The 72,089-nt window shown below is 40.3% G+C and overlaps 2 protein-coding genes across 4 annotated transcripts; one reads left to right on the top strand and one right to left on the bottom strand.

The window, feature by feature from the left end:
- Positions 1–23,443: 23,443 nt before the first annotated feature.
- On the bottom strand, positions 23,444–41,581 carry Rchy1 (ring finger and CHY zinc finger domain containing 1). Its single transcript, XM_027388395.2, has 9 exons — positions 41,145–41,581; positions 36,149–36,268; positions 35,798–35,913; positions 29,141–29,219; positions 27,266–27,310; positions 27,128–27,186; positions 27,012–27,038; positions 26,130–26,250; positions 23,444–24,102 (listed from the first exon to the last, which is right to left on the bottom strand). The coding sequence occupies exons 1-9, from the start codon at positions 41,226–41,228 to the stop codon at positions 23,974–23,976; spliced, it is 780 nt and encodes a 259-aa protein (XP_027244196.1). The 5' UTR covers positions 41,229–41,581; the 3' UTR covers positions 23,444–23,973.
- Positions 41,337–50,890, top strand: Thap6 (THAP domain containing 6). 3 transcript variants are annotated; one of them, XM_027388396.2, is made up of 5 exons: positions 41,337–41,461; positions 42,127–42,229; positions 43,493–43,700; positions 44,771–44,893; positions 48,412–49,738. In XM_027388396.2, the coding sequence occupies exons 2-5, from the start codon at positions 42,150–42,152 to the stop codon at positions 48,646–48,648; spliced, it is 648 nt and encodes a 215-aa protein (XP_027244197.1). In that variant the 5' UTR covers positions 41,337–41,461; positions 42,127–42,149; the 3' UTR covers positions 48,649–49,738. The 3 variants fall into 3 exon arrangements, with proteins under 3 accessions (XP_027244197.1, XP_027244199.1, XP_027244198.1); XM_027388398.2 differs by lacking the exon at positions 41,337–41,461 and adding an exon at positions 41,615–41,733; XM_027388397.2 differs by lacking the exon at positions 41,337–41,461 and adding an exon at positions 41,760–41,989 and having other exon boundaries at positions 48,412–50,890.
- Positions 50,891–72,089: the final 21,199 nt, after the last annotated feature.

Raw genomic sequence — 72,089 nt, forward strand, 5'->3', positions numbered from 1 at the left:
CACATTAACTATGTACAGTGGGCTGAGACCTGGGTGACCCAGCAAGGGATACATATCTGCACACTAAAAAAGAAACTAGGAGATAAATAACTTCACAAAACAAACTTGTGGGGATCATGTGATATGATGTCATAATTACTTTTCTACTGCTATAAAGAGACACCATGACTAAGGCAACTTACAAAAGACAGAGTTTAGCAAGGCTTGTGGTTCCAGAGGGCTAGACTCCATTGTCATCGTGGCAGAAAGCATGGCAGCAGGTGGGAAGACATGGTGCTAGAGCAGTAACTGGGAGTTTACATCTAATCCATAAGCAAGAAGCAGAGAGAAAGAGCTGACTGAGAATGATGTGGGCTTTTTATATCTCCAAGCTCACTGACACCTCCTCCCACAAGGCCACATCTTCTGGTCCTCCCCAAACAGTTCCACTACCTAGTGGGGCCCAAGAATTCAAATAGATGATCCTATAGGGTCCATTCTCACTCAAAGCACCACAGATGCCAAACAAGACTCGGGTTCACAGAAAAAGAGGCGCTGGAAGGGACTATCCCTCAGCCCTGACATCTAGAACATGCAGGTTGTGAGTCCACTTTTGAACCTCATGTTCCATATGACCTTAGACAAGTTAACACTGGTACCAATTAGCTTTAAATATCAACTTGACACAGCCCAGAGTCCCCTGAGAAGGGAGTCTCAAATGAGGGATTTTCTAGATTGCACTGGCCAGTGGGCATGTCTTAGAGGGTTGTCTTGACTACTAATTATTTGAGGAGAAGAGCCCAGCCTACAATGGGAGCACTAACCCTAGGCAGCTGGTCCTTGAGCTATATGTGTTTTTAAAAAGCTATCTAAGTATAAGCCTGCAAGCAAAACAAGTTGTGTTCCTCCATGGTTTCTACTTGAAGTTTCTGTTTCAGTTGCTGCCCAGATTTCCCTCAGTAAGGAACTATGACTTGGCATGAACCAAGTGAATTCCTTGTTCCCCAGAGTTGCTTTTGGTCAGAATGTTTTGTCACAGCAATAGAATGTAACTAGAACAACATCTGTCAATAGAGATTTTCTCTCTCTCTCTCAGTAAATTCCCCACTCTGCCCTTTTACCTCTAATAAGTGGGGAGGGGGAAATTTAAATTGCTCTATTCTTCTCAAGACAACTAAGAACCTTGACTTCTTTGTCTACAACTAACATAAGATTCTAGAAAGTAGAGAGAAGACAGAGACAGAATCTAAAGACTCAAAGTGACAGTGGTGGATACTGAATTTTCCTTTTACCTCCTATGCCCCAGAGTCAGGACTGAAGAATCCAGAGACCTGTAAACAATAATGGGCACAGATAAAACCAAAGCAGCAAAAGGTTGTTCAATCATGAGTTGACCAGGAAAGAGCCACCTGAAAAGGGAGGAGATATCTAAGCAGCTTCTGTGTAATACAATCAAGTACCATCAGCCTTGTTAACTTAAAGAGAGATCAGACTTAGAATCCTACAACTTCCAAGACAGAACTCTTTGGGCCTAAAAGGTTTTGTTGAAAATTTTTATCGGATATTTACAGAAAAATTAATACCAAATCTGTGCAAAAGAAAAATTCTAAACACATCCCAATTCATTTTAAAAAGAAAACACAGCGGGGGGGGGGGGAGAGGACTACACAATATGGCTAAGTGGATTTTCTCCTAAGTATACAAGACAAATTTGACATGTTAAAGTCAATGTAGTCTACATATTAATTAACTAAAAACAATGGAAAACTACATGATTGTATCAATTAATTGCCATGACAAACTAGCTGGCAAAAACAATATAAGAGAGAAAGGGTTTTTCTTGGTTCATGGTTTGAAGTTACCATCTATGGCAGAGAAGGCAAGGAAGCAAAAGAATGGTTATAGAGTGATGGCGAAAGTCTTTCTGTGTATGTTTATCTTATTGGTTGTTGAATAAACCACTGTTGGCCAATAGGGGAGCAAGATAGGTGGGACTAGGATTCGAGGAGAATTCTGGGAAATGTAGTAAAGAGAAGTCTTGTGATCCAGGAAGTAACAGCAGGCAGACTCAGAATATAAGCAGGAACAAGCAGGAAATCGCTCTCTTCCTCCTCCTCTCTTCTCTGTGGAGCCACCATGTGATTCCACAAAGAGGATGCATTCTGCCAGTGTCCTCAAGAAGGTAAGTCTTTATAAAATATATAGATTAAGAAATCCTAGTCATTGGCCAGCAGCATTGTAATTAATATAAGACTCTGTGTGTTATTTTGGGTGCCCACATCGTGGCGGGGTTCAGGCGGCTTGGCAGAAAGAGTTATCGTTACAATAGAGTGTCCATAGTCAGGAAGCAGAGACATGAATGTGGTGCTTGGCTAACATTCTCCTTCTTATCCAGCACAAGACCACCACAGCCCATGGAATGGTGCCACCCACAGTCAGGGAAGTTTGTCTCGTCTCAATTAACCTAATCTAGAAACTGTCTCACAGACTTGCCAAAGTGTGTCTGCTAGGTGATTCTGCTATCAATCAATGCATAAAAATAGCAAGGTAGCAATCTATCACAATGCACAAAAATTATTAGGCAAAATTCAATATGTTCTCATTATTTTAAGAGAGAGAGAGAGAGAGAGAGAGAGAGAGAGACTCTTCTCTATTTAATAACGATCATTTGCAAATGTCCCTACAGCTAAACTTTTACTTAATGGTGAGAAACTGAATGTATTTGTGAAAGTCAAGAAGAAGACAAGCATGCCCACTCCTCATTTCATTCAACATGTGGTTTAATTATGCAGAAAGTTTAAGGAATCCAAAACAAACAAACAAAAAGCAAAACTCAGTAGCCATTAGTAGTTGGTCAAGGTCATAGAATACAAGATAAATATACAAAAAATGTATTTTAGAGATGATCAATGAACAATCATTCAAAAATTAAATATTTCAGTACAAAATGTTTTCCTTAAATTCATGTATTAAATTCCTAAGCCACAAGGCCTTTGAGGGTGATTAGATTTCTATGAGGTCATTATGGGGTGCTCATAATGCAATTAGTGTACTCTTCGTAAGGACTGAAGAAGATGCCAGAGTTCTGCCTCTCCCATGTAAGGATGTGAAAAGAAGACAACTGCCAGCAAATCAGGAACTTTCATCTTGAACATCACAGCCTCCAAACTATAGAATTACATGTTTGTCACTTACACCACATAATCTGTATTATTTTTGTTGTTATCTGACATAAACTTGGATGCTAAAAACAGTACAACAGAAACTCTATCCCAAAAAACAAAACAAAACAAAAAAGAATTCTAAAGAAAATAAGAAATTGAGAGAAAATATTTACAAACCATGTATCTGAAAAAGGACTATACACATAACACTAATAAATTATTAATAAATTTAATTATGACATGAACAAAAGATGTAACCAGGCATTTCAACAAATAATGTATACAGACATAAATAAATAGATATAATGAAGTCTGAAATCTAGCCATGAAGAAAAAATAAAGGCCTATCAGAATGGCTAAAATAAGAAATAGTAGAGCCAAGCATGATGTTGCATGCCTTTAATCCCAGTACTTAGGAAACAGAGACAGGAGGATCTCAGTGAGTTTGAGGCCACTTTGGTCTACATAGCCAGCTCCAGGATAGCTAGGACTACCAAAAGAGACCTGTCAAAAACAAGTGAAAACATGAAACGAACTGTCAAAAACAAGTCCTAAATAATAGTAATTATAACAAGTTTAAATTAAACTCTTAGTTTGGATGATATTGCTAAGCTATGTTTAAAAATAATACTTCTAACATGGAACTTGTAAGTTTTTCCCTCACACCAACAAGTTCTCTCATCCTCTTTGTATGTCAACTGGGAGATCCCACAAGTCATTTCAATTTTAACAGTCATTACCAGGTGTTAGCAATGAACCCACAATTTTAAATGTTCACCCACGATTTCCTTCACTTCACATACTAGGAACAAGTATTGAGTCTCAGGCTACTCACACTTAGGTTCAGCTTAGATTCAAATTTGGAGTTCCAATTGGGTAGTAGATGCCAGCACTTGGGAGGTTGAAGCAGGAAGGCCATCAATTTGAGGCCAGGCTGGAAATCAGGAAGATCCTGTCTCAAAAAGAAACAAAAAAGGAGGGATGTGGGAGAACCAGGAGTCCCTACCCTACCCTCCCTTCCACCTCATGCTCCATCACCACCACCCATGGCCTCCCTACAGCCCCAGCAGTATCAGTAATCTATAGAACAACTTACAGAGAGCAGGAACAGAGTTTACTTACATCTGCTTATTTGTTATAAAGGCCACAGGAAAGAACAGCCAAATGGAAAATGCACTGGGAAAACTGTGGGAGAAAGAGATAACAGGGCATCTATGCAGTCTCCAGCACATCCCAACCCTCCAGATACCTTGACATTCACCAATCAGCATGCCCTCCAAGCCTTGTCATTTGGAAGATTTTATGGAAATTTCATTACTTAAATTATACTTGATTAAATCATCAGCATTGGTGATTAATTCAATATCCAGCTCATTTTCCCTCACAATTGTTTATAATCTTTTGTAAGAAGCAAAGATAAGTAGGTAAAGATAGAGAGATGATAGATAGATAGATAGATAGATAGATAGATAGATAGATAGATAGATAGATAGTGAGATAGATAGTGAGATAGATAGTGAGATAGGTAGATGATAGATAGATTAGATTAGATAGTGGGATAGTGAGATTGAGATAGACAAGATAGTGAGATTGAGATAGATAGATAGATAGATAGATAGATAGATAGATAGATAGATAGGATAGATAGGATAGATGGATGATAAATAGATGAATAGACAGAGACAACCAGGGAATAAACATTCATCATTTACATAGAATGCACCTCCACAATCCCATTCCTAAGTATACATGTTGACAGCAGGCTGGCTCTGCTCTGGGTTATCCAGCTTTGTACAGAACAGAAGCTTTCAAGCTGGACCTTGCCTTAAGTTATTTCATTTTATAAAGCAACAGATTTGACTTGAGTTACTCCATTTTGACTATAAGTGACAAGAAAGAATGACTCCTTAACTACCCCCATCCAGGAGACACAAATTCATGATTTATTTATAAGCATAATTAATGACACCTGTGAATATACCAAATCATAAAAAACACCAGACCCAGAACTTATCAATCACACAAATACAATCTTCTTACCTGAGAGATGTGACAAACACACTGACCTGTCACCCAGTCACTTGAGTGGGAACACTGCCTCTATCCCCAAGCTTCAGATCAACCACAGATCCTCCTACCCTGGTACTCATCCAGCTTCAAACTGACACTTGAAGTGCCTGTCACCCTGCACCGCAGTGAAAAACTTTGTGCTCAGACAGTGCTGTGTCCCTGTGTAATACTTCCTACATGTCTTCCAGACTTTCCATTATTACACAACATGCATACATACATGTGTATAATGTGTGATCTGAGAGCTTCCATTAGTGATTAGAATAAAACATGCCAATGGTCAAGTATATCAACAGAAATGGGAGTATTTGGCAAATAACTACCAACTGAACTGACTTATCTTATGAATTTGTTATGCTAGCCAATAGATTCTGGCATTATAGAAAGACAAAAATATGTCCATTTGTTTCTGACATAGCAAACACACAACATGTATGACAGAAACCTATGCTGTGACTACTGTCTTGGCATGCACACATATTCATGACAGCACTGTTTGGAATAGCAAAACATCTTAACAGTTGGGATAAAATGACGTCTTTAAATTGCAGAACAGTTTGTATCAATGAAAATAAATAGTTACCATGGCATGGATGAATCTATCAAATGTCAGTAATAAAAACAAGTCCTGGAAGCTTACATATCTTTTTAAAGTTTAAAAACAGATAATACTGTATTCTTCTGCCATATATGTACCCAAATATCTATGTATGTTTATGTGTATACAGCACCCATATTTACCATATATACTTAACTGTGTTTTTGTATGGATATATACATCATATTTATTTGATGTATACATACATCAGATATATTCAGCACAAAATATATACATATATTTAGCAAAATTAAACAAGCAAGGCAATAACAAACACAACAGTTAAGCAAAAATTTTCCCAAGCAGGTGATGAGGGGAACCCACAGAGATACAATTGTCACACTGTCTTAGTTCTTCAGTTGAATCACGAGTTAAAATGTAAAAGAAAAGCTGTGCTGGATGAAATAAAGATAAACTGCTAGAAATGAATCAGAAACAAATATATCTAATTTGATACTCAACTTTCTAAAAGATCATGTAAATTGTTAAAAAAAATAGTAATTCTACATACTAGCATGGGGACAATAGAACAAGAAGATTCATGATCATGAATAACATGCATTCAATAACACAGACTTAACATAGCTGGTTGGTGGTAGCACACACCTTTAATCCCAGCACTCGGGAGGCACAGTCTGGAAGATCTCTGAGTTTAGGGCCAACCTGGTCTACAGAGGGAGTTTCAGGACATCTAGGGCTACACAGAGAAACCTTGTCTGGAAAAACAAACAAACAAAAGAACCCCCATGCTGTCGACCTTTGATTGGAAAGGGAGCAGCAGAGGGAAAGGCAAGGGGAGGGGGACATAGAGAGAGAAAGGGAGGGAATCACTAATACCATCTAGTATCCCTGATTCTACAAGGCTAGTAGCCAATATACTATAAAGTCAGAAACTAAGACTCACACTATTAAACACAGAGGTACAAAATATAGAACACATCCCAAATTGTGAGTCTGGGCTTTCTCAGGGATGCCTTCTTCTCAAATGTTTTATCTTCCAGCCTTGGAAAACAAGAGATATTGGTAGCTCTAGAGAAGAGACTTGGTGGTGTGAGAAGCAAATCCCCACTCTCCCTGAAGCTGCCAGAAAAGCAGCTTCTCCTCAGGATCAAACTGGCCTGGTGGCGTTAATCTGGCAAAGATCCATAAGACACCTAGACTTCGGAGACCATGTTACCTCCTGGGGCAATAGCTCCTCATCTCTAAGACGCTTACAATGCTGACTGGTCTCCCCTGATGTGTTACCCTGGTGATGTTTAAATGCATCTTAAAGATACAACTATCTGTTGGCTTTCTTTGTTACAACAGAAAAAACTTTGGCACTTAATATGACTGGCAAAATCAAGTAAAATCATGTTGGATAGAAAGTCTTGTCTTATTTAAATAAATGAATAACACCTGGGCTCAGTAGAAAATCATGACAAAACAATAATGTTCTGGGAACTGAACAATGGAAGCCCTATATGTTAAAATTTGTGAGACTCACTTAAATAGCTCTTGGAGGGAAATATCTATATTTGAATTTATTGAAGCATGACAAAAAAAAAAGAAATTACTTCTCTTCATCATCCTTCCATTCTTTTGTCCCTCCTTCCTTCCCAAAACAATTCAGCCCTAATTGTATTATTGGGTGGACTCAAGCAAGCTGGGCATCCTCACGCCAGGCAAGACTGTGGAGCAGATATGGAGTCTGTGGAAATTAAGGAGACAACCATGCAGGAGAGGAGCCCAGCTTAGGCAAGCAGGATGAGAAGAAGTCTGCCACCACCATCGAGGTGCAGGGAGACAGGTGGGAGCAAGGGGGGAAGGCATCCTCATGGACCAGCCGCCTGGCAGGGATGTCAGAGCAGGAGGGCATCCACCCCCAGGAGGGCTTCGTGGCCTGAAATTAGAAACCAGCTACACGTAGGAAATTAAACAAAGAGTGCCTTGAAAGTCTTAAAATTTCTACCCACTCATAAAAATAGCTGAAATGTTTAAGGACTCGCTTATTTGTGTGCTCATTTGTTTATTTATTTTGTGGTGCTGGGAAGCAAACTTGAACACTTGCTCATGAAAAAACTTCTCATTTACAAATATTGCCATTCTTGCCATTTGTTCTGATCATCTTTTATGTCCCATAATAAAATTTTATGATTTTCCTTGTATAATTCTTGTGCTTTTCTTTCAAAACATATTTCTAAGTATTGTGTGGATTTTCCCATGTATATAAATGCTATGTTTCTTACTCATTACTTATTGCTCATCTTTAAAGGTTATTTTTAGGTGGAGACTCACACTGCAGCCCAGACTGGCCTTGAATTTATGGCAGTTCCCTTGCTTCGGCACCCTGAATCCTAGGATTTATAGGTGAATCTTGTATCAGTTACCTAAACAGATCTTCTCATTAATTTTTGTGTTTTTCATTTACAAGTGTTTTATACTTCCTAAATATAAAGTCATATCATCAGCAATATGTTATTTGTTATTTTTGTCTTGTTTCCTACCAATAACCAATTATCGATATTTTAAGATTTATTTCACTTTATGTGAATATGTACCAATGACTGTAGTTGCCCTCAGAGGCCAGAGGTGTCGGATTCTCCTGCACCTGGAATTATGGGTGGTTGTGAGCCCCAGAACATGAGTGCTGAGAACTTAACTCGGGTCCTCTAGTGAAGCAGGAAGCACTCTTAATCTCTAAGCCATCTCTCCAGCCGCCATTTATTGCTTTTATGGTCTCTGTATCAGGAATTTCCAATACTTGGCAAATTACGATGCTAGCACATCTTTGGTTAGTTCTCCATTTTAATGGAAAAATACTTCACAGTTTGATTTTAGGGTAATATATTGCTGTCAGATGTTGGCAAAAGGCTGCTGTATGCTTTAATTTGGTAATGGAATATGAAACAGCAAGCCATGTGAGCTAAAATGCTGTAGGGTTGTCAATCATAAGGCACTGAATGGATGAGCTTGCCCTTCAGTTTAGACTTTATATAGTGCTCTGTCAGCTAAGCAACTAAGATCTTTACTTCCTATCGCAGGAGCTAGGGGGATCCTAGGGACGCTTTGTACTACAGAGGAATTCACTTGTTACTAAAACTTTGGCTAGGTAGGCAGTTCGCTCTTCAAGATATTTAGAACATTGAGAGTATTTGTATCTATCACACAGATAATAGTTGTAGCCCATTCCAGTTGTGGGTACCATGAAATAAGTAACTTGTAAACAACAGGGGTACACTCTACCCAACTTTAGATGGTTAGAAGTCAACCCTAGGGTGCTGACATTTGACCGAAAGGACGCGCATCCTGGTTCCCAGACAACCTAAACTTTGCTGTCTTCTCATGCAAAAGGGTATGGGAGCTCTTGGGGTCTCTTTTATAAGGCCACCAATACTGTTCATGAGGACTGCTCCCATGATTGTCTAGTCACCCCCCAAAGCCCTCCTGCTTCCTAATACCATCACCTTGGACATTAGGAGTTCAGCATATGAACTCAGTAGAACATAAATTTTCAATCTGCCACAGTAAAAAGTGAAAGTTTAATGTAACAGGACAAATAATTGTTGTCAACAAAAATGAACAATAAAGAACTCTGTCCTATTCCTAGTTTATTTATGTCTGAATTGGGCACCAATATTAACTTTCATTAAATACTCTTTTATATGTAATAAAATGATATGATTTGCTAATACAATAAAGTGTATTTATGGATTTCTTGCCATTAGTTCATTTTCATGTGTCTAAAATAAAAATATTTGATAAAGTATGACTAGTGGTTTATTGAAAAATTATTTTTTACTAATTCTTTATTAAATTTTTCTCCTATATTTACAAATAAGGATTGCCTAAAATCCTTCTCTTCCTCAAATCTGGGTAATGATCAAGGTGCCATTGCAGGCATGGGACAAACCAGATCCAGGACATTCCTGAACTTATAGGGTGTTCTGTAGATCCCCAAAGCCAGATCCCAGGGAGTCCTCCTACTTGGTAACATCTCTCCCCTCTATGCATCTTCTCTTCTACATCCTGGAGGATGGTATCTGCTGCCTTCACTGAGCCAGCACAACTATAAATGTCCTTGCATCCGTACCATGTTGCTTGGAAGCATTTCCCTGAGTTACCAGCCCAGAAATAGAACTGCTGCACACAGATGTGTTTCTTTCTGTAGGTGTTGCTCATGTGCTCTCTGGGGAACCCTACCCTACCTCCCCAGTTCCTATCATTATGAGATGTCTTGTCTGTTTTGCTTTGTTTATGACAGAGTTTCACTAGTTAGCCCAAGATAGCCTAGAACTCCTGATTATCCTGCCTCAGCCCCCTGAGTGCTGATGACAGGCCTGTGCTACTAGCGTTGTGAAAGCTTTTTTAAAGATTTTTATTTTATGTGTATGGGGTTTTTGCTTATATGTATATATGTGCACCACATGTTTACAGTGCTCACAGAGGTCAGAAGAAGACATTGGATCCCTTCGAACTAGGGTTACAAATGATTGTGGACTGCAGTGTGGGAGCTGGGTCCTCTACAAAGGCAGCCAGTACTTGTAACTTCTGAACCATCTCTCCAGCCATGGAGAGATAAATATGATTCAAAACCTCTTCATTATAGCTTCCAATCTGATTATTTTTCTAATGTTGTAACTGTTTTTCTTAGAATGAGCTCTAAGTTCTTTTGGTAATCTGTCTCCCATAATACTAATAAAAATACTTGAGGTTATTGTCTTAGGGTTTCTGTTGCTGTGAGGATGTTGCTGTGAGGATGACCATGGCAACTCTTATAAAAGAAAACAGTTAATTGAGGTGGCAGCTTACAGCTTCAGAGGTTTAGTCCAGTATCATCATGGCAGGGAGCATGGAGGCTAGGAGTATGACAACATACTCCAGACAGACAGAACTGGTGTTGGAAAAGGAGCTGAGAATTCTGCATCTTGATCCAAAGGCAACAGGAAGTGAACTGACATACTGTTCCTGGCTTGAGCATATATGAGACCTCAAGCCTGCCTTCACAGTGACACACCTACTCCAACAAAACCACCCCTCCCAATAATGCCACCTCCTATGAGCTTATATGGGCCAATTACATTCAAACTACGACAATTATATAGTTTTCTTTGGGCATGAATAGCTTTTGCAAAGTACACTGATTGTTGGCATGAGGTATTCTTTTATTGCTCCCTAAAGATTATCCAAGCACATAGCATGTATTATAAAGTGATAAAGAAATTTCAAGTCACTGTCCTCTTTCTATTCTTATTAAATTTTAATCCTAGAATGTGACCTGTAGTATCTCTATCATTTAAAGCTTAAGATCTTCTTTGAGATCAAGAACATCAAGTGTTACAAATTATTGAACTATAAATGAAAAAACAATTTCAATTCAAAATGTGTATATTTCTGTAAATGCCAATTACACTGACAGTATTTAAAGTAGCATTTGGCTCTCCTGGTGCTCACTTAATTTGCTTGCTAAATCTGTTTAGTTGAACGAGACATTGAAGTCTCCCACTGCTACATATCTTGATCAAGTTTCCCTTGGCTGGAAGAGCAATTACAGTTTTCAACAGTGGCTGGAGATGGCTAATCAAGACCAGAAGAGAGATCAATTATGCAATTATGTGGGAAAAGAACATACATGCTGAGGAACTTAAGACTACCCAGAATGTTCCAGAAACCAGGAAGAGGTAGATGGGGGAGGGGGGATATGAGAGAGAAATGGGCTAGTGGTGAGAGAGTAAGAATTAGCTTTAAATCTTAGATATAACCCATCTGCCTAGTTAGCATCCCTGAGCCATACGAGCCTCTTGGGGAGGTCTGCGAGCTTATCAGACCTTTTGACTTGAGACAAAGATACAAATGCCCCTGCCACTCCACTTTGGGTGAAATTGGGACTCAAAATACAGCTCTCTCCTCAAAATTTTTCTATTCTCAATCTTTCCAATACTAAATATAAATGAGTTTGCAAACCAGTGAACCTGTAAATCCTGACCTACACCTCACAGAGATAACACTTTATTGTTTCATCCCAAACTTCCATTATGATAAATGCAATAGTTATGTTTGATTGCCAGCTTAGAAATGCCTACATCATCAAACACACTGTATGCCTGTGGGGCCGTTTCAAATGACAACTAGCATGTAGGGACAGCACCCAAGGGAAAAGACCCACTGTAAACATGGACAGTATTGTTCCATAGCCTAGGGACCCAGAAGGAACAAAAGCAGAAGAGGAAGCTTGCATGCACAGTTTCAACCTGCCCCTCTCTGCTTCCTGGATGTTGTAAATTAGGCAACGTTTCTGTGCCACACCCTTCTGCCATAATGTTTCTGCCTTGCCATGGGCACAAAAGCCAGCTGTCTAGGAGCAGAAATCTTTCAGTGAGCAAAAGTAAATCTTTCCCCCTTTTAAATTGCTTCTTTAGGTTATGTGTTACAGGAATGGAGATCCAAAATAATGGCCTATTAAAATACAAGTCTAGGACTTGAAAAATGGCATCAAACACAAGCCCCCTTGCCTTGCATCAATGCACGTTTGTGTAGATTAATGATGTCTTCATATTAATGAGTGCTTGTTATGAACTCTGTAAATAATTACTATCATCACGTTTGATAATTAGTATGAATTTGGGGAGGGAGAGAGAGCAACAGAATAGGCTATTATAATTCTATTCATGAGGAAAACACATCTTTCCAGTCAACTCTCAGCTAGGGTCACAGCCATATCTTGAACCCAAGTCCATAAGTTAGGTTCCCCCATCACTATCATTTAAATAAGAACATATTACAACTAGCTGAGGTGGTAAGTCAGCATGGCTCTGTTCGTACCCAGTCAGATTTGTTGTAAATATAATTACCTTCCCAAGTTCTCAGAAGCTGAGGGACTGCTGGTCTGATAAAACTAAAGAGTGGCCCTGGGTCTATCAATGGTTTATACAAAATCTTTACCAGAATGTAAGTGGAAGAGAGGAAAAGAGGGAGGGAGGGAGGGAGGGAGGGAGGGAGGGAGGGAGGGAGGGAGGGAGGGAGGGAGGGAGGCTAATGTGAGGAGGGTGCACCAAATGTCTCTGTAGAGAGGTTTATCGTTCCACACAGCATCCTGGCAGTTTTCTCCTTTGTCTACATATCTAACAACTCCCCAGAGTCTGATGGTTTCCCACCACTTTGCAGGAAAGAGTTACGGAAGAACACTTAGCAAAGCCTATCACTTCAGCTCTGCGGTCTTCTGTTACATGGAGTGTTTAACAGTGGAGTGAGACTCGGAGCCCTCCCAATCCCAGCAGTTCCACCCCAGATGTAAACACAGCTCTCCCTGGATCAGCCTGCATCCTGTGCATCATGGCTGTGCACCGCTCAGGTGAATGGGGAAACAAAGTGAACTTCTCTCTACCACCCGCTGGCCATGTGGCATCTACTTCACCACCACAGTCCCTCTCACCCAGGATCATAGCACAGTCTTAGTTTGTGCTTAAATCTGCAGTCTGCCTTCCAGACAATCAGTAAATGAGATGACATAGCTTGCTTGAAATTGTCTAAAGTTTCCCACTTGAACAAGAAAAATATCTCCACTTCTTATCACTCAAAGCCTGTATGAACCATCCATCCTTTAAACTGCAACACATCTTGCCTACTAGTACCAGGGTCCATGTTCTGCCTCTCCTTTGTCCCTCAGGATGCCAACCCTGACTCAGGCCCTGCATCTGCTGCTAAGTGTGCCTGGAATTCTCTACCTCATCCAGGCTGCTCCCACTCCATCTCTGTATGCTTCTCTCTCACTTCCCAGTCCTCACTCCAGAGTAGTGTCTCCAAAAGACCCTGGGCAACCAACCCAGCTAAAGCAGCCAGTCCGCCCCAGACACTTCCTCACAATACTTTAATATCCCCAATAGTACTTATTGCATTGCCTCATTCTTGTTTTGATCGCCTTTCTTCTCCCCTAGAATATAAGTTCTGTGTGGGTAAGGCTCCATCTATCAGTTTCCTGCTGTACCCTGAGTGCTGGCAGTGGCTGCCCAAAGGAAGCCCTCGGTAAGTATGCAATTGTCTTACCTTCGGGATGAGATCCAGACTTCTCATTCCATCTGGTGCTGACCATGTCTTCGTGCTCATCTCCTGCCACCTCTCCCAGGATGCAACTGGGAAGATGTGAGAGGTGCTGGCCGGATACACCTCAGAGTTAAAAGCAAAAAAAAAAAAAAAAAAAAAAAAAAGAAAGAAAGGAAGAAAAGAAAGAAAGAAAGAAAGAAAGAAAGAAAGAAAGAAAGAAAGAAAGAAAGAGTGGCTTATACCAAACATAATTCAAGTACCAAGAAGTAAGAGGAAAGAGAACAAGGAAGGGAGGGAAAGAAACACTCTCAGAGGTGCCAGGCATGTGTCAGATGAGTACAGAGCATCAAAACCAAGAGTGAATTTCTTATGGTGGGGAATTCTGCTTAGAGGAAAAATGAGACTTAAGGTCGGGAGGGACTTTTCACTGCACATGTGAAACTACAGTGCAGGGTAGATATTATGTGTTATAAGAGTAAAACTTTTGAATAGTCATTTTAATTCTCCAACTGGTTTTCCCCAAAGACAGTAGCTAGCTTCCCCACCTGGCTTCCTTCTTCCTTTTTTTTCACTCTTCCCCCAAACCTTAAATATAATATTATTTATGTAACAGGAAATCAATAAATGCTTACTGAGCAAATACATGGATGATCTCAAAGGAGCTTATTGGGGAGGAAGAGAGTCAGAGATGGGCAGAGCAGGGCAAGGTAAAAAGCTAGTGTCTCCTTGTATGGAGTCAAGATTACTATCTCATTGCAAGTAGTCAGAGGACCCATCTGTAGCAGAGCCAGGACCAGAATCAACAACTTGGGCCTCCCGCAGGTTAAAAGTGAGAAATCTTTCCTACCAGGAGTAGACATTAGCTCACAAATGCATCTGTGCACAGACAGAAAGGAAACCCATGGCTGGCTAACTGAAGCTGCCCTCTGCTTTTGGGGAAGAGCTCATTCTCAAGCAGTGGAACAGAAAACACTTAACGTGACGACCAGGGAAGGATTGCAATTATCTCTTCTGACCTCTGTCACCTCCATCCGAAGAGGCCTGGCTACTGGGGTCAGCTGTGAGAGTGAGGTGAAACTGAAGAGGGGCCGGAGGGAATGCCTATTCAGATGATGCTAAGTGCCTGGGTCTGCAGGCTCACCAATACGGCCCACCTGTCAACTCCTGCAGTATCTAAGCAACACTTTCCTTTGGGCACATCAACAGCACTTGCCTCCCTGTAGATGAGCAGCAAGTACTGGGAAATAGCAAATTCTCAGTTTAAAGGGAAGGAGACAAGATGTAAATCCTCCAAAAAAAAAAAAAAAAAAAAAAAAAAAAAAAAAAAAAAAAGGTGGGTCTCTGTAACAACCTTATAACTGAACACACTAAGCTCTGTATTTTATGAATGAGGAAACCAAGGCATAAAGAAACTAAACTAAGCGGCACTCTAGGATCAGAGCAAAATTAAGATTCAAAATACAGAGAGCTGCCACTAAACCCTCAGCTATAAACTACTCGTTACTTGCCCCAGAGTCAATCTCCAAATACATTTTTTAAATATATCGTTCATGTCCACTACGGAAAATGTCAGGTAGATGGAAAACTAGATAAAGGTGTGTACTCGACCATCTTATGCCCAGATCCCAGCTTTTACAATTATAAAGTCCCAGTCCTATTTTGTCCAGAACCCAGCTCCCAGCAATTATGTTCATACAAGCCCTGAGCATCATGTCATTCTAGAATCTCTTGAGATTTATTTTTATTATGTAGCATTTGCCTGTGTGTAATTATATGCACCACATGCATACCTAGTTCCCACACAGGCCAGAAGAGGTTATGAAATTCCCTTGGAACCGGAGTTACAGATGATTGTGAACTGTCACTATAGCCATATTTCCAGAAAGGATTGTCAGTGTTCCATTGGAGGACACACTGGCTCTGACTAGTTTCCAATTATTGGTAAGCCGAGCACTGCTTTGCCAGGTTAGACTACACTCTGCTTGGTCCTTCAGTTTAGATCCCCCCAGGACCAAGTTCACACCATAACAACACTCAGCATGGCAATTCACATCAGTTCAGTACTACTCTTCCTCCAGCCACCCTTGTCCACTCCAAAAAGTATTTGGTGCAACAGTAGTGATTCTGTCAGCTGCATGTTCCTTTCCTCTTGTTTTGACTTGTGTTTTAGTTGTCTGTGTTTGATTTTTTGAGAAAAGGTCTCACAGTGAGGCCCAAGGCTATCTATCCTCCAGGGCCGGAATTATAAGCATTGTGGTGACTTGAATGAGAATGGTACCCACAGACTCATATATTTGAGATTTTGGTCCCCAATTGGTGGACTGCTACAGAAGGTGTGACACTGGTGGTGGCGAAGGTTTCAAAAGCCTATGCTAGGCTCAGTGGCCTTTTCTCATTGCAACTTTGAGATCAAGCGTGAGCTCTCTGCTACCACCCCAGCACCATACCTGCCTTCCTGCCCCCACATTCCACCCTGCTCTCCACTATAGTGTTTCTGGACTAACCCTCTGAAACTGTAAGCAAGCCTTTGGTTAGATGCTTCCTTTTATTGTTGTCTTGGTCATGGTGCTTCATCACAGCAACAAGACAGTGACTCAGACTGACATGTGGTTTCATACGTGGCTTAGTCACATACTCTTGAAAACATTCTATCTTGACAAACCTGAGCCAAGATATACAGAGAAATATGAAATACAGTGGTAACACACATGCCTAATCAAAATCTAAAGCCACTCACTAAGTGTGCATCCTTGGTGTCGGTGACATGGTCTTCACATCCCAGGATTTTTAAGTGGAAAAAAAAAAAAAAAAAAAAAAAAAAAAAAAGGAAAGTAATCCTGTATAGATTTCCATCGTGAACAATATTATGGCACCCTCTGCTGTCAGGAAGCAAAATCTGAGATCTGAGGTCCCCTTAGGGCTTTTTTGTCCTCCAATTTCCCCAGCATCCCTGTTCTTAACAGATACAAAGGCATACTTGGAGGAAAAAAGGCTTACAGCAAGCAGGTAACAGCAGCAAAAGCAAAGAACGAAAATCCAGTCAGTGTAGAGTAAGAAAGGAAGGGGAGAGAGCTGTGCTGAGAATCTCCAGTCAGCAGATCCATGGCAGTCCAAGGCAGCTGCTCTTCCTGCCTAAGCTCCTACATGAGGGCCACTTGACAAACAGCCCATGAAACAGAGAAAGATCAAGTGTGATGTCCTAGGTCACACAGCAGAGCCAGGACACAAACTTTATTTTTAGCCACTTTTACTCTACTTCCTAACAGCTAGCTAGGATTTCTAGTGGAGGGGGCCAACTTCCTTAAATACATTAATATTTGTTACTAGTTACTCTTTTTTTTAATCATTTTTTATTTGAATTAGAAACAGGATTTTTTTACATGGCAATCCCAGTTCCCACTCCCTCCTGTCCTCTCCTACCATCTCCCCAACTAAAACCCTACCTACCACATACCCTTTCTTCTATTCTTCCTCTGACTCAACCTTTCTGCTCCCTCATGACCTCTGCATCCTTCGCTAGCTACTCTTACTCTCACCTAAAAACTGACTGCCAGGAAAATTTCTCTCTTCATCCTAAACAAAAAGATTAAGAAATGATCTCAATCTCTTGCCCATAGAGTTTATCTGTCCAAAGCTGAAAAGGATTCTAATTTATTCTTAGAGATAAATTTATTGTGAAATCAAAATTACAGTAACCCTCAGAACAGTGCCTTCCATCATAGCCTCATTGAAACTGGTGCTTGCTTTACAGGGCTGAACAGACTCTCCCAGAATGTTCCACATTCCAAGACTAGTCATTTGATGAGTAGCACTAGTAACAGAAGGGTGGCATTGGGGTGTGTGGAGTGGAGGTATTTCTTCATAAGAGACACAGCAACCAGTTCCCCTCCTCCTCAGTGGAAAGGTCTAGGTCAGAGCTCAAGGGAGCTGGAGGACTCTAAGCTGAAACTCCTCAGACAGTGCTAGAAGAAAACCTGTTCTGAGCCCCTCCTGACAGAGCCAGAAGCAAGAGCCAATCACTCAATGCCATTTACCCTGCCTGAGTTTTCCTGGTTCAGATGCCATGATAATAGTAGTGTCTATGCCCTGTTATGACGAGAGACTTAGATCTCTGTACAGTTCACTACAAGCACTAGCAAGAAACACCCCAGAGTTATGAACAGGTAAATGCCTTAAACCTATGAGGACCTAGTATGTTCCAGCAGCCCCTAGTGCCTTTTTCTCTTTATTCAGCCTTCACCAGCCAAATCTCAGGAGGCCTAGATGTCAGGTCAGTTTTAGTCTATCCTAAGGAGAGACCATTCATTTCATCCTAAGTTACCTTCAGCCCACAGGGTCTCAGCCCTAATTCCAGGTCAAAATGACTGTGTGAGGGTCTTTGAAACACAGTATTGTCCTCTGTTCTTGCTTCAGCTAACCAATCAGAAAATTCTGTCCCCACTTAATAGTACTGAGAATATTTTTTTTTCATTGTCCTTGGGTCCTCCATTCATCTCACTCTTTCAGAGGAAGAAACCATTTGACTGGTGAGATTTAGGAGATCATTGCATGTACATGGTCTGGGACCTTTTGAGGATCAATGCTTTCCCTAGGCAATAGGACTCACTTTGTCCCTTTGCAGGAGATAGGCCCTGTGGACAGAGGCCTGCTCAGTGATGCCTGGGGAAATTCAAGTACACATCACCAGATACCTGGCATGTGTCTGATGCAAAATACATTTTGTGATATAGAATAAATAAAGGTCTCTTGGGCAGATTCCAGCAGGATTTAGTTAATCCTTGTATTTCTACATCAAGGAAATTGTGGTAACATCAGATTTCAATCATTATGTTCCAAAAGTAAACATTTCTAGGGGGAATTTTTCAAAGAGATTTTTGTCCACATATGTATACATGCTCACACACAATTTCTTTTTTCTCCTTTTTATTTATTGTCTTTCACATCATGTATCTCCATCCCATTCATTTCCCCATCCCTTTGTATCCACCCTCTGCCATTGCAACCTCCCTGGCCTAAACATAATTTAGGAGAGAGAGAGAAAAAAAAAGATAAGTGAAAAACCAATCTGGTCATGAAAGCTGTAGTGTGGCACAGTGAGTCACACAGTAAACACTTTTATCCATATATCTTTACTTGCAAGTCACACACACTTCTTTATTTTTAATTCCTTTTATTTTTTGGAAACAATCATTTTATGTACCAATCCCTGTAACGATAAATCTTTCCGCCAACAGCCTGAGCCCCGCTGCCACGTAGGCACCCAAAATAACACACAGAGTCTTATATTATTTACAATGCTGTTGGCCAATGACTAGGATGTCTTATTTGTTAGCTCAGTCTTAATTGTCAACCATAATCATAAGATTTATCTTATGGAGGATGCAGGCGGAATGTATCCTGTCTTGCTGGGATCACATGGCGGCTCCAGAGTAGAGAGCAGGAGGAAGAGCAAGAGAGTGACTTCCTCTTTGTCCCTGCTTATATTCTGAGTCTGCCTGCTATTTCACTTCCTGCCTAAATCACAAGACTTCTTTACTACATTTCCCAGAATCCTCCTCAACTCCTAGTCCCACTTATCTTGCTTTCCTATTGGCCAACAGCACTTTATTAACCAATAAGACAAACATATACACAGAAGGACGTTCCCCATCAAGTCCCCCTCCCCCATTCTCTCTCCCTCCCATCCTCCCATGCCCCCTACCAACAGCCCCAACCCACCCCCACCCATTCCCAAAGGAAAGTGAGGCCTTCCCTGGGGGGATCAGCAAAGTTTGTCACATCATTTGGGGGAGGGCCTAGGCCTTCCTCCTTGTATCTGGGGTGAAATAGTATCACTACAAAGGGAATGGGCTCCCAAAGTCCATTTGTGCACTAGGGATAAATATTGGTTCCACTGTTAGAGGACCCATAGACTTCCCAGGCCTCCTAACTGGCATTCACATTCAGAGGGTTTGGTTTGGTCCAATGCTGGTTCCCCAGCTTTATGACTGGAGTCTGTGTGCTCTCACTAGGTCAGGTCAGCAGTTTCTGTGGGTTTCTCCAGCACAGTCTTGACTCTTTTGCTCATTGTTCCTCTCTCTCTACAACTGGATTCTAGGAGTATGACTCAGTGCTTAGCTGTGGGTGTCTGCTTCTGCTTCTATCAGCTACTGGATGAAAGCTCTAGGATGGCAATTAAGGTAGTCATCAATCTCATTATAGGGGAAGGGCATCAAAGGCAGCCTCTCCTACTGCCTAGATTCTTAGTTGGGGTTATCCTTGTGGGTCTCTGAACATTTCCCTAGTGCCAGATTTCTATTTAAACCTATACTGGCTCCTTCTAATAAGGTATCTCTTTTTTGGCTCTCCTCTATTCCTCCCCTGACTCAGTCTTCCTGATCCCTCTTGTCCTCCTCTCCCCTCCACTTCTCCCCTTCTCTTTTTGCTATCTCCCTTCCTCCCTTCCCTCTCCCCCCTCCCCTGTGCTCAGGAGTTCTTGTCGCTTTCCCTTTCTTCAGGGGACCATATATTTTTCTCTGTGGGTCCTCCTTATTCCCTAGTTTCTCTGGATCACACATACTTCTAATCACATTCTTACATATAGTGAAAACATGAGAAGAAATTCTTACCTCTCACAGCAAATTCAAGATTCTTCTATCTATAAAGCAAGTAAGAAAGCTAAGAATACTCAAATAAAACCAGAAATGAAAGACAAATCCACTAGTATTATAAAGATACAAAGTATAGTAAGAGACTAATATAGACAATCACATACCTACAATTTGAATAACCTAGAAGAAATGGATAAATTCTTAAGAAACTACAGTCTACCAAGATTGAATCAGAAATAGAAACCTGACTAGACTAAAAACCAATGATGGACCAATGATGTGAAAACCCTCATCAGGCTTCAGAAACTGAACCAGCTCAGTGGGAAAGAGCTCCTATAGCACTTGCAGAAGGTCCCAGTCGGGTCCTGAACACCCACATCAGAGAGGTTGCATCTGCCTGTAACTCCAGCCCTGGAAGTAGGGCCAATGCCTGTGGCCTCAGCAGGCACCTGCATTCACATGTACATAGCCACACAGCAATATAAATGTAATTAAAAATAAAATCTTAAAAAAAAATGGCTTCCCAGCAGAATTCTAGCAGATTTAGCAACTACCACCAGTCCTTTTCAAAGTCTTTTGAAGGGTTGGGGAGAGATGATGATGATGATGGTGGTGGTGGTGGTGCTTATTGACCCATTTTACAGCCCATTACATTGTCAATACCAATGCCAGAAAAGCACAAACGAAAAATTATAGGTCAACATCACTGATAAGTATAGGTAACAAAAAGTTCTCAACAAAATACTAGCAAAACAAATTTTGGGGACTTATCTTGGAATACAAGATTCAAGATGTAAAAATGTAATATATGATGTTAAGAAAATTAAGAAAAACCAAATATCTCAATAAATTCAGAAAATGTATTTGACAAAATCTAACTCACTCCCATGATTAAAAAAAAAAAAACAATAAAAACATCAACAAATTAGGTATAGAAGTAAGTAATGTACCACAACTAATCAAAAAGCCCCCACTGGAGAGCTGGCTGGCTGACCAACCCAGTTACCACCCAGGCCCAGAACCGAGGCTATGGGTTAGCCCACCCCAACATCCACCTAATCTATGAACTGTTGGAGCATATGAAGGGGCCAGACCTACAGATCCAAAGCTGCAGGATCTCCATGACAAAGGACAACAGGATATCTAAGAGGATCCTCAGTGAGAGCCCATTATTGATGATGTATCAGAGGCCAAAGGCCTCAAACCAGACCAATGACTCATGGCAATGAACACTTGCAAGTGAAGATGAAAGAACTGAAGAGTAAAGTGTGCGACTCAACAGGCCTCTCCACATGAGATTCTTCTCTTTGGTTTTGCTTTGCTTTGCTTTGCTTTGGTTGGCTGGCTTTTGCTTTTCTTTTAAATGTTCGGGGGTTTTTTTGTTTGTTTTTTTTGTTTTGAGGGTGAAGGGTTGTAAGGGCAGAGGGCAGATATGGAGGAATGGGGAGATGGAAAAGATCAGGATGCATGTGAAATCTGCAAAAAATCAATAATTGTTAAAAAAAAAAATAACAGCCCCCCACACACTAACATCATACAATAAAAAGTCAAAAGTGCTTCCTCTAAAGTCAAGAACAAGATAAGGATGCCTGGTCTCACCACATTTTCCCAACAGAAAACTAAAGAATTTAGCCACAGCAATAGAAGAATCAGAATAAGAAATAATAAGATTTCTGTCCTAATTAAGATTACTATTGTTGTGCCGAAATATCATGACTAAAGCAAGCTTGGGATGAAAAGGGTAAATATTGGGTTATACTTTCATATCACTGAAGAAGTCAGGACAGGAACTCAAGCAGGGCAGGAACCCAGAGGCAGGAGCTGGCACAGAGGACATGGAGGAGTGCTGCTTACTGGCTTGCTCCTCAGGGCTTGCTTAACCGGCTTTCCTACAGAACCCAGGACCAACAGCCCAGGGGTGGCCCCACCCACAACAGGCTAGTCCCTCCTCCATCAATCAGTTCAAATGTTCTACAGGCTTGCCTGCAGTCCAGTCTTATGAGGGCATTTTCTCAACTGAGGCTCCCCCACTCTCTGTGATTCTAGCTTGTGTCAAGCTGATATAAAACTAGCCACTGACCCCTTGTCAATTTGACACATGAACACATCACTACTAAGCCAGAACCTTTCATTACTTGTCCATCAACAAGATAAAATCATTTTTGTAAGTCCCACAGACTTACAAAATCAAACACCTTAAAAAGTTGTCTCTTTAACCCAGGGCTACACAGAGAAACCCTGTCTCAAAAACAAACAAACAAAAAGTTGTCTCTAAAAATATCCAGTCTCATTTAAAATCCAAAGTCTCTGTAAAACTCAAAAATCTCTTTTTTAAAAGCCTTGGGTTGGAGAGATGGTTCAGTGGTTAAGAGGTCCTGCCCCAAATGATGTGTTTGACTTTGATGATCCCTCATGGGAGGCCTCACCACCCCTGGGCAGTGGATGGGGAGAGGGATGGGGGTTGGTTCATGGTGGGCACATTCATTAACGTTGGTCTTAAATGAAGAGGCATATTTAATTCTATTATATAAACACCAAAAAAGTTGTAAAATGAGAGCATTTGTCAGGAATATCTCATCCCACTCATTTATCTCTTCTGAGAATTTAGAAAATAATCCATTTGTTTACACCAAATATATACACTGCTTGCATTAACAAAACAGAATGTGCTGATCCAATATGAGGAATGGCAAAATATACCACCACAAAGGCAGGAACTTTTGTGTATACTCTTCATTGTCATTCATAAAGCATCTAGAACCACAACTGGCTTACATCTGCTTGATAAATACCTGCTGAATGAATTACTCTGTGGAGAAGTAATTTTGGTAGACTGAAAGAAATTTCTTGCAACATTAATAATATAATAGTTGCCTTACAGCCTTGGAAGAGCTTCACTACTTTACATACCACCTTCCCAAATTACACATACATATATAGAAACACCTCAAAACAAAGGAGAGAACCTCTTTTACATTATAAAATAACTTATACTGTCATGATAGAAACAAAAATAGACAGCCTTGAGGGGAAAAAACAATGTCTCAGTATAATTTTATTAGTAGATTTTACATAAAATTTGACTTATAAGATCCAAAGGACTGTCTTAGAAAATACAAAAGCATATTTAATTAGATTTTAACAATAAGAACTTAAAAATTACATTACAGTCCTTAAAATCAAAGACTAATTAAAATTAAATGCAGTTCTATCAAGAACTAGAAATGAACTCTGTGTGCATAGTATCACTTAAAGTTCCATGGAAGTATAAAATATTTCTATGAATGTGACTATATCTGGGGCAAACATCATTGACTTCAAAACTTGACACTAAAGGAATTTCCGATCAACACATCTGAAGAGGCTTCATCTAGTAAGAGCTATGGCAATTTCATCCAGAGAGCTTGAATCCTTAGGTGGCTATGATATGACCTGCTGTTGCAACAGTGCTATAAACCATCTCTATGTAGTTAGGACACACTCGGACATCGGGATCTTTTACACAGAGCTTTATCTACATCACAGAACTGTTCTCCAGCCAAGGACAGGCTGCTCACTGCTGATCCACTGAAACTCCACGGCCTCCATCTTGAGCAGTATTATAGGAATCACAATGCTTACATTTCATGCCTAAGATATGGAATTGAACTGTGGATCGTTCATTACAGTCATTGCAGAGAATCTGAAAAATGAAGAGTAAAAACTTAAGCCTTTAACTACAAGTGGCATGGTTTGTATTAACAATCATTTGACAGTCATATAAAGGTGTGAAATACACGTGTATGTCTAAGCAATTCTGCAGTGCAAATGTCTTTTCTCTGATGAATATTTTAAAGGTTATTATGGTAGCTTTGAATTCAGAAAATATGAATCTGAGCACAGAAGACTCATCTTAAAATACGTCCTAAAAGTATATGTAATACAAGCAAGAAAATTAACACAGACATATTCAGATCTAATACTCATCATTAGACAAACAACAAAAATATAAAATAACACATATATAATGACTTCATTATTTTCAATAGCACTCAAAATTTATCTTAACTAATAAAATTGAAATTTCTATAAACTGGAATATTTTTGTTTAATCTTTAGGTTTACTATGCCTCAGGAATGAATCAAGAGCCAAAGCACGTTCTAAATGAATAAAGCCAGAATGCCTCTTGCTAGCCCCTAACATGATAAGGATTTTATGACTTCTGGTGTTAGGACACTGAAGGCTCAGAATGTTCATCTGAGAATACATCAACATACACAGCAGTCTCAGCATGTGCACATCACATCATAAGCAAAAAAAAAATTCCATTTGTTCCTCACATAATTTTGAAAACTACTACTGAAAGGTAGAGATTAGAGACTGTCTAAAAAGTGTCTACTAGTAGGTACAATGTTGTTGAGGGTTTTTTTGTTGTTTGGTTTTGGTTTTGGGGTGTGTGTATCCATGTCAATGTGGATACACATGGAGACCTGAGGTCAATGTTGACTCATTCCTTCACTGCTCTCCACCTTCATTTTTTGAGACAGTCCCTCACTGAACATAAAACTCAGTGATACAGCTAGACTGGCTGACTGGTCAATGACTTTTAGGGACCTGTCTACCTCTACCTCCTTAAGAACAATGTTACAGGCATGTAGTGACCATGCCTAGCTTTTTCCATGTGCTAGACATCCAAACTCAGGTCACTGTGCTTGGGTGGCAGACATTTTACCAAATGCACCATCTCCTCAGTCCTGGGCATAGGGTTTCTTTACAAGTGACAAAAATATTTTAATATTGTGGTACTGTTTGTACAATTTCATAAATGTACTAAAAGTCACTGAATTGTATACTTTTAAGAAATGCGCTCCAATGTATGTGAGGAAAAAAGCATCTATATGAACACAGTAAACTTTAGCCTCTGGTAAGCATCCCAATTATCATATAGTATCTAAAGGAGCTTCCGCTGTCCCTAGTAACAATTCATTAACAACATTAATTTTGGAACTTTCCAGTGTGAATGAATCAGAAAGAGTTTTATTGTTTCTTTGTTTCTTTGTTTATTTCCAATGCTAGGATCCATGACCTTGCACATACTAACTACTACTGAGCTATATATCCAACATTAAAATAATTATTTGGCTTTGTTTCAACCTTATGTTCTAAAGTATTTGCAGACAATCAGAATATTTATATGTCCAAAAGTTAAGAAAGCATCAGAAAGCTGTTTAATTTTCCAACTCTGATTTAAACTCAATACTATACTTCAGCTACAAGGCAGCCTCTCTCAATTCTCTGTAGGGCCAAAGAATAAGCTAATTGAAACCAAATAAAGTCTATGATAAAATACAATGGGCAGTAAACATTAAAAACCAGAAGCTAGCTTTCAAAAACCAGCAAATACATTTTCTTCAAACAAAATTTTAAATAATTTAAGTGAAACACTTATATTTCAAATAAAACATCAGTGATCCACTTCTGACTCTGCCAAAAATTCATAACCAAGTTTTTGCCTGCCATCTAGTGTTGAGGAAAAACTAAACAAAGGTATTCTTAGGATTTTTTTCTCCCTACAGTCTGATATTAATATAGTTTTTGTAGAAAATAATTTGTCCTTTGCTTTAATTAATTACAAAGGCACTATATCAAAGCAGTAATTTTGCAGAGTCAAAAATTAGGAAGAATATCAGTAAGAAATCTAAGAAGTTCTAAGCATGGATTCTACTCACATCCACAGTCACATTCTGGTATTCCGATGGCATGGGAGTCTGTGCTACCTCATTATCCAACTGTCTCCAGTACCGACTCATATCTAAGGCAGAATGCATACACAGTGGACATCTGTAGCCTCTGCAAGAGACAGTAATACAAGAAGACATAAGCTCACTAGCACATAAACCAAACAGGGTAGTATTCTACAGTTCAAGTTAATTTCTCAGGAACTTGAAAATCTATGCACTAAAAAAATAAATAAATATTAAATTCTGTGTCTTATGATACTTTTAAATCCTAAGTCTTTATCCTCAACTCTCTAAAAAGGAGAACTAGTCAATATTCTTTGAAACACTATGTCATAATAATATCAATTAAACTATTCATTAGCTAAACAACTTAGGACACTGATGCAAAGAATTTGTATTCCTTAAAAATTATTCCAATCATATTGCTACTTCTTTTCTAAAACTTTTCAAAAGTTGCTCCATTTCTAATCTTTCCTATTTCTCATCTTAATTTAGCTCCGGTTTTGAAGAAAATACACTGGTTTTCTTTGTAGTTCATTGCTGGACCAATATACTGAACTAAAAAAAAAAATGTGGACACTGTTCCTCAGTGTTTTTACAACACCATGATTAATTTAGTGTCAACTATGTTCCCCAGTATACATGACTAGTGAACAAGAGGTTCTGCCTGCCTCAAGCTATGGGAGGAAATAGACATGATATACAGACCTGTTCTCCAGGATGCCATGGCCAACTAAACACCAGTTATCTACTCTACTCACCTCCATATATGTGTCTGTCATACCCAAAGCAGTACCTAGCCATCATGTTTGCCCGCTCCCTACCTCCCTCCTCACAAAAACAAACATCTTAAATCCACCAAAAACTCACTCTTTTAACAATTCTTCGTAACACGTTCTGAAAGAAAATAGAACATTATTTCAGTAAAAGAAAAACTACCTCCATTACTTGCAAACCACCTCTGAGCAGGAAGAAAGTTATTTTACCTATGTAAGAGATGGCCACATGGCAAGACATGAGCAACAACGCGGGAGGTGTGAATATCCTAAAAGGAAAGAAAGCAATTACTGCTGCATAAAGACACCAGCAAACGACTGCCAAAGGGAAAAACATTTCACACTCACCTCCAAGCATATTGGACAATTCTGCCGAGAAACATTTTCGATACACTGTTTAAAGGAGAATCTTACATTAGCAAAAGCATCAACTATAACAACATTAATTAAAAAATAAATTAAATAAACTGACTAAAAGAGCCAGTGAGCTGACTCACTTATCAGCAAGCCTGGAGACCTGAGTTCAATCCATGGAACCCACATGCTGGAAGGAGAGAACCCACTCCTGCAAGTGGTACTCTGACCTCCACATGAGCACTTCTAAAAGGTGGAGTTTGTTAGAATCCCAACAGTTTGAGGTTTTTAGCATGGCAAGACATGTCAAATTATACAGCCGGAGATAAGGATAAGCACCAAGCCACAGATGATTCCCTTGTTTTTAACGGAAGCACTTAAATAGAAGCCAGGACCCCTTACTAATACTTAAACAAAGAATAATAACTAAGAAATTTAAAAATAAAAAAAACAAACAAAAAAGAGAAGAAAACACACATGCCCTTGCATATATATCTTTACAAAGACAGTTTAATGCAGAGAAAAATCCTCCAAAAGAAAAAGTCAATTGAAAAATCTGGATCATAATCCCAGCTCTGCCATTATGAATCCTTGAAATTTTAGACAAGTCAGCACTTCTCTAGTCTGATTTTCTCTATTTATAAAATAAAGCTAACACATATTTCACTTGGGTTCTCAAGTACATTCCATATATACACAAACCTACATACCTTAACATCTATGTAATTAGGATGTTCCTGACAGTTAATGCCATCACTGTGTGAATTAAATTCAAATGAGGTGACTATGCAATGGGCTAGCTGAGTGTATGCATGTGTGTGCATGTGTGTACACAAATGTATTCTATATATGGCATGGAAACCAGAACAGAGCCAAAGAAATACAATTCATGAGGCTACTGACTCCAGGCTATCTTCATTAGCCTGTCCTTTTAATTTTTTTAATTTAATGACTTCTATTTATCTTGAGACAAAGCAAGTGAGCCATGAACTTACATGTGCCACAACCCCCACCAGCTTATCTTGCTATCACCCCAAAATTTTTAAAGTCAGACTCAATCTTTAACAAATTCACATTCTGCTCATCAAATTCCTTTATGCTAAGACTAAGTATCTTGGGAGTTATCTTTACTTAGCATCACTCTAATTCTGAGTTATCATTTCTTAATGTTCAAGATATTCATCCTAACTTTCCTCACTACTCCTCTATGTCTGTATGTTCTCTCTGTCTCTCTGTCTCTTTCTGTCTGTCTGTGTGTGTGTGTCTGAGTCTGCACATCTGTTTTATCTTCAGACAGAGGTTTTTATTAGCTTCTTACTGGAATGTCCTGTACTTTCATACTTTGCTCTGTTGATCCTCCATTCTTTACATTCTTACAGTAGATAGAGTCAGTACTATAAATACAATATTTCATTAGATTGTTTTTAAATAAGAGAGAGGATCTGAGATTACAATAAAATTCCTATATCCATGTTTATACATCTTAATTATGAAAGGAAATATAAAGAATACTTTCTAATTATTCTTAGAACACTGTGTAAATAAGTTATATTTCTTAACATTTTGCCTTTTAAAGTTAATCTTAGAAGCAGTATTAATATGATAAGAATCCATGAACCAACAGAGAAGCTGCCAGCATTATGCGAATAAGTGCTATAGGCATTCTTACATTACAGAAAACAAAATGTAGATCAAATGTTCTCAGGCACATATTTTAGATTATCTACTTAATTTTGCTTTTTAGAAAAGCAAAAAACATAGTTGCAGTTGGTAATATATGAAAATTAGCATGTTTCCAAACACACTAGAATTTAAGCTGGTTTTCAAAAACACTAATAGTTTTTAAATTATGCAAAATGAATCATATACCTTATGTTTTCCTCGAAGATTCATGGCTAGGCATAAATTACACTTCAAGCAGTGGAAAAAATCTTCCTTTGGACCAATCCTATCAAAACGTAACATGAAGGCCAAAAGATTATTTTTAGTACATGATGATTTGTTCACTATATAATACTCAAACTCAGCCCCATTGTAGAAATATTCAAACCACACTGGAGAATATGAAGGAAGCTCCATCTTTCCAGTGTCAGAAGGTAACCAACACAACAGACACTTCTGTCAAGTTGACTATAGATGCTTAAGACAGATGCACACAATTTGAGCTTTATTTCTTACACAATTCTACAGATGCTGTCTGCAACTTATTTACGCTTAGTAATCTATTCCAAGGATTGTGTCTGTCCATAGAAAACTACTTTGTTCTTGTTAATAGCCACACAGCAGTCACACAGTATGGATGTATCATAATTTTCAAAAATATTTCCTTATTGATAAAATTTACAATCCTTACAATGATATAATAAAAAAAAGTCCAGCTGGCATTTAGCCCATATTTAAATTATATTTTCCAATATCCCTAAAAGTGATACTACTGAGTCAGAGAGTACCAGTTCATTAACTGTGATACTGACAACTTGACCCCTCCAAAGACTGCTAATTTACATTTCCACATGCATGACCCATGTTCCTCACAACCTGAACAACACGGGCATGTATGATAGATAAAATATGCTACAGAACTGTTGAGATTTCTTTGAATTTTCTGTTGACATGCCCTGCTCATTTCTCCACCTGGGTATTTGCCTTTCACCTACTTAAAAGCAGCTTTATACAGCCTAGATATTCATCTTCCTAACTGTGTGATACTGATGACTTCTCTGGTCTGTTGTCTATCCTTTATAAAGATCCATCATTACTGTCTGTGTATTAAAAAGCCATCAGAGACTTGAGAAATGGGTCAGTGGTTAAGAACACATACTGTTCTTACAGAGACCCACATTCAGCTCCCAACACCCATGGTAGGCTGCTTACAACCACCCAAAACTAGCTCCAGGGGAACTGACCTCTATGGTAAACATAAGATTGCTTGTTGGTCCCTACATTTCTATTCATTGCTTCTTTTACAATAAAACATTTATTTAAAAGGCAGTTATTCAGACCTATCCTGAAAAATGACAATTTTCTAGCTTCTTTGGAGGTTGTGAAAAGAACAATAAAATTTTCTTTCTTTTTTTTTTGTTTCTTGTTTTTGTTTGTTTTGCTTTTTGTTTTTTTTAAAAAGGCAGGGTTTCCCTGCGGCTTTGGAGGCTCTCCTGGAACTAGCTGTTGTAGACCAGGCTGGTCTCAAACTCACAGAGGTCTGCCTGCTTCTGCCTCCTGAGTTCTGGGACTAAAGGTGTGCGCCACCACCGCCTGGCCATAATCAAATTTTCTTGTATGAAAAGAAAGAGTTCTATGTGATGACTCAGCAAGTAAAGGCACTACCAGCAGGCCAGACAGCCTAAGTTCAATCCCTGAAACTCACTGAGTACAAGAATGAAACAGACTCCTCCAGCAATCCCCTGGCTTCCATGTACACCACGGCACACAAATTTAATGAATGAACGAAGAGTAAATGGAAATTATTTTTTAATAAAGGGGAAACAGCATACCTCCTCCTCACAAATCTAGTCATTTTCGCCTGCCCAGAATATGAACCCACAGAATCAAACAAGAAAACACCTAGAGTCAGAATGTGAAGAGGGTATTATGTTATTTAACTACCTGAGTCAGACTTTTCCACAAGAAATAAAATTCAGTCTTTCATGAATCACTATTGAGTTTGTCACAAAATGCCAAAGCCATTTTATAATGAATATGCACATTTCAAAATCAAGTTTTTTGTTTTCCAAATAGGTTATCAATTAACTTTTGTTTTGTTTTTTGAAACAGGGTTTCTTTGTACAGCCTTGGCTGTCCTGGAACTAGCTCTGTAGACCAGGCTGGCTTTGAACTCACAGAGATCACTCTACCTCTGCCTCCCAAGTGCTGGAATTAAAGGCGTGGTGTCAATTATCCTAATACCCTTTCCCAATTTAGAGTATCACTTTTGCTTCTGACTCATATTCATAAATATCTGATCTTTCCACAACAGAGGACTCTATACATTTAAAAGTAACATAAAATGTTACAGTGAGAGAATAATTTCAACTGTGCTGCAAATGCATGGACAGACTTTAGATTCCCTTTTGGTATTTCTGTTATTTCAAAATAACAGTGGCTGGAATGGTGGCACACACCTGTAATCACAGCCCTTGGACACCTGGAACAGAAAAGTAACAAGTCTGAGGTTAGCTTAAGCTATACCAAGACTCTGCCTCAAAACAAACAAAAAGGAATCTTTAACAGCACACATTACTTCTGAACAGAGGTTGCATCTATCAATCTATGTAACAGGCTTTACTTCTCATATCTTTTAATAAATCTTTGAAAAACCAAATTCTATAAATCCTCTAGATGAATTTTCAGTGTGTCGTAGGCACCCCTTTAAAGCAACTACTGAGGGGCTAGGGCAACTGCTGCTCTTCCAGAGGACCTGGGCATGGCTATATATTATTCATGATTTCTTAAAGCTTGCCTGAGGTTTACAGAAAGCAAAGCTAGCCACAAGCCATAAAACCAGGCAATGGTGGCACACACCTTTAATCCCAGGACTCAGGAGACAGGCAGATGGATCTCTGTGAGTTCAAAGCCACACTGAGCTACACAAAATTGATCCAGTCCTAAAGAGAAACAGCTCACCCAAAGGTGATCTCAGTACTTGGGATCATGCACCTTTAATCCCAGAATTTGAGAGGTATAAAAGGAAGAGGCAGCAATCTGAACTTTGGGGGGAGATTTATTCTCCAGTCACACTGAGGACAGGACAGCCCTTTCAGCCTGAGGAAGAGGTAAGAACTAGTGACCAGCTACTTTGCTTCTCTGATCTTCAGCTTGAAATTTGAACCCAGTATGAAATCTCTGGGTTTTTATTAATCATGCTACACCTGGGTTCCAGTTTCAAAATCTACATAGCAGCTCACAACCATCAGTAACTCCAGTCCCAGGGGAACTGATGCCCTCACACGGGGTGCAGCCAAAGCACCCATACATACCAAATAAATAAAAAATTAAATTAAAAAAATCAACTACTGAGCCTGGCACAGAGGTGTACCCCTTTAATTCCAGTACTCAGGAGACAGAAGCAAGCAGATCCAGCCCTGGTCTACATAGCAAATTCTAGGCCAGGGGGCCATATAGTGAGACCCTGTCTGACAAAAATAAATGAATAAATAAAAAAATGCCACAATTACTAGACACTTCAAAGACTTTTTTTAAAAAGTGTAAACATCTACTAAATAGTTGAAGTAATCATAATCATTCACCTCAAACACGAGTCACATGATTTTTGATGCTCAGTAACATAAAAATGAAACATTTTCCATTTAAGAATTTTTTTATTTATTTACATTCCAATCCCAGTTCCCCCTCCCTCCTCTCCTCCTACTCCCCCCACTACCTCCCATCCACTCCTCAGAGAGGGTAAAGCCTCCCCTAGGAAGTCTAAGTCTGTCCCATCATCTCATTAAGGCAGGACCAAGGCACCTTTCCAAGTGCCTTGGGACTAAGACTACACCCCTGTGTCTAGTCTGGGCAAGGTATCTCTCCATATAGAATGGGCTCCACTAAGTCAGTTTGTGCATTAGAGTTAGATCTTGGACCCACTGCCAGTGGTCTCATATATTGTTCCAGCCACACCATTGTCACCTATAGTCAGGGAGTCTAGTTCAGTCTTATGCAGGTTCCCCATTTGTCAGACCTGAGTCAGTGATCTCTCATTAGCTTGGGTCAGCTGAGTCTGTGGGTTTCCCCAACACGGTCTTGACTCCTTTGTTCATATTTTTGCTCCTCCCTCACTTTGATTGCCATTTTGCTCCTCCCTCACAAGAACTTGGCCCATTGGTTAACTGTGAATTTCTGCATCTGCTTCTGTTTCTAGAAGAGGGTTCTAGCTTCTCTGGTATTGTGGATTGCAATTGTAGGCTTTTGCTTTATGTCTGGTATCCACTTAGGAATGAGTACATACTATATTTGTCTTTCTGGGTCTGGGTTACCTCACTCAGGATGGTTTTTTCTAGTTCTGTCCATTTGCCTGCAAATTTTAGGATGTCATTGTTTCTTACTGCTGAGTAGTACTCCACTGTGTAAATGTAGCACATTTTCTTTATCCATTATTCAGTTGAGGGACATCTATGTTGTTTCCAAGATCTAGCTATTACAAACAATGCTACTATGAACATAGTTGAGCAAATGTCCTTATGGTGTAAATGTGCCTCCTTCAGGTATATGCCCAACAGTGGTATTGCAGGGTCTTGAGGTAGGTTGAACCCTAATTTTCTGAGATATCACCATGCTGATTTCCATAGCAGCTGTACAAGTTGACACTACCACCAACATTGGAGGAGTGTTCCCCTTTCTCCACATCCTTTCCAGCATAAGCTAAGAATTCCTTAAATACACGGTACTTCAGATTTTTCACACCTTATTCCCATATGATAAGGACTATGATAAAAGCACAACGTTCTTAGAGATCTGTTAAGTATGGTAGAAATAACTGAAAGGACACTACAGAAAAATCACCACTATTTGAAGATCCTTCAGTTTTCTTTTTGTACAGCTTGAAGCATTACGTCATCTATTACAAAGCATTACATCATCTATTACATCATCTATTAGAAAGCTTACATCATCTACTACTATTAGTATTCAGGCATCTGCACTGGCCTGTCCTTGGAGTTCTGACAGGATACACCCTCAGCTGCAGCCACTAAGAGCACCACCTGTGCACATTCACTATGTTCCCTTTTAAAAGGGCCCTGCCCACCTTCCATCTTTCTCTCTCTCTCTCTCTTACTTACTTTTTCTCCCTCTCCCTTTCTCTGTCTAGACTTTTTTCCTCTCTCCTCTCCTGCTGCTCCCATTCCCGGAGTCAAGTCTCTCTCCTCCCCTTTCCCTTTTTTATGATCCCCTTCCCTAATTAAAAAAAAAAAAAAAAAAAAAAAAAAAACCCCTCTGCTTGAACCCTCTCCCATGGAGTCTTCTCTCAAGCACTGCTTTTCTTAAATTACAACAATTACAAAGGTGTTTAAGTATGAAGACACCTTTGTAGACTTTTTCAGTTTTTCATCCAAAATGGCAAAAAGTAAAAAAAAAAAAAAAAAAAGGCACATAGCATGCTACACTCCAGACTGTAGGTTTTTTTTTCTACCTAGCTTCTACTAACATTTTGGACCAGATTGTTCTTATGATAGGGACTCGTTAGCACACTCTAGGAGTTCTAATAGTATTCTTGGCTTCTAGCCAGGAAACCTTGGAGTATTACCCTCTCCCTGTTAGGACAACCCAAAATGTCTTCACAAGTGAAATATTCTCACCAACATGACCACCCAAACATGAACTCAACAAGGAGAACATTAACGAACATACTAAACTTCACAGGGAAAAAGCCATAAGGCCTCAACCCTACACAAAGAACTATAGGCAAATGAGTAAAGCTGGGAGCAGAAAAGGTTGCCCTCCCCAGGGAAGACCACACCTATTGGTTCTCCAGTGCCAAACAGTCAGACCTGAAAACATACATGCAAGTAACATTATATCGACTCAACAAGTTATGTGTAGGAACATATATGTACATACAAATACACACATATATATACATATATGTGTGTACACACACACACACACACACATATATGTAACAACTGATGAAAAAAGAGGCTACAAATTTGCAGGAGTATGTGGGAGGGTTTGGAGGGAGGAAAGAGAAAAGAGAAAAGTTGTGATTAAATTACAATCTCAGAAATTAAAAAAAAAAAAAAGAAAGAAAACACTGTACTGAACTCTAATGATGAGCCTCTAGGCAATAAATCAGATTACTACTTTCAAATGACCATATCTTAGATGATGGTCTCACTTAAAAAAATAAATAAATAAAGGCAATGGTAGCACAGGTTTTTAATCCCAACACTCAAGAGGCAGAGGGAGGCAGAAGAGTTGAGGCCAGCATGAGACTATACAGTGAGCAGTGAGAGATATCTGAAAATAAGACAAGTTAATTGTTTTACAGTACTTAAATGAATAAGAATGTCCCCCACAAGCTCCAGTATTTACATACCTGTTCCCCTGTTGGTGGTGATATTTGGGAACTGTGTCCCTGGTGAGTTTTGAGACACAGGTGTAGCAATAAGTCTTTACTCCAAGCCACCCGAGCCCTGCCGCCACATGGGCACTTTCTGCCAGGCCAGGCCGCCCAAATTAAGCCCCCCATCACACAGGTGACTGCTAGTTCTCCCCCTCTCTCTGCTTTCTGCTTACAGTGCAAGATGTGAGCTCTCAGCTGCCATGCCTGCCACCTGCTGCCAAACTGTCCCCCATGTCGTGTGTGTGTGTGTGTGTGTGTGTGTGTGTGTGTGTGTGTGTGTGTGTGTGTGTGTGTGTCCATCCGTCCACCATCACCAACTCTAACCCTCTGGAACCATAGCTCAAACTCTCCTCTCCTCCACGTTGCCTTGGTCAAGGTGTTTTATCACAGCAACAGAAAAGTAACTAATACACTATTATTGACCAAATGTAATGGAAATGATTAGGACATATTATATACAGTACCTACAAATTCCACAATTCTCACAATGATACTGCTTCTTATCTTTATCAAACAGATGGCATATGCTGCAGTAATATTCTCCAAACAATGTGCTACATTCTTCACAAGTCTGCTGGGCCTGAAAAGGACACAGTAATTAAAAACTCCAGTAAATTTACCAAAACTATTTAAATATTCAGAATTCATATTAAATCATGTTTAGCTTATTTTTATGTTTTTAAACATCTAACTCATAATGTTACTTCCTCAGAGAGTTAGCGTTAAGTCTCATTTCCAACTTTTGATTAGACGTTCTAGTTCTAATTCATCTTTAAACTTTAGAGAGAAGTAAGGCAGGCGTCATAAAAGCTTACTCGTTGGATTTTTTCACAGTTGATGCACTGCACTTCCTTTACTTTGAAGCGATTTAGCTGATGATCTTCATTGTTGTCATGACAGAGCCGACAAGTATAAAGCTTGTCACAACAAGGTGCCTAACACCCAGGGGAACAAAGGGAAGACAAGAAAAGTTAATTATAAAGAAAGTTCCAACCTCCTTCTCTGGATCAAGGTCAGAGATTACAACCAATGCATCCATGCCTAGCATTCATTTCTTGGCACATTTTTGATACTAATAATCTTCCCCTTCAATATCTGTTTGAATGATTCTAAACACAACTTTAAAACACAAACATTAAGACAGGCAGAAATCTCTACACAGAAAAATCAACCCCACAACAACTGAATCTCATCTTCAGCCTACATAATAGATAATACCTTAGACACTGCCAGAAAAAAATCATATACACACATTAACATCTAAACACAAAATGTTTTTTTCCACAAAATGTTTTAACTTCATTAATATCTACTAATCATGATGCACACACCTAATATTGCACAGGTAAAAAAATGAGAGACAGGCATTGTTTGTTTATTTTTAGAGAGGGTCTATCTATATAGCCCAGGCTGTCCTAGATCTAAGTAATACAAGCCAGCCATGATCAGATTAGCCCTGCCTTCTAAGTGAAAGGATTAAAAACATGCATCTCCAAACCCAGCCTCACTGATTTTGAGAACGTTAAAAATTACCAGTTGTCCACTAAAATCTGCCCCTCTCTTGTTGAGCAGATTATTCAATTATTCTACAGTTGGATCCCACAGATGATCATATGCCTTAAAATATATCAAAATAATAAAATAGAAAAAAACTTGACTCTAAAATGACCAAGTGGAACAGAGGTCTCTCTTTACCCATCTGGATCACACTTCGGACGTATTTAAATGTATTCTTGATTATTTAAACCTCATTATTGTTAAGTCATTTCATTGTACATGCTTAACTTCTACCTGTTATATCAAGAAATGCCAGGCTTGAGATGTAGATTATTGGTATAGTACTTTCTTGGCACATGCAAGGTACTCATTTCAATCCCTAATCCCATAATTCAAAAAAGAAAAGCTCTTTTTTTTGGGGGGAGGCGATTGAAATGACCAAAATGTATTACATTGTCAAGAAAAAAACATACACACACATAGTTGGAAAAAAGAAGAACTTCCCAGGCCAGTTGGCTAGCCTAATGCTTTCCAATGTACTATTACTCTGCATATCTGCACATTTTTAAGAGATTCCACTGCTCCAGAGAAAGGACTATGCTAGATCTGTATCTCAATTCCAAGAATGAAACTCTCTAGCCACTAACTCCTCTTTTCAACTAACTCCAAGTATTCCCTTGCATATAGCATAACTGTCTCCTCCCTTTCTCCAAATACCAGACAACTAAAATCCTAGCAACACTAGTTAAGACCACTCCTACCCACTGGCATTCATTGGAAGTAGCTAACTACAGTTGAAGGAAACCATCACCACACTGTCTGGTCTTCTTTTCGGTTTGCTTGTTTTTAATTCCAGGGCTTTATTGTGCAACAGAGAAGACTACACTTTTGCATGCCTGCCCCCAAGCTTTTAAATGTCATTACTCTTAAGATTCCTGGCAATCCCCTTCATGATCTCCATGTAAGCTTTTGAAGACTATAATCAGGAAAACTCCAAGTTTTCTTCCCTTAAACACAGATACCATTATTAACAGAACTCATTTTTACACTAGTAGTAAAAATTGTACTAGAATTTATCACTAAACTACTTTTTATTTATTTTATTTATTTTGTAATGTCTTTACATCTTCACTGTCAGGCGACTTCCTGTTCTTAATTTCTTGGTGTAATGATCAATAAAAATAAACTTCTTCGAATTTCCTGTACCTTTCTTGGCAGCTCAAATTACTCTTGCTTCATTAACCACTCAGAAAAAATTATTTTATTGACACCATTTCATAGTTAACGCTCTCATTCTTCTACAGGTGAAGCCTTAAGGTCCAGCACAGTGGTTCTCAATCTTCCTAATGCTACGGCCCTTTAATACAGATCCTCATGTTGTGGTGACCCCCAACCATAAAAATTATTCCACTGCCACTTCCTGTGATTTTGCTATTGTTATGAATCATAGTGTAAATATCTGATATGTAGGATATCTGATATACAACTCTTATAAAGGGGTCATGACCCATATGTTGTAAACCAGTGATCTAGACGATCGTTTTACAACTTCATCTTTAAAACTCTTAACACCTCTTTCATTTTGGCAACATTCTACTGATGACCTTGCTACTAATCTCACTATTAAAATAGGAGTAATCAAAAGAAAACATTCACTCATAAGATCTATCAGCCTTCTTGAGAATAAATATGCTTTATCTTCTAGATAAAATTAGACAAAAACTAGAATCACTTGGGAAGAGTGAACCTCAACTGAAGATTTGCCTCCCTCATACTAGCCAGTTCGAACATCTGTGGGGCATTTTCTGGATTCATGACTGATGTATGAAGGCCCAGACCATTTTTAACAGTGGCATCCCTGGGGAGGTGATCCTGTATTATATAAGAAAGGAGGCTGAGCTAGCCATGAAGTGCAAGCCAGTAGTATGCAGCATTCCACAGCTTCAGTTCCTACTTCCAGGTTCCTGTCCTGCCTGAGAACCTGTCTTGGCTTCCCTAATGAATTGTTACAAGTGTAAGCAATAAACCCTGTGCTCCCCAAGTAGTTTCTGGTTGTGGTGGTTATTACAGCAATAAAGGAACACACTACTGCCTTGTCTCCTTTTACAAAGACTCTACAGTTAGACCAGACTTGAGCTAAGGCTGGCTTCACTTTGACTACTCAAGAACAGTAGTCCTAGAGTGTTCCCTTTTCCTGTTGCATTCAAAAAGGCCTCTTTGATCATTTTCCCAGTGTGCAGAAACATACTGTAACACATCTTTCAGCAAAACAGACACAGTTTTGCTCTCCTTTGCAATAAAAATCCAAAAATTCTGTTATTTCTAATATCCATTCCAATAAGCTTTGCCCTGGATCCTTTCATTGACACTTCTCTTGTCAAGATGAACAGTGACCTTCCCCTGCCAAGTCAAAGGTCAAATGTCACTCCTTATCTTACTTGAACAGTTGCACTTGATCAAGTAGATGACTTGTTCCTTCAAACACCTGAGTTGGCCTCTCATATTTAAGGAAGAGGGAGAGGGGAAAGAAGAGCAATGCTTGACACTCAGGGAAAAGCAGCTAAAGTGTTATAAAACACAAATTTGGCTATGCAATTTCTTTGCAGGGGCCAGGGAAGAACAAGATGTTCAGTTCCATATCTCACTCTGAAGCTGTGAAGGTATTTCAGTAGAAAATGTAATCAGAAGAATAGTACTCAACTGCTTACACATTTGATAACTGACAAGTCTGAAAGAATTTCATCCAATGCAATGAAACAACATCTGCCAAACTGTGGCCTACAAAAAGGGTTTGAGTTGTCTTACAGACCAAAGCCTATCATTTAATACTAGCTTTCGAGGTCAGTGACCATCAGGGCTGACTGGTAAAGTGAAATGAAAAAAAGAAAAAAGAAAAAAAAAAGATGATGATGATGACTGATAGTGGTAATTAATATTTACTACCCATTTCTGGGGATGCACCTCATAAATAGTACATGTGCACTCTAGAATGCAGTCATCATATTGCTAATAAAAGAGGGGCTTTCCCCTTTGGCGGTGGAGAAAGTACCTACAGACTCTCAGGTGAGGTCAGTACTCTAGCAATGACTGACAGATCCCCATTTCTTTTCCTTCTTGGCAATGGCACCTCCAGGCTGGCATTCCTTCTGCCTCAGCTTCACAAATAGCTGGAAGTACATGTTTGATAGAACTACAGTCCTTTACCACTAAGACCAGTCATGAAAAAAAACTTCTGCCGGGCGTTGGAGGCGCACGCCTTTAATCCCAGCACTCGGGAGGCAGAGGCAGGCATATCTCTGTGAGTTCGAGGCCAGCCTGGTCTACAGAGCGAGCGCCAGGATAGGCTCCAAAGCTACACAGAGAAACCCTGTCTCGAAAAACCAAAAAAAAAAAAAAAAAAAAAAAAAAGGAAGGAAGGAAGAAAAGAAAAAGAAAAACGGAACTTCTAAAATTACCATTTTATATGCAAGCCATTTAAAAAGCAGCTTGCTCAAAATTGCAGAGCAAATTGCGAGCAGAACTAAGATACAGGGAAAAAGTTACAGGATTCCAACAGTCACGTTTCTTTTCTGTGGGAGGAGACTTCAGATGGCTGGCGCCAGGGCCTCCAGCGTTTTAAGCATAAGTTCTACAGCTTAGTTACACCCCCAGCTCAAGTATCAGGCTTTCTCAACAAAATAATCACATTACTTCCAAAAAAAAAAAAAAATCAAGAAACTCTTAATTGTGTGGGGCCCACCTTTATTAAAACTCTAGAGGACTAGAACGTTTCTCAAGCAGCAAAAATAACATTTACGTACTAGGCACGTCTCCAAAATCCAATCTAATGGCAATTACACTGTCTCTCACACCACACTTCTCTATATTCTCCGTGACAACAAAATGAAGCTGACCGGCTACACCAGCTACTTACTACACGAGCAAAAATCACATTCTGATTTTCCCTTGGCTTATCCTCCTTTCGTTACCATCATACACATCCGACAGTGGTCCTGGACAGGCCTGACACTTGCCTCTTTCTACTGTCAACCGCAAATGACGAATAAACCCACTGGGTAAGGGACGCTGTGCAAGGCCCCGCTCTTTACAAACAACAAGAACTTTGCAAGGTACAAAAGCTGAGAGCTAAGGTAGAGCTCATGCTCGCCTTGCCAAATACGTTCCCTGCAAGGGGCAACCCAATTCCAGGTGCAGAAGGTATCTTAACAAGCAGCTCCGTCTGAAACTTGTGCCCAAGACTAACCGCCTAGGCCTAACCTGCCCCGGCCTAACCCCGGCGGCATCTTCTCAGGAAGTGCCCTTTCAAGTCGTCACCTTGAGGAGACAGCCTCGGTCATAGTGCTCGCAGCCCCGCCGCCCTCGCTCCGGGCTGCGGACGCCATCTTCCGTCGCCGCCATCTCCTCCACCTCCCCTCACAATCCACAGAACCTTCCCCCAGCTTGGAAGCCACGCCTCAGAGACGCACAGCCGGTCTGACACCCCGCCTCCTCGCCGCGGCTGCCACCAGTCAATATGGCAGCTGCTCACGTGACCCGGGGCAGCCAGATTTCCGGTTCCTGATGGAAGGGGAGGAAGCGAAGTGAGACGCTAACTCCGTCGTCGACGTTAGTCGGTGTCTTCGCTGCTGACGGTAATAACTCTGAGGTTGGCTCTTCTTCCCCCTCGCATCGCGGCCAGCCCCGATCTCAGGGCGAAGGGGACCGCTGCGACGCCGGGTGGGTCCTGCTGCAGGCCGCCCTCGGCCACCCGGCGCCGGCGAGGCCAGGCCCCACCCTCGTCCCGGCTCGCGGGGCGGAGCTCGGTGGCGGCGCGCGCAGCACCTCGAGCTGGCGGCTGTCCTCGTTCCTTTGCTATCTCCCGATGCTGGTCACCAGCTGAGACCTGAGGAGAAAAAGTGGAAAAGTAGGCACGCCGTAACATGCCCTAGTGGAACTCACAGATGGGTAGTGAGAAAAAAAAAAAAACACAGCATTCAATGAGATCACAATTTGGAGGGACACTTTAAGGATAATTGTGTGTGGAGTGTCCCTGGGGAAAGGGGGACGCTCCAGCTGGAAGTTATTAGGGTGCCCAGACCTGTGGCAGAGAAAAATCTGATCCCTGGTAAGGACACAAGAGAAATAACCAAGCCTAAAAAGTTGAAATCTCAGACCTCAAGGTGCGTAACTAAATATCCACTCTTAAAAAGTTACCGAGACCTTAGAAAATTTTAGCAGCAGAACTTCAGAGGTTGGGGTCTGGGGAATTGCCTTTGGCTAGCCCTAAAGTTACTAACCCATTTTAATTCTCTTACAGTTTTGTTATGAGTTGATAAAATCATGGTGAAATGTTGCTCGGCCATTGGATGTGCATCTCGCTGTCTGCCAAACTCCAAGTTAAAAGGACTGACATTTCATGTGTAAGATTTTGCTGTGCTCAGGCCAAATACATTGAACTTTTACAGAAATGAACGAGTCTACCTAAGTCTGCAGTTTCAAGCATTAGTTCCCAGGTCCTTTTAAAATAGCTATGTGCAAGTTTTAAGTGCCAAGGAATCAAAGATGAGATTAACAACATCACCAAAAATAAAATACCCACACACACAAGTTGTCAGACTCACCTTTGCTAATGTTACTTGCATTGTAACTATTAAGCTCACCATTGTTTACTTGTATTTATAGTGTAAATGAGGTAAAATTAAAATACACATTAAAATACACATCCCTTCTATTTAGAAACAGGTGGGGCTTAAGTGTTCACTATAAATTACAAGTTCAGACCAAAGTTATTTAGCTGCATTGCAGATAAAGCTCAAGGATTCTGCTTTAGTGTTTTGGCCATTCCTCTGACACCCATAGGAAGGGACCATAGGATTTAATAAATGTGCTAAGGATTTCACAGCTTTTGTGTGAAGAACACTTGTCTTTCTTAGGAAATGATCTAGTTACTGTGCTAGACATGGAAATAAAAAGTTAGTATGTATACACTACCTTATCCAAAAAAAAAAAAATGAACTTGCTTGGAAATTTTAGAAATATTATTATTGACCCCATATCTTCAGAATTCTAGACTCTGCAAGCTTTCATAGATCATCAATAGACCTGCTGTATGTTAGCTGCTATCCCAAGTAATTTATGGATAATGGCAAAAGTGAAAGTACAAGAGGCCTCATTCATTCAGGATAAATTCTGGATGTCACCTCAGAAAGGGAAAGGCCAATGGTATTCTTTAACATCTGTAGATTAGGGGAAAAACCTTTAATTGCAGATCTTACTACAAAGTGCTAAATGCCCACTGACAAGTCCATATGATATGATAAAACTTTAAATAAAGGTCACATATCTGAAGAATGGTTGGTAGAAAAATATGGACATTAAAACTGAGTTATGAGGTAAGCAGGATGTCTTAGTGGGTAAAGGCAGTTGTCACCAAGCCTAATGACCTAAGTTCAACAACCAGGACCCACATGGGGTAGAGAGAACAAACTCCCACAAATTACCTTCTAATCTATATTGTACATACTGTGAGATGCTTGTACGCATGCCCAGACACATATATGCACACATGCAAATAAAAATGTATTTTTAAATCAATTTGTTACATAAGCAGGAGTCATGATCTCCTAAATATTTCAGTTCAAATATATATCAACAGTATTTAAATTTTCTTCATTTCTTCTTAGATTCCCCACAGATGAAAACATCAAACGAAAATGGGTATTAGCAATGAAAAGACTAGATGTGAACACTGCCAGCATTTGGGAGCCTAAAAAGGGAGATGTGCTGTGCTCCAGGCACTTCAGGAAGACAGATTTTGACAGAAGTACTCCAAATACTAAACTGAAACCTGGAGTCATCCCTTCTGTCTTTGAGGCCCCATATCACCTACAGGTTTGTTTACGAGCTCCTGCTTGCTGTGAGCACCCACTTCCTGGGACAGTTCTGAAGACTTCAGCCCTCGTGGGTTCGTCTGTGGTATTGTCTTCATCTGAAGTGCATTCTGTGGGTTTTCATAGATTGTAGCTTCCGCTTTTGTGATGCTTAGCTGATGATGTAGCCGGCAGCCACCCGTAAACATTGGTACATGACTAGGGTTTAGGTGAGTGGACTGGTAGAAGGAATTGTCTTAACTCAGAACCGGCTTCTTAAAAATCGGAGAAGATTGAGCTGATGTTCAGATGCATAGTCCTTAAGAGCTCAAGAGGGAGGGGGGAATGTGCTTTAATCCCAGCACTTGAGAGGCAGAGGCAGGCAGGTCTCTGTGAGTTCAAGGCCAGCCTGGGTTACAAAGCAAGTTCTAGGACAGTCAGGACTACACAGAGAAACCCTGTCTCAAAACAACAAACAAACAAACAAACAAACAAAAAAAAAAACTCAAGAGCAAACTGCAAACTGGACAGAAGTATGGTTCCAGGTGAAGTCACAGATGTAAACTTTAAAGCTTAGATATGAAACAAAAGTAAAAAGAGAGAGAGAGAGAGAAAACACAGAAAAAAAGGATAAGTGAAAATGAGGAGAGAGATGAGGTTACAAAAGGAAAACAGAAGGTTGGATAGTAAACCTAGTTGAATTCCCTTCTTTCTCAGTAATAGTGCTGTGAGTTGTCCACTTTGCCCTTGATGTCTCTCTTAATAAATCTGAGAATGCATTTTCTTCAAGAACTGTGAGCCAAAATTATTTTTTGTAACTTATGTAGTCAGGTCCTCTTCTGTCATCTTTTTCCCAGCTGGTAGGGAGTATCCTCTTTGATTTTCATTCCTCTTTTCGTTTTTTTTAGGGAAGTTTTGGTTATAGATAAACCCTGGAGTTGCTTGAGGGATGCTCTTTTAAAGTAAACAGAAGGAAATATACCAACTTCTAGAGCAGTTTCCATGAAAAGAAATGTGGTATTTTACTACACACAGTTACAAAGGAATCACGGACACAGTATCTCAATGGTTTTTATTAACTGTTCCTAACAGGAGAAGAGAGAAAAACTTCATTGCAGGAAAAACTTCATTCTCAAAACCCTCCCAGTCACTAACCACAGTCACCAGCTTGTTGGGGCTTCATGCATTGAAGAATTCCAACCCCAGTTCATTTTTGTAAGTAGAATTATTTGCTGAGCTAATTGCTGTTAATTGTTTTAAGGTAAATATGGTCTCTCCACTAGGATCAAATATGTCGGATCATAGCAAAAAACAGAATGTAGACTTGTCAAGGAGTGGGTCTTTAATAAATAATGTTTCCAAGCAAGCTTCCTTCCCAGGGTCATTGTAATTGAAATGTATGAGGAGCAATATAGAAGGAAGCAGTTACTCTTTTGGTTACATATTTAGTTTGAAGAATGCTTTCACAAGGATGATTCTACCAATAAAATAATTCTTCCCTTTATGTATTATATTTTCTCCCATGGAAATATGTAATTAAAAAAAAATAGCCATATCTTTAGGTTTCAGTGAAAGGCAGTCACACACAACAGAGCATTCAGGCTTGCACTTACTTATTCACAAACTGTTCCTATAAATGCCAGGCATTGAGTAGAAACTGTTTCTCTACAGCTTTGTAATTATTTTAAAATCAGGTACTATTAGTCTGTTTACTTTGTTATTTATCAAAGTTGTTTTGGCTATTAGCAATTCTTTGCATTTTTACGTAAATTTAAAATCACTTTGTAAAATTCTACCAAAAGCCAGGCTGAAATTTTCACTAGTCTGCTGTTGCCTCTGTAGATGCCACAGGGAGAATTGCAAGCTCATGGTAGTAAGAGGTCTTGCAGCACTGGAACTTTGAGTGTTCCCATTTATTTAGCCTTTAACTTCTTAGCACTGTTCCATAGCATTCAGCACATAGGTGTTTTGCTTTGTCAGATTTGGCCCTTAATATTTTCTCTGCTTGCTTGCTGCTCTAAATGTTACTATCTTGTTTGCTCCAGAAGACGGAAATGTAATTTATGTTGATCTTATATCTGACAAACATGCTGAACTCAAATATTAATTATAACAGGGTTGGGTTTTTTGGTTTTTGTTTTGTTTGGTTTGGGGGTTTTTTGGTTTGGTTTGGTTTGGTTTTTTTGTTTTGTTTTTTAAGGGCGTCAGATTTTCTGCATAAATCATCATGTTCTCTGTGGTTAAGGACAGTTTTAATTCTTCCTTTCTCCTATAAATGTGTTCCATTGCTTTTCCTTGCTTTACTGAACTGCTTAAACCTACAGGATTGTGATTAAGAAGCGTTGGAAGCCAGTACCCAGGCAGTCCCATCTCCTAACATGATTTTTCTTTTTTAGGTTAATGTGGTAAGTTATGTCAGCTGACTTCTCAAGCGCTTAACTAATCCTTTACTCCAGGATGACCCTTACTCCATAATGCATCATTGGTTTTAGGTATTTTGTATACAGCTTTCGATTTTTTTCATTTAATCTTTATTTGGATGTTCAAGAGGGATATTTAGTCTATAGGGCTTCCCTCCTCTTCTGTAATGTTTCGTTTGTCTGAATTCAAGATCAGAATAGTATTGACCTTTCCAAAGAGTGAAAAAAATCTGACAACTTTTCCAGTTTTCTGGAAGAAGAATTTTGTAGAATGATAAATTTCTTATAACTATTTGATAGACTTGTCTAGTGAAGATTGTGGACTTTAGGGGGTTTTTGTTGTTGTTTGCATGTGGAAGAAAATAATAATAGCTTCTGTCTTCCAAGGACTTTGTCCATTTCATCACAGTAACAACATTCATTAGGGTAATGTATTTGATAATACCTCCTTGCTGACCCTTTTGTATCTCTATGGACTCACATGCTCTCCTCTCCTGACATTTGTCTCTGTTTTGTACATTACTGATTAGTCAACTTGAAGATTTAACTATTTCCTTCATCTTGTCATAGAACTCAACTTTTGTTCATTTTTTTATACTTCCCTAATTTCTGCTCATCTATTATAATATTTTTCTACTTATTTCAGTAAAAAGTCCTTACCTTTTTCTAGTAAGGGAAAAGCTGCTGTCATTGTTAAGATTTATCTCTTTCTAGTCTAGGCATTCAATGCTATTAGTTTCTCCCTAAGTTTTACATCCCACAGGAAGTTGTGTTTTCATTGTCTTTCATATTTTCACTTTCTGTTTCAGTTTGTAATTTAACCCATGGGTTATTTAGAAGTGTATCATTTGAGGCAGGGAGATGGCCCAGTGATTGTAAGTGTGGTAATTCCATCTTCACAGGCAGACCAGGCTCCCCAAAGCAAGCTGGCTGGGAAGATTAGCCACATCGACTTGCTCTGGATTTGATTGAGAATGCTTACCTCAGTGAATGAGACCACCAGTAGATGATGAATCTGGATATAAACCTCAGTCTTCCACATGCGCGCGCGCGCACACACACACACACACACACACACACACACACACACACACACACACACACACACACACACACAAAAGTAGAAGGGAAAAAATGGCCTCCTTTCTTTCCCTGATGTTTTGCTTAATCTCCCCACTCCTACATGCCAAGCTCTGCCTGGGTTTCTCATGCTTGCACTGGGGACTACAAAGTCTTCCAAGGCTAAGCTAGAGCAAGCACAGGCCTCACACTTCTATTTCCCATCCGTCACAAAGCTGCCTTTCCTGTGTAGTGCTCATTATCCTCAAATATTGTTTAGGTCTCTGTGACACACATTGGTTCATGTGGTGTCAGTCCAGTCTTTCACTTCATCTTGGCTATACACAAAAGTCCTCTCCAGTAATTTTAATATTAAGTAACTTTATAAAATTAATTTATAGTATCTCTCTGTGTCAGTGTTATTTTCCTTGTTTTCAAATGAACAGGAAAAGTATATTGTCAAATACTTAAGCATAGCCAAAATAAATATTGATGGGAATTAAATTATCTTTTTTAAATTCCAAGATTGACATCCTCTCCAGTCCCCAGCACTCAGCCTGAGCACCCACTCCAGTGTTTCTTTCCTCATATAAAGTAAACTATTCATCAAAATGAAGGAAAAATTTACTATACCACACACCATCACTAAATCCTGGAGCTGGGAATGTAGCTCAATTCATAGAGTCCTTTCCTAACATTCTTGAAGCCCAAGGTTTGATCTCTAGCACTGCAAAAAAATGGCATCGGGGCATGCATACATTCCTTAAGTGGAGGTAGGGGAATCAGAAGTTCAAAGTAATCCTCAGCTATATGACAAGTTCAACACCAGCCTCAGATACATGAGACCCTGTGTAAAAAAAAAAAAAAAAGTAAATAAAAATAACTCAAATCCATCTGATAAGTATGAACTGTTTATCAGCACCATACTTCAGGAATGAAAGCTGTATAGGTTTTACAAGTGCCATGGCAGCCATTGCAGTTTCATCTGCAGTGCTGTCTTAGCAGGCAGGAACCCCCAAATGAGAAGTGTTTCTCACCAGCAACACTGGTTCCATGCTCCTCATATATTCTGAGCCTCAGAAGGAAGAGAGGTTTAGGCACCCTACTACTGCTTCTGCTTCCCATCCCCTTCTTGTTTTCTTTAAGCCTCTAACAGTCTCCTCTACATACCATAAGTGAAGAAATAACTGAAACTTAGTGCTAAGCTTGTCTAACCACTTATCTTTCTTATTTAAAAACCTGTTTATGTTGTAGGAACATAGTTACAGTGTTATGGACAGTCCAAAGAAACTTAAGCATAAATTAGATCACGTGATCATCGAGCTAGAGAATACCAAGGAAAGTCTACGCAATGTTTTGGACCGAGAAAAACACTTTCAGAAATCACTGAGGAAGACAATCAGGGAACTAAAGGATGAATGTCTAATCAGCCAAGAAACAGCCAGTAGACTGGATGCCTTCTGTTGGGAGTGCTGTGAAAACACAGAATGAGGCTGGATTTTGTCAAGTAATTTCTTATATGGTCCATCTGCAACTGACATCGATGCTTCCTAGAAGACCTCACACACCATCACTAAATCCTATCATCACTGACAGCACTTTGGATACCTAGCAGCATTACACGTTATCCCTGCTAGCCAGAACCTTACTGAAGATGTGCAGATTGTGTTGTAGCTATGCTTTTGTGTGACTTGTGACAATTGTTTTTACAGACCTAAACTAGTGCTGGGTCACTATTGTAAGACAGTTAAATCTTAGGATAAAGTTGGCCACATTGGTTATGGCAATCAGAGCATCAGAATTTTGACTTTGACTACGTTTATGTGTATATGCTTTATAGTAATTTATAGTGATTTTAATTTTAAATATTTTACTACAAAGCAGAATTTGTTTACAGCACACATTCGTCTTACATCCAACCCAAGGTGCTTTAGTTATTATTAATCATGCTAAAGAGTATTGTTTTTAATAAAGCACTCTGTAGCATGGGCCCTGAGAATAGCTCACAGAAAAGATTTATTAGCTTTTAAGTTAAGAGCCAATTAGAGAAGACTCCTGACAGGATGTCAGTTTTTCGGTACGGTGCGTCATTCCTCCTCACAAGGACTAGTTGGTATAGCTTCAAACACTAAAGACTGAAAGCACATGTTTGACGTCAGTGAGCAGTTGTTACTGCATGAGAATGGGGCCTTCCCAGCTGTTGTTTTTATTCAGCTCTTCCATACACAGTGCTGCCACCAGCTGAAGATATGCAGTGCTCTTTGTGGTTTTTAAGAAGGTAATATTGCTGACACTTGGAAAACTGTAAAACATAAGGAAAGCTATTTCAGATGTGCAGGTCTTGCAGTGGAAACAGAAACAGAACTGATGACTGTCTAGTGATGGTAGTTACTCAGAGAAAAGAGCATGCAGAAGAGCAGTCTGGAAACTTCTTACAAAATATACAAAAGAAGAGTCTTAGCTATTTACTGATCCAGTCCAAGGTTGTAAATTTTGCTTCTCCCTATTCCTTACTAAAACACCTGAAGTTAAGAATCACAAGTACATTAAAATAAAACATATTAGCCAAAGTCCTACCCCATATTAGGCACAAGTCTGTGAATGAATTTCTTCAGAGATCTGTGCATAGTCTTTAGAATGTGTGCAACAATTGTTTCATTGTGTTAATGAATCACATCCAGTTTTTGTTTATTTGTTCCCTGTAACTTCATTTGTTTCATATTAGTACCATAAGGATATGGTCAGTTGAAGAGTTTTGTATTTAAGATATTGTATTTTCATGTCGGACTTCTAAGTCTTCCCTCTAGGAGGGATTTTTTTCCCCACATTTGAAAGATAATTGTTATGCTAAGATTGAAGTTACTGAGGTTCTTTTATTACCCTCAAATGTTTGTGGGTTTTTTGGTTTGTTGGTTGGTTTTTGTCTACCTGTTATTTATTTTCCTTATTTAACTTTTAAGTCCCAGTGGGTACTCTAATGAGAAGTGTGAGTAGAATCCAAATCCTCAGCCTGTGTGTGAGAGCATGTATGTTTAAGTTGGTGACTAGGCAATGGCAAAAAGAAAAAGCACAGCAGTGTGTCCGGACTTCCCCTCCCCTGGCTGCCTGCAGTAAAGCAGACCTGCAAGACTCTCAAGAGCAAGGTGCCCCATCACAGTTGCACAGTCACTTTGGCTGCTGTGTCTGTCATGGTGACCTCAGTCTTTGTCCTCTCTTTCACTGGGTCTGTATCAATGAGACATTGGTAACTGGGTGAGATATCAGTAAGGACCCAGAGCCTCCCTTGTGCTCTTTACTCTTTTGGAGAAATAGTTACCAATAGAAATCAGACTTAAAGGATCCCTACCATCTGCCACATAAAACAAAGGCCTGAACACAGGCCCTACCTCAGTCTTCTGCCCAGAGATTTCAGCCCAGGTCTTCCGGGAAAGACCTGTGTATAAAGAAAAGCTGAATCACGACCTATCCACAAGTCCTCAGGCAGCCGAGGCTGACCTCAGGGTTCTAGTTTCTAAACATGAACCAGCCTCTAGACCCTGGAACACACTTGATTTCCAAAGAAGGTATGAAAAAATTGGTGTGGCAACTTCTCCATATTAACTTTAAATTTTTGAAAATAGGCTTTGTTCCTAAAGGTGCCTGTAATTATACAAGTCTCTTATTTGAAAAAAGGTGAAGATGTATTAAATATATACTTAGTTTTAGTTTTTAAAATTAAAATTCTGACAAATAATTGAGGAATGAAAGCTATTTATTTGAAAAATAAAAAATTTTACACTAAGAAAAGAAAAAAACTTAAAAAAAACAAAATAAAATTTGTCTAGTAATGTGTTTTTTTTATACCTTGATTCAATAAAATGGCCAGGGAAATAAACACATATGTGAACAGAGGCCTTGCTTACATTTGTGTCTTCCATCAGCCCATAGTATGAACTGGTCTGCTTTCAGTAATCTCTTCATGTTCCCCTGGTAAGTGGGGAAGAGCGAGCAGTATTGCTGGGTGTGAAATACGATGCCTTTAAACACAGAAGACTACCGGGCATTCCTAACTCAAAGCAAAGCATGCAAGATAGAATGGTTTATCTTTTACTTCATGGAGATGTCCTGGCATGCCCCAAATCACTTTGTCTCCTGAGTGTTACAGATTTTTTGCCCCACTCTTTACAACACATATTTCATGGATGCCTTGAAGAGAACACTTACAAAAGATTTATTTTTAATTATGTGTTTCTGAGAAAGGGTATGCACATGAATGCACATGTCTGTAGAATCCAGAAGAGGATGTAGGATCCCCAAAACTGTGGAGTTACAGGCAGTTGTGAGCTGTCTGATGTAGGTGCTGGGACCCAAACCCAGATCCTCTACAACAGCAGTATGTGCTCTTATCCACTGAACCATACCTCCACCTTTCTTTTAAAGACCTTTCAGAGCCAGGCGGTGGTGGCACACACCTTTAGTCCCAGCTCTTGAAACCACAAAGAAACCCTATCTCGAAGGAAAAAAAAAAAAAAAAAACCTTTCAGAGGCATGGCTCACTGTGTAGCCCATTTTGGTCTAGAACTTGTGACCCTCCTGCCTCAGCCTCTGAGTACTAAGTTCACAGACATGCACTAACATGTGAAGTTTGTATTTGTCTCATTGGATTAACCTCATCCATATTTTCAATTATATGATTTTGTTTAGATTGTCTGTAGTGTAGATCTCTTCATTATAACAAAAGCAATAGTATCAATAGCCTAAGGGCAAGACTGTATATTATTTCTGATCCTTAGTGGGAATGGAAAATGCACCAAACAAATTGTTGCATAGAACATAGCTGTGTTACTACCTCTAGCAAAGATAAAGTAGTCAATACTCCATCCAGCTCCTCACAGGGCTACTGCCTGATTCAGTTTGCCTTAATCTGCCCTTATCTTGCAGAACAGATCAAAATTTTCCTAGGGCCAGAATGATGGATTAAATGGAGGCATGATGAGAGCCAAAGTGATTTACACTGAATACCTCCCTTTCTTCCGGGAATCTGCAATGTGGTCCAGTCTTCCATAGAACCTTGGATACTTGAATCCACTTCCCTGCAATGCAGTATTTCCTACATTATTGTCATAGTTTCATTCCACCGGAATCTTGGGTCATGCATTGATGGTGAATGTCCTTCTGTATGTTTATCTTATTGGTTGTTGAATAAAGTACTGTTGGACAATGAAGAAGCAACTTAGGCAAGACTAGGAGTCAAGGAGGATTCTGGGAAATGTAGTAAAGAAGTGTTGTGATCCACGCAGGGAGTGACATAGCAGGGAGACTCAGAATTTAAGCAAGAGCAAGAAGGAAGTTGTTCCTTTTCTCTTGCTCTTCCTCCTGCTCTCTGCTCTGCTGTAGCCATGTGACTGCCAGGAAGACAGACGCATTCTGCCTGCATCCTCCATAAGATAAATCTTATGATTATGGTTGATAATTAAGACTGAGCTAGCAGATGAGAAATCCTAGTCATTGGCCAAGCAGCATTTGTACCTAATATAAGTCTCTGTATGTTACTTGGGACCTTAACATGGCAGCGGGCAGAGCTCAGGCAGCCTAGCGGAAAGTGCCCATGTGGCGGCGTGGCTCAGGTGGCTTCGGCAGAAAGACTTACAGTGACAATGCATGACTACACCAAGTAAGGAATCTTGCAAGTTTCTAATTTCCTCTCAAGTTCATGTCATGTGCATTTTCTCCTTGCTGGTTTTGGGTTTGTTTCTTTTCCTGTAATAGCCACAAGGGCAACTATATGCTGAGTCCTGTGAATGTTTCTATCGAGTCATCAAACCCAGGGTTACTCTTGGAGGCTTCAACCCAGATGTTCCTTCAGAATTGTCTGAAGGTGAAGTGGTATAATAGACAATCCATAAAACTATCCACAGATGTTATGTGTTCTCTACCCCTGGCATTACTATTCAACTGGTCTCTTATCTTTCTTTTTTTTTTACTGTCTTTGATCCTGTAATGTCTTTAAAATGTTCTCCTCTCTATACTTAAGTATATGTGTAATCTTTCACGTCTTGAAATTCAACCACGTACCTAGAAATCTGTCCAAACACCGTTTCTTTTCATTATATAGCTCCTTTCATATTCTCTGTCCAGGACAATTTCATTGGTTTAAGCCTTTTTTTTTGTTTTTGGTTTGGTTTTTTTTTTTTGCATTTATTGGGGAGGAGCTATGTATGTGTGTGGAAATACCCATGCCACAAAATGCATGTAGAGACTCTTGAGAATTGGGGTTTTGGTTGGTTGATTGTTTTTTTCCTTACACATAGGTTCTAGGGATCAAACTCAAGCTGTCATGCATAGTTGCAGGCATTCTTACCCTCTGAGCCATAAGCCTTATTTTTTTTCCTTGATTACCACAAAAAGATTTTGTTTTTCCTGTGTCCTAGAGATAACCAGAGGAGTCCTACCTAAACTTTGTACATCAATTACAATAAATGCAAGTAGCCTAAAACTGAATGCAGTGGTGCGGAATATTTGACCACAATATGAGAGATATTCCTGTTTTACCTCACTTGCCTAAGGCACCTTCTGATTGGTTTAATAAAGAGCTGAATGGCCAACAGCTAGGCAAGAGAGGATAGGTGAGACTTTCTAGGGAGAAATGGGAACTAGGGGGGAAGGAATCAGAGAGGTGGAGATTTGCTAAAGAGAGCAAATTGGATGTAAGGTACTGAGTAGAGGTGGCAGAACATAGCTTAAAGTAAACAGGTTAATTTAAGTTTTAAGAGCTAGTTGAGAACAAGCCTAAGCTAAGACCAAACTTTCATAATTAATAAAAAGTCTCCATGTCATTATTCAGGAGCTAGTGCTACAAAGAAAGTCCTACTACACAGTGGCATACATCTTACATTGGCAACTTTTGGGTCAACTTGCCACAAAAGCCATCTGAGAGGAGGGAAGCCCAACTGAGAAAATGCCTCCATGATACTAAGTGGTAGACAGACAAGCTTGCAGGGAATTTTCTTAATTAGTGATTGATATGGAGAGGCCCAGTCCATTGTGGGAAGGAATACCCCTGAGGTGGTAGTCCTGGGTTCTATAAGAAAGCAAAATGAGGAAGTCATGAGGAACAAACCTAAGTTACACTCCTCCATGGCCTGTTATCAGTTCCAGCTTCCGGGTTTCCACATGGTTTTACTTCCCCAGTGGTCTTTGATTCAGATATGTAAGCCAAATAAACCCTTTCCTCCTCAAGTTGCTTTTGGACACAATGTTTTATAACAATAATAACTCAAACTAAGACACACCCATAGTCCCAGCTACTTAGGAGGTTGAGACAGGCATTTCATTTGTACTCTAGAGTTCAAAGGCCAACCTGGGCAACGTAACAAGACAGAACTATCTCAAAAATAAGTAAATCATGTAAGTGGTTTAAACTTCCCATTTAAATTAAAAGGTGGAGGTTGCCAGATAAGCTTAAAACCCAAATATACTGAATATAGCAACTACTTTACACACATACAAACAGGTTAAGAAACACAATATTGAAAGATACACCATATGGAGGATCTTGGAGGAATGGGGAAGGGAAAAAAACATGATCAAAATATATTATATGAAAAAAATTCAATTAAAATATACACCACATTAACACCAATAACACCAAGTTGCAATTGCTACATTAATAAAAGGCAGAATTAAGAGCAAAGCATATAAATAGGAATGATGATGTTCTTAATATGTCAATGAAGAAGACATAACAATCCTAAAACTTATGTACTTAATAACAAGGAATCAGAGTTTCATAAACCAAAAACAGAGAATTTACAGAGAAATGGATTAAATATATATAAGAATTGTCAGCATATGTGTAAAAGCAGTAGTGAAGAAGCCCTGGAAGGAGAAATGTCCATGATCTCAAAGTCCAGGGGTTCACAAAATCAATGGGAACCCTGGGAGACAAAATAATATCCCAATCTCCAGAACTCAGAACTTATAAATACCATGTGTTCTTTGCATGGTAAAAAGGACCTTCCAGCTTTTTAAAGATCTTGCTGTCAGGGAGATTATTTTGTATTCTGCATGTGAGTACTTAGACATAGAAGGGACAGAGAAACATGACAGTAGAAGTAAAGTCTAGAATGATCCAGTCATGGGCCAAGTAATGTAAAAGCCTCTAGAAGTTGGAAAAGAGGGCAATAAATTCAACCCTAGAGCTCCACAGGCAGTGGAGCCCTATCATCTCATTTAGTTTCATACTTTTTTTTTCTACTATTCACCAAGGATATTTTTATTTTATTTTTTGCAGATTTTTTATTTGAATTAAAAACAATATTGTTTTACATGAAAATACCAGTTCCATTCTCCCTCCCGTCCTCCCCTACCACGCCCCCAAACTAAAACCTTACCTATCACATATCCTTTCTGCACCTCCTGGATGGTGAGACCTTCCATAGGGTGTCATCAGAGTCTATTGTATTCTTTGGGATAGGGCCTAGGCCCACCCCCATGTGTCTTGGCTCAGGGAGTATCCCTCTATGTGGAATGGGCTCCCAAAGTCCACACCTATGCTAGCTAGGAATAAGTACTGAACTTCTACAGGAGGTCCTGTAGGTTTCCAAGGTTTCCTCACTGAAACCCATGTTCCTGGGGTCTGGATCAGTCCAATGCTGGTATCCCAGCTATCAGTCTGGGGAGCAAGAGTTCCCTGATGTTCAGGTCAGCTGTTTCTGTGGGTTTCACCAGTCTGGTCTGGACCCCTTTGCTCTTTACTCATCCTTCTCTACATCAGGATTCCAGTTCAGTTCAGTGACAAGTTGTGGATGTCGGCTTCTACTTCCACAACCTGCTGGATGAGGGCTATAGGGTGGCATATAAGTCAATCATCAATCTCATTATCAGGGGAGGGCATTTAAGGTAGCCTCTCCTCTGTTGCTTAGATTGTTAGCTGCTGTCATCTTTGTAGATCTCCAGACATTGCCCTAGTGCCTGATTTCTCTGTAAACCTAAAATGTCTCCCTCTATTAATTATGGTATCGCCATTCTTATTATCTTATATTCTTTCCCCCGACTCAACTTTTCTGTTCCCTCATGTCCTCCGCACCCCTACTCTTCTCCCCTTCTCATTCTCCTAGCTCCCTCGCTCTCTTCCTGTGCTCTAAATTTGCACAGGAGTTCTTGACCATTTCCCCTTCTCCAGGGGACCATGTATGTCTCTCTTAGGGTCCTCCTTGTTTACTAGCTTCTCTAGCACTATGGATTGTAGGCTGGTAATCCTTTACACTATGTGTAAAATCAACATATGAGTGAGTACATATCATGTTTGTATTTTTGTGATTGGGTTACCTCGCTCAGAATGGTTTCTTCTAGTTCCATCTATTTTCCTGCAAATTTCAAGATTCCGTTGTTGTTTTTCCCCTGAGTAGTACTCCATTGTGTAAATGTACCACATTTTCTCTATCCATTCTTCAGTTGAGGGGCATCTAGGCTGCTTCCAGTTTCTGGCTATTACAAATAATGCTCCTATGAACATCGTTGAACAGATGTCCCTGCTGTATGAATGTGCTTCTTTAGGGTATATGCCTAGGAGTGAAATTGCTGGATCTTGTGGTAGACTGATTCCCATTTTCCTGAGGAGTCACCATACTGATTTCCAAAGTGGCTGTACAAGTTGGTATTCCCACCAGCAGTGGAGGAGTGTTCCCCTTTCTCCACATCCTCTCCAGCATAAACTGTCATTGGTGTTTTTTATTTTAGCCATTCTGACAGGAGTAAGATGGTATCTCAGAGTTATTTTGATTTGCATTTCCCTGATGGCTAAGGATGTTGAACACTTTCTGATGTGTCTTTCAACCATTTTAGATTCCTCTATTGAGAATTGTCTATTTAGTTCTGTACCCCACTTTTTAATTGGATTGTTCGGTGTTTTGCAGACGAGCTTCTTGAGTTCTTTGTATATTTTGGAGATTAGCCCTCTGTCAGATGCAGGGTTGGTGAATATCTTTTCCCAGTCTGTGGGCTGCCGTTTTGTCTTGCTGACTGTGTCCTTTGCCTTGCAGAAGCTTCTCAGTTTCAGGAGGACCCATTTATTAATTGTTGATTTCAGTGTCTGTGCTACTGGTGTTATGTTCACGAAGCTGTCTCCTGTACCAATTCATTCAAGGGTGTTTCCCACTTTATCTTCTAATAGGTTTAGTGTAGCTGGGTTTATGTTGAGGTCTTTGATCCATTTTGACTTAAGTTTTGTACAGGGTGAAAGACTTAGGTCAATCTGCAGTCTTCTACATGTTTGCATCCAGTTATGCCAGCACCATTTGTTGAAGATTTTCTCTTTGTTCCAGCGTATATATTTGGATTGTTTGTCAAAAATCAGGTGTTCGTAGGTGTATGGGTTAATATTGGGGTTTTTAACTCTATTCCATTGGTCTACCTGTCTATTTTTGTGCCAATACCAAGCTGTTTTCAGTACTATAGCTCTGTAATACAGCTTGAAGTCAGGGATGGTGATGCTTCCAGAAGTTCCTCCATTGTACAGGGTTGTTTTGGCTATCCTAGGTCTTTTGTTTCTCCATATAAAGTTGAGAATTGTTCTTTCATAGTCAGTGAAGAACTGTGTTGGGATTTTGATGGGGATTGCATTGAATCTGTAGATTGCTTTTGGCAAGATTGCCATTTTTACTATGTTGATCCCGCCTATCCAATTGGTATTATCTGTACTTTGAATTTCTGGTAGAATTCTGCACTGAAGCCATGTGGCCCTGGGCTTTTTTTGGTTGGGAGGCTTCTGATGACTGCTTCTATTTCATTAGGGGTTATAGGTCTATTTAAGTTGCTTATCTATTCTTGATTTAATTTTGGTAAGTGAAATCTGTCCAGAAAATTGCCCATTTCCTTTAGATTTTCAAATTTTGAGGAATATAGTTTTCAAAATATGACCTGATGATTCCCTGGATTTCCTCTGTGTCTGTTTTTATGTCCCCCTTTTCATTCCTGATTTTATTAACTTGCATGTTCACTCTTTGTTGTTTGGTAAGTTTGGATAAAAGTTTGTCTATCTTGTTGATTTTCTCGAAGAACCAACTCTGTCATATTGATTCTTTTTATTGTTCTCCTAGTTTCCATTTTATTGATTTCAGCCTTCAATTTGATTATTTCCTGGCGTCTGCTCCTTCGGGGTGTATTGGCTTCTTTGTTTTCTAAAGCTTTCAGTTGTGCTGTTAATTCTCTAGTGTGATTATTCTCCTGTTTCTTAATGTGAGCATTTAGCGCTATGAACTTTCCTCTTAGCACTGCTTTCAAACTGTCCCATAGGTTTGGGTATGTTGTGTCCGCATTCTCATTGAATTCTAGGAAATCTTGAATTTCTTTTTTTATTTCTTCCTTGAGCCAGGAATTGTGCAATTGGGTGTTACTTAATTTCCATGAGTTTGTAGGTTTTCTGTAATTTGTGTTGTTGAATTCCAACTTTAAAGCATGGTGGTCTGATAAGATACAGGGGGTTATTTCAATTTTTTTGTACCTGTTGAGGTTTTCTATGTTGCCAAGTATGTGGTCGATTTTAGAGAAGGTTCCATGTGGCGCTGAAAAGAAGGTAAATTGTTTTGTATTTGGATGGAATGTTCTACAGATGTCTGTTATGCCAAATTGTGCCATAACTTCTATTAGTTCCTTTGTTTCTTTGTTAAGTTTCTGTCTGGTGTTCTGTCCAGTGGTGATGGGGAGTTGAAATCTCTCACTATAAGTGTGTGCAGTTTTATGTGTGATTTGAGTTTTAGTAATGTTTCTTTTACAAACGTAGATGCCTTTGTATTTGGGGCATAAATGTTCAGAATTGAGACTTCATCCTGATGGATTTCACCTGTGATGAGTAGGAAGTGACCACCTTCATCTCTTTTGATTGATTTTGGTTTAAAATCCAATTTGTTGGATATTAGGATTGCTACCCCCGCTTGTTTCTTGGGTCCATTTGATTGAAAAATCTTTTCCCAACCTTTAATTCTTAGGTACCATCTGTCTTTGAAGTTGAAGTGTGTTTCTTGTATGCAACTGAAGGATGGATTCTGTCTTCTTATCCATTCTGCTAGCTGTGTCTTTTTATAGGAGTGTTAAGACCATTAATGTTGATGGATATTAATGACCATTGATTGTTCATTCTTGTTTGTTTTTGATTTGGTGATGGTGGTGAAATTATGTGTGGGATTCTATCCCTTTTTCCTTTTGGCTGTTGGTAAAGTGGGATTATCTATTGCCTATATTTTTCTGGTTGTAGTTAACTTCCTTGGGTTGCAGTTTTCCTTCCAGAACTTTCTGTAGGGATGGATTGGTGGGTATGTATTGCTTGAATCTGGTTTTGTCATGGTATATCTTGTTTTCTCCATCTATATTGATTGAAAGCTTTGCTGGGTATAGTAATCTGGGCTGGCATCCGTGGTCTCTTAGTGCAGGTAGAATATCTATCCAGGACCTTCTGGCTTTCAGAGTTTCCATGGAAAAGTCAGGTGTAGTTCTGATAAGTTTGCCTTTATATGTTACTTGACCTTTTTCCTTTGCTGCTCTTAATATTTTCTCTTTGTTCTGTATGTTTGGTGTTTTGATTATTATGTGGTGAGGAGACCTTTTTTTGGTTCAGTCTATTTGGTGTTCTGTAGGCTTTTGTATTGCCATTGGCATGTCTTTCTTTAGGTTGGGAAAGTTTTCTTCTATGATTTTGTTGAATATGTTTTCTGTGCCTTTGAGTTGGATTTCTTCACCTTCTTCTATACCTATTATTCTTAGATTTGGTCTTTTCATGGTATCCCATATTTCCTGGATATTTTGTGTTAGGGATTTGTTGGACTTAAGATTTTCTTTGGTTGATGAATCCATTTCCGCTAGTGTGTCTTCAACTCCTGAGATCCTCTCTTCCAACTCTTGTATTCTGTTGGTTATGGTTACATCTGTAGTTCCTGATCATTTACCCAGCTTTTCTATTTCCAGCATTCCCTCAGATTGTGCTTTCTTTATTATCTCTATTTCAGCTTTTAGGTCTTGAACTGTTTCCTTGAGAGATTTGTTGATATCTTGTATTTTTTTGGTTTGTTTTTTCTTCCATTTCTTTAAGGAATTTTCTCATGTCCTCTTTGAGTTCCTCTATCATTTTCATGAAGATGTTTTTAAGGTCATTCTCTTCTGGTTCATCTGCATTGTGATGTTCAGGTCTTGCTAGTGTAGAGTTCCTAGTCTCCAGTGGTGTCATATGGGTTTTCTGTTGTTGAATGTGCTTTTACATTGTCCTCTTCTCATCCTTTCTTCTGGTGGGTGTAGCAGGAGTCTCTTCCTCTCCTGGTGGTTATGGAACCAAGGTTCCCTTCTGGTAGAGGCAAACAGTTCCAATAATCTGATGAATGTACTTTTCTTGTGGATGGAGGTGGCACTGTTACAGGTGCCTCAGCAGTGTCCAGGTGTGTTGGATCCTGCTGCCGAGTTTGGATCCAGTAAGCAGAACCCTGGTTTCAGATGTCTCTGAGCAGGGCCACCAAACTGGAACCAGAACTGGAACCGGAAACGGAAACAGCCCCTGGCCTACCTGGGCCGGTGGATGGAGGCGGAATTATTACCAGGGCCTCAGCAGTGTCTGGGTGTTTTGGATACTGCTGGTGAGTTCAGATCTGATGAGCAGATCCCTGGCATCAGAGGTCTCTAGTTTTGTAGTTTTTTGTTTGTTTCTTTTTTTACTCTTTGAGAGCCTGCCACTCAGCTCCCAAATAAATACATGGAAGCTTATTATTACTTATAAATGCCCACCTTAACTTGGCTTGTTTCTACCCAGCCTTTCTTACTTAACTTAAATTATCCCATTTCTCTTTAAGTATGTTTTGCAGCTGGGCTTTTTACCTTCCTTTATTCTGTGTATCTTTCTTCTCTTCTTACTCCATGGCTGGCTGGGTGGCTGGGTGGCTGGCCCCTAGCAACCTTCTCTCTTCCTCCTTCTCTCACTCCTCTTCTTCCTTTCTGAGTCTAGATTTCTTCTATTTATTCCATCTGCCTTCCAGCCCCACCAAGCTCTTTATAAGACCTATCAGGTGTTTTAGGCAAAGTAACACAGCTTTACAGAGTTAAACAAATGCACCATAAAAGAATACAACACGTCTTTGCATCATTAAACAAATACTCCATAGTATAAATGAATGTTACACATCTTAAACTAATATTCCACAACATAGTTTCCCATGTATATTTGTGTCATGTTTTTACCACTAAGACAGTGGTACATTGTTAAAAGAGAAGCAGGGGTCAGGTGGTGGTGGTGCATGCCTTTAATCCCAGCACTCAGGAAGCAGAGACAAGCAGATCTCTGTGAGTTCAAGGCCAGCTTAGTCTACAGAGCAAGTTCCAGGACAGGCTTGAAAGCTACAGAGAAACCCTGTCTCGAGAAGGAGGAGGAGGAGGAGGAGTTGGAGGAGGTGGAGGAGGAGTTAATGCCTAGACAGAAGCAGTACCAGATACCAGAGCCTGTTGCAGGATATTTGATCACACTATGAACCCTGAGAATGAGTTAATAAGATAAAAACCTGAGGTCAAAAAGTGGGGGCAGCAACTAGTTGACAGAAAGCCATATAGAGTAAAGAGAGAGAGAGGAAGACAAAAGGGAGGGACTTAAGAGTTTGGCAATCACTTTTGGTTTGGGACAGCACAAAAGGAACTCTCTGAGATGCTGATGAAGAGGAAGGTCAACTAGTTGCTCCTCACCCTCTCTGAGCTAGTGGGTTTCCAACCTAGCTTCACTGGCTCCTGAGTCTTAAACCATAAGATATAAATTTCAATGAAAAACAAGAGCCTATAGGAAAACAACTATAAAACAAGGCAAAATTAACAGGAAACAGGAAATAGAATCCAGAATCCAAAGCAAATGATTTTAGAATGTTTTAATGAATTGTGCATGGGTGGAATGCTCCAGTTACAAAGAAAGGGTGAAAGAGACTGTACGGATTCAGGCATTATGCTGGCCTGCCGCTGTCACCTAGCAGAATGCACTCAGGCAGCACTCTGATTAGCCCAGGGTTCCATGAGTACTAGTCTGCATGCAGGGGCAAGGGACCCCTTTAAAAAAAGAGATTGCCCACCCACTTATGCTCTCTTACTGTTCTTTCTGCTCTTACTGTTCTTACTGCTCTCTCCACTCTACCCTCTTTCTGTTTATGTCTCCCTCTTCTCTTCTGCCCTCCCCCTGTGTCTCTGTGTCTCTTTACCTCTTTTCTCTTTCCTTCCCCCTCCCTCCCCTTTTTAATAAATTTTCTCATTCAAGCTCTGTCTGCCTGGCATGTTTGTCCCCCGCCTCGGTCACCCTTGCCAGACATGGCATTTGCCATGGTCCCCCACACAGGACCCCCTCCCAGCTTTATCCTAACACTGATGCAAAAGAGCAACATTTTGGTGCCATGAAACTCATGCAGGCTCTCTCGGTAATTTCTCTGGCTGTCTGCTGGCAGGCGGCCGGTCAGAGACACTCCAGGATCCTGATCTCAAACTGACAGCCCACTTTTTACCTACCTGTCTGCTGGAATCCCCCACAAAACACCTGTTATGATTCGGTAAGGTACCCGTTCTCCCGGTCAGCGTAAATGTTTCCCTGAACCTGGAGGACTGACTGTTGATTATCCAGCACCCTCTGGTGTTCTTGGAAGTGGGGGAGCTTCCAGCCACAGCCTTTAAGGCCATAGTTGATCCCTCTCACTGACCATCACCTCTGGTTGATTTCCCATGGGCAAGGTCTAGTACCACCATCGCTGAGCAGTGCATTTGACTCTCAGCTTTATGCCTTCGCCTTTAGCAGTTACACCACCTCTCAGACTATGGAGTCCTATTGGGCCTTGCCCTTGGCCTTGTTCTCTGGCTGACAAGCTCCAAGAGCGACTTTTTTTTTTTCTTCATTCATGGGAACTAAACCAACAAAAGATATAAGCCCATCCACTCCACTGGGATGTCTGCTAGAAAATTTAAAACCCCCTCACTTAATTCCATTTGTTAAGGCCACCCAGACTCACTCACCATTGTATTAAGAAATGGCCTAGATACCCCTTAGATAATAAGTCAAACTGGCCACCTAATGGCTCCCTAGATCCTGATCATTTATGGGACATTTCCAATTACTGCCAGCAGACAGGTAGATGGAAGGAGTCACCATGTACCCAAGCTTTCTTCTACCTTTCTACTAAACATTCTCTTTCCCCTTCCTCTTCTCCATCTCATGTCCTTCTAGCCATGAAAGCTGACCCAGAGGAAACCCCCACTAATTTAGATCCCACTGATGAGCCTCCACCACTTCATCCTCAACATCCAACTACCCTTTCTGCTCCTCCTTCTTCTCCCCCTCCAGCTTCTTCCTCTCCAGCACTGGGCTGCTCCAAATGCCCAACTCCTGTGCCTACTTTCACCCCAGCACTGTTACCCAATCTCGAGCTGCTACATGCCCCCAACCTACCAAAGCCAACCCGGCTACAGTTCTCCCCTTTCAAGAAGTGGCCAGAGTGGATGGTCTGGTTAAAGAGCATGCCCCCTTCTCACTATCAGAACTTTCTCAAATAGAAAAGAAACTGGGTCCCTATACCTCTAACTCCACTGCTTTCATAAGAGTTCCAGTATATCACCCAATCTTATAATCTCACTTTTTCATGATATATACATGTTTGGGAGTAGGCCAGAGCCCATGCAGACAAAATTCACTACACTAATGCAGCTCACCCTACTGGGTCAGAGGCTGATCCAGATCAGGAGCCCCATTGGGACTACAATACCCCAGGGGGAATTCTAGCTAGAGATCAGTTTACGACCTGCCTCATGGCTGGTCTCATAAGGCTGCCCTAAAAGTCAGTAAACTGCCCATTCCACCGCCGCCGACCGACCCAGGAACTAGGTGAGTGAGTCTCTGCCCACTCCCGACTCCAGCCCAAAACACCATACACCCCGACCACCCCCACCCCTGCCTGCGCCTTCGGGCTTGGGCTAGACATGCCCAGGCAGGGAGGAGCTCCCTGCGCCCCAAATCTGCTAGCACCCCACTCTTCCATTCTGCAGCCGACCGAACCAGGAACTAGGTGAGTGAGTCTCTGCCCACTCCCGACTCCAGCCCAAAACATCATACACCCTGACCACTCCCATCCCCCCAACCCCCACCCCCGCCTGAGCCTGAGGGCTTTGGCTAGACACGCCCAGGCAGGGAGGAGCTCCCTGCGCCCCAAATCTGCTAGCACCCAACTCTTCCATTCCGCCAACCGACCCAGGAACTAGGAACTAGTGAGGAGACTACCAGGAGCATCAAGACCATCCAGAGTTGTGGACATTGAATTCCTGGCCCCAACACACCACTGGGTCACAAGAGGAGATAGAGAGACCCCACCTGCACCCACTAAAAGAAGATATGGGGAGAAGACAGAATAAGATTTCACTCAACAACAGAAAGACCAATATGACACCACCAGAATCTAGGGACTCCACTCCAGCAAGATCTGAAAAGCCCAACACAGAGCATGAAGATGAGATGACCTCAAAAATTATCTCAGCAAGATGATAGAGACCTTTAAAGAGGAAACAAGAAAATCCCTTAAAGAAATAGAAGAAAAAGCAAACAAAAAATTAAATGAATTGGAGGAAAAGACAAACCAAAAAATCCAAGAAATAAATAAATCTCTTAAAGAATCTAAAGAAAGCCAAGAAAAAACATCCAAACAAGTGAAGGAAGCTCTTGAAACAGTTCAAAGCATGAAAGCTGAAATAGACACAATAAAGAAAACACAGAATGAGACCATGCTGGAAATGGAAAGGCTGGATAAACGATCAGGAACTAAAGATGTAAGTATATCCAATAGAATTCAAGAGATGGAAGAGAGAATCTCAGCTACTGAAGACTCACTAGAGGATATACATTCATCAACCAAAGAAAACCTCAAGTCCAACAAATCCCTAACACAAAATATCCAGGAAATATGGGACACCGTAAAAAGGCCAAACCTAAGAATAATAGGTGTAGAAGAAGGTGAAGAAACACTGCTCAAAGGTACAGAAAACATATTCAACAAAATCATAGAAGAAAACTTCCCCAACCTACAGAAGGATATGCCTATGAAAGTACAAGAAGCTTACAGGACACCAAACAGACTGGACCACAAAAAGAAGTCCCCCGACACATAATAATCAAAACACCAAATCTACAGAATAAAGAGAAAATATTAAGAGCAGCAAAGGAAAAAGGCCCGTAACATATGAAGGCAAACCAATCAGAATCACACCTGACTTCTCAATGGAAACTCTGAAAACCAGAAGGTCTTGGATAGATACCTTACAAGCACTAAGGGAGCATGGATGTCAACCCAGACTACTGTACCCAGCAAAACTTTCAATCACTATAGATGGAGAAAACAAGATATTCCATGACAAAAACAGATTTAAACAATACATATCCACAAATCCAGCACTACAGAAGGCTCTGGAAGGAAAACTCCAACCCAACGAACATAACTACACTCACAAAAACACTGGCAATAGATAATCTAATTTTACCAAACACAAAAAGAAACAGGAGGGCAAAATCCACACGCACTGATACCACCAACAATAAATCCAAAACAAAGAAGAACCAATGAACAATGGACATTAATATCCCTAAATGTCAATGGTCTTAACTTACCCATAAAAAGATATAGGCTAACAGAATGGATACGAAGACAGAATCCATCCTTCTGCTGTTTACAAGAAACACACCTCAACTTCAAAGACAAGCAATACCTCAGAGTAAAAGGATGGGAAAAAATTTTCCAATCAAATGGGCTCAAGAAACAAGCTGGGGTTGCAATCCTAATATATAACAAATTAGACTTTAAACTGAAAGCAATCAAAAGAGATGAAGAAGGGCATTTCATACTCATCACAGGAAAAGTCCATCAAGATGAAGTCTCAAACCTGAACATCTATGCCCCAAATACGAAGGCACCCACATTCGTGAAAGAAATATTACTAAAGCTCAAACCACACATAAAATCACACACACTTATAGTAGGAGACTTCAACACCCCCTTTACACCATTGGACAGAACCACTAGACAGAAACTTAACAAAGAAACAAAGGATCTGACAGAAGTTATGACCCAACTGGGTTTAACAGATATCTATAGAACATTCCATCCAAACACAAAAGAATATACCTTCTTCTCAGTGCCACATGGAACCTTCTCAAAAATTGACCACATAGTTGGCAGCAAAGCAAACCTCCACAGTTACAAAAGTATTGAAATAACCCCCTGTATCTTATCAGACCACCATGCATTAAAGCTAGAATTCAACAGCAATATGAATTGCAGAAAACCTACATTTGCGTGGAAAATGAATAACACCCAATTGCACCATTCCTGGGTTGAGGAAGAAATAAAAAAAGAAATTAAAGACTTCCTAGAATTTAATGAGAATGTAGACACAACATACCCGAACTTATGGGACACCCTGAAAGCAGTGCTAAGAGGGAAGTTCATAGCACTAAGTGCTCACATGAAGAAACTGGAGGAAAGTCACATTAGAGAATTGACAGAACAACTGAAAGCTTTAGAGCAAAAAAGAAGCAAACACACCAAGGAGGAGTAGACGCCAGGAAATAATCAACCTGAGAGCCGAAATCAACAAAGTAGAAACTAGGAAAACAGTACAAAGAATCAATGAAACAAAGAGTTGGTTCTTTGAGAAGATCAATAAGATAGACAAACCTCTAGCCAAACTAACCAAAAGGCAGAGAAAGAGCATGCTAATTAACAAAATCAGAAATGAAAAGGGGGATATAACAATGGACACTGAGGAAATCCAGAGAATCTTTAGGTCATACTTTGAAAACCTGTATTCCACAAAATTGGAAAATCTAAAGGAAATGGACAGCTTTCTGGATAAATATCACTTACCAAAATTAAATCAAGATCAGATAAACAGTTTAAATCGACCTATAACCCCTAATGAGATAGAAGCAGTCATCAAAAGCCTCCCAACCAAAAAAAGCCCAGGGCCAGATGGCTTCACTGCAGAATTCTACCAGAAATTCAAACAAGAGCTAATTCCAGTACTCCCCAAACTGTTCCGAACAATAGAAGCAGATGGGATTTTGCCAAACTCTTTCTACGAGGCTACAATCACTTTGATACCCAAGCCACACAAAGATATGACTAAGAGAGAGAACTACAGACTGATAACCCTCATGAACATCGATGCTAAAATACTCAATAAAATATTGGCCAACCGAATCCAAGAACATATCAGAAAAATCATCCACCATGATCAAGTAGGCTTCATCCCAGGGATGCAAGGATGGTTCAACATACGAAAATCCATCAATGTAATCCACTATATAAACAAACTGAAAAAGAAAAACCACATGATCATCTCACTAGATGCTGAAAAAGCCTTTGACAAAATCCAACATCCCTTCATGATAAAGATCTTGGAGAGAACAGGAATAACAGGAACATATCTAAACATGATAAACACGATATACACCAAACCAATAGCCAACATCAAAGTAAATGGAGAGAAACTCAAAGCGTTTCCTCTAAAGTCAGGAACAAGACAAGGCTGTCCACTCTCTCTATATCTCTTCAATGTTGTACTTGAAGTTCTGGCTACAGCAATAAGACAAGAAAAGGAGATCAAAGGGATACAAATTGGAAAGGATGAAGTAAAACTTTCACTATTTGCAGATGACATGATAGTCTACATTAGTGACCCGAAAAACTCTACCAGGGAACTCCTACGGCTGATAAACACCTTCAGCAAGGTAGCAGGATACAAAATTAACTCAAAAAAATCAGTAGCCCTACTATATACAGATGATAAATCCAATGAGAAAGAAATCAGGGAAACATCACCTTTCACAATATCCACAAGCAACATAAAATATCTTGGGGTAACACTAACCAAAAAAGTGAAAGATCTGTACAATAAGAACTTTGAGACTTTAAAGAAAGAAATTAAAGAAGATACCAGAAAATGGAAAGATCTCCCATGCTCTTGGATAGGTAGAATTAACATAGTAAAAATGGCAATCCTGCCAAAAGCAATCTACAGATTCAATGCAATCCCCATCAAAATCCCAACACAGTTTTTCACAGACATTGAAAGAACAATACTCAACTTTATATGGAAAAATAAAAAGCCCAGGATAGCCAAAACAACTCTTTACAATAAAGGATCTTCTGGAGGCATCACCATCCCTGACTTCAAGCTCTACTATAGAGCCATAGTTCTGAAAACAGCTTGGTATTGGCACAAAAATAGACTGATAGACCAATGGAATCGAATTGAAAACCCTGATATTGACCCACGCACCTATGGATACCTTATTTTTGACAAAGGTGCTAAATCTATACAATGGAAAAAAGATAGCATCTTCAACAAATGGTGCTGGTACAATTGGATTCGGACATGCAGAAAATTTCAGATACATCCATACTTGTCACCATGCACAAAACTTAAGTGCAAATGGATCAAAAATCTCAGCATAAATCCAACCACATTGAATCTTCTAGAAGAGAAAGTGGGAATTACCCTTGAACAAATTGGCACAGGAGACCACTTCCTGAATGTTACACCAGTAGCACAGACACTGAGGTCTGCAATTAATAAATGGCACCTCCTGAAACTGAGAAGCTTCTGCAAGGCAAAGGAAACAGTCAGTAGGACAAAACGACCACCCACAGAATGGGAAAAGATCTTCACCGATCCCACATCTGACAGAGGACTGATTTCCAAAATATATAAGGAGCTCAAGAAGCTAGCCACCAAAACACCAAACAATGAAATTAAAAAGTGGGGTGCAGAACTAAATAGGGAATTCTCAACAGAGGAATCCGAAATGGCTGAAAGACACTTAAGAAAGTGTTCAAAATCATTGGCCATCAGAGAAATGCAACTCAAAACAACTCTGAGATACCACCTCACGCCTGTCAGAATGGCTAAAATAAAAAATACCAATGACAATCTATGCTGGAGAGGATGTGGAGAAAAAGGAACACTCCTCCATTGCTGGTGGGAGTGTGAACTTGTAAGACCACTCTGGAAATCAGTATGGCGGTTGCTCAGAAAAATGGGAATCAGTCTACCTCAAGATCCAGCCATTCCTCTCTTGGGTATATACCCAAATAGGGCATGTACATACAACAAGGACATATGTTCAACCATGTTCATAGCAGCATTGTTTGTAATAGCCAGAACCTGGAAGCAACCTAGATGCCCCTCAACTGAAGAATGGATTGAGAAAATGTGGTACATCTATACAATGGAGTACTACTCAGCAGAAAAAAGCAATGGAATCTTGAAATTCGCAGGCAAATGGATGGAACTAGAGGAAACCATCCTGAGTGAGGTAACCCAGTCACAAAAAGACAAACATGGTATGTACTCACTCATATATGAATTTTAGACATAGAGCAAAGGATTACCAGTCTATAATGCTCTTCACCAAAGAAACTAGGAAACATGAAGAAGGGATAAATGGTCCCCAGGAATGGAAGTGGCATGAACTCCCGAACTAATTGGGGGCATGAGGGTAGGGGGGGGAAGGAGTTGCTACAATAAGAGCAAGAGAAGAGGAGAAGAGGAGAGGAAATGGAGGGGCAGAAACATTGAGTTGGGGGAAGAATAGAGGAAAGAGAGCAGGATGAGAGATACCATATTAGAGGGAGCCACTATAGGTCCGAGAAGAGATCTGGAACCAGGGAGATCTCCAGAGACCTACAAGGATGACACGATCTGACAATCCAGGCAATGGTGGAGAGGATAACCCAAAAGCCCTTCCCCTAAAATGAGATTGATGACTTCTCTTTATGCCATCCTAGAGCCCTCACCCAGTGGCTGATGGAAGCAGAGACAGACATCCACAGATATACACTGAGCCGAAATCGGGAATTTAGTTGAAGAGAGGGAGGAATGAAGAGCGAAGGGGTCTGTACCAGGTTGGAGAAACCCACAGGAACAGTTGACCTGAACAAGGGAGAGCACATCGACCCCAGATGCTGTCCGGGAGGCCAGTACAAGACTGATCCAGACCCCTGAACATGGATGTCAATAAGGAGGCCTCTGCACTCCAGGGAGCCTCTGGTGGTGGATTAGTATTTTTCCCTGGTGCAAGAAGGGACTTTGAGAGCCCATCCCACGTGAAGGGTTACACTCTGGCCCTGGACACATGGGGAAGGGCCCAGGACCAGCACAGGAAGATTTGGTGGACTTTGCAGAGCCCCCGTTGAGGGCCCTACCCTGCCTGGGGAGTGGTGGGTGGATGGGGTGGGGGTGGGCTGGGGGGGGTGGAGGAGGGTTGGGGGTGAGGGGAGGGAGAGGGAGAAGAGACTTGAAATAAGCTTGTTCCCTAACTAGAACTAATAAAATTAAAAAAAAAGTCAGTAAACTATGAAAAGCTTCTAGAGGTAGTTCAGGACAAAAAGGAAAATCCCTCTCAATTCCTGGAATGCCTTACACAGGCCTTCTTACAATATACTAACCTAGACCCTGAGAAGTAAGAGGGGAGACAACTTCTTATGACATACTTTTTTTTTTTTTTCTCAGAGCTACCCTGACATTAGGGCTAAAGTTAGACATCTATAGCTGGGACCCCTAACCTCACAGGCAGAACCTTTAAGAGTGGCTTTTAAGGTGTACCATGAGAGAGATGAGAAAGCCCTTAAACACAAATACCAGATGCTAGCCAGCCAAGGCCATCTGACCAACCTCAGAGCCTGCCCAGGATCCCTTGCCCTCTGAGGCTCGAGGACCATAGCGCCATGTTTTAAATGTGGTCAGGATGGGCACTGGGCCCAAGCTTGTCCTAATCACCATGCGCCATTCAAACCATGTCCAAAATGCCAGGAAGAGGGCCACTGGTCAGTGGACTGTCCCTGTGCCCCACATAGCAAGAGGACATCAGACACGGAGTGCCCTCTAGCCAACTTCCTAGGCCTGGCAATGGACGATGACGATGGAATGAAGGGGCCTGGGCTCTCTTGTCCCGACCACTATCATCTCTGACAGGGAGCCCTTGGTAGACATTAAAGTATCAGGGTGATCCATCTCCTTCCTTTTGTACACTGGTGCCACATACTCAGTCCTGAGGGAATTTTGGGGATCCACCTCTCCTTGTCTCCCTATTGTCGGGGTGGGGGACAACCTCATCAGACCCTACCACTCAATTGCATTTTCAGGGGAATTCCCCTCACTCATTCATTTTTGGTTATGGCAGCCTGTCCTGTGCCCTTACTGGAAAGGGATCTTTTTAGCAAAAATAGGAGCTTCTATTTCTTTTGCTCCCCCCATTCACCTAACCCCAGACTCACCAGCAGCTCCTCTCCTCCTCCTTCTAGCCACTCAACCTACTGGTTCCAATATGTTGTTTCCTCTGCCAGCCTTTCAGGTGGACCCCAAGATCTGGGACACCCAAAACCCCTCTGTGGCTAAACACCATTCCCCCATTGTCATTCAGTTACAGGACCCCTTGAGGTACATCACTCAAGTCCAGCACCCACTCCCACACCAGAGTCTTAGGGGACTTAAACCTATCATCTCTGACCTCCTATGGAAAAAGTTACTTGGTACTACGTCCTCTCCCTTTAACACTCTTATACTGGCAGTCAAAAAACCTAATGGGACCTATCACCTGGTTCAAGACCTCTGGTTCATTAATTCTACAGTGGTCCCCTCCATCCTGTGGTACCTAACCCTTACAAACTTCTTTCCACTATCCCCTCAGGGACCCCTCATTTCTCAGTTTTGAATCTTAAGTGTGTCTTTTTCTCCAACCCTCTCAACAGTCATTCTCAAAATATCTTAGCTTTCACCTGGACTGACCCTAACACCCATGCCTCCACACAGCTCACCTGGACTGTCCTACCTTAGGGCTTCCAGAACAGCCCACATCTATTAGGCCAGGCCCTGGCTTCTGACCTGCTCTCTCTGTCTCTACCCAAATCTAAGCT

This window comes from Cricetulus griseus (genome assembly GCF_003668045.3).
Source record: "Cricetulus griseus strain 17A/GY chromosome 1 unlocalized genomic scaffold, alternate assembly CriGri-PICRH-1.0 chr1_1, whole genome shotgun sequence".
NCBI lineage: Eukaryota > Metazoa > Chordata > Mammalia > Rodentia > Cricetidae > Cricetulus > Cricetulus griseus.

What these genes read in the sequence shown, in the direction of transcription:
- Rchy1 (XM_027388395.2), bottom strand. Translation starts at nt 41,228, where the DNA reads ATGGCGGCGACGGAAGATGGCGTCCGCAGCCCGGAGCGAGGGCGGCGG. An exon ending in ACCGAGGCTGTCTCCTCAAG is followed by an intron (nt 36,269 to 41,144) that starts GTGACGACTTGA and finishes CCTGGGTGTTAG; the next exon opens with GCACCTTGTTGTGACAAGCT. An exon ending in ACCAGAATGTGACTGTGGAT is followed by an intron (nt 24,103 to 26,129) that starts GTGAGTAGAATC and finishes TTCATTTTTCAG; the next exon opens with ATTCTCTGCAATGACTGTAA.
- Thap6 (XM_027388396.2), top strand. Translation starts at nt 42,150, where the DNA reads ATGGTGAAATGTTGCTCGGCCATTGGATGTGCATCTCGCTGTCTGCCA. An exon ending in AAAGGACTGACATTTCATGT is followed by an intron (nt 42,230 to 43,492) that starts GTAAGATTTTGC and finishes ATTTCTTCTTAG; the next exon opens with ATTCCCCACAGATGAAAACA. An exon ending in TCCAACCCCAGTTCATTTTT is followed by an intron (nt 44,894 to 48,411) that starts GTAAGTAGAATT and finishes TTTATGTTGTAG; the next exon opens with GAACATAGTTACAGTGTTAT.